Source organism: Euphorbia lathyris, chromosome 1, assembly GCF_963576675.1.
Source record: "Euphorbia lathyris chromosome 1, ddEupLath1.1, whole genome shotgun sequence".
Taxonomy (NCBI): domain Eukaryota; kingdom Viridiplantae; phylum Streptophyta; class Magnoliopsida; order Malpighiales; family Euphorbiaceae; genus Euphorbia; species Euphorbia lathyris.
In genome coordinates, this window is record NC_088910.1 from 96,941,071 (window position 1) to 97,013,159 (window position 72,089).

General features: G+C 35.8%; 3 protein-coding genes across 3 annotated transcripts; 2 read left to right on the forward strand and 1 right to left on the reverse strand.

Moving 5' to 3' along the window:
• The first annotated feature begins 2,356 nt into the window (after positions 1-2,356).
• Positions 2,357-9,122, forward strand: LOC136208125 (tRNA (guanine(26)-N(2))-dimethyltransferase 2-like). The gene is made up of 12 exons (XM_065998947.1): positions 2,357-2,676; positions 3,454-3,849; positions 3,959-4,046; positions 4,226-4,347; positions 4,461-4,600; positions 4,674-4,746; positions 6,788-6,876; positions 6,964-7,069; positions 7,212-7,424; positions 8,230-8,424; positions 8,583-8,660; positions 8,754-9,122. Exons 1-12 carry the CDS (start codon positions 2,386-2,388, stop codon positions 8,982-8,984), a joined length of 2,022 nt encoding a protein of 673 aa, XP_065855019.1. The 5' UTR covers positions 2,357-2,385; the 3' UTR covers positions 8,985-9,122.
• A 28,089-nt stretch (positions 9,123-37,211) lies between these two features.
• On the forward strand, positions 37,212-38,920 carry LOC136208136 (UDP-arabinopyranose mutase 1). The gene is made up of 4 exons (XM_065998955.1): positions 37,212-37,711; positions 37,804-38,054; positions 38,141-38,309; positions 38,421-38,920. Exons 1-4 carry the CDS (start codon positions 37,370-37,372, stop codon positions 38,742-38,744), a joined length of 1,086 nt encoding a protein of 361 aa, XP_065855027.1. The 5' UTR covers positions 37,212-37,369; the 3' UTR covers positions 38,745-38,920.
• Positions 38,921-41,543: 2,623 nt separating this feature from the next.
• LOC136211831 (cytochrome P450 85A-like) lies at positions 41,544-44,496 on the reverse strand. The gene is made up of 9 exons (XM_066002737.1): positions 43,968-44,496; positions 43,318-43,639; positions 43,084-43,233; positions 42,762-43,007; positions 42,582-42,668; positions 42,428-42,506; positions 42,070-42,176; positions 41,854-41,978; positions 41,544-41,764 (listed from the first exon to the last, which is right to left on the reverse strand). The coding sequence occupies exons 1-9, from the start codon at positions 44,156-44,158 to the stop codon at positions 41,677-41,679; spliced, it is 1,395 nt and encodes a 464-aa protein (XP_065858809.1). The 5' UTR covers positions 44,159-44,496; the 3' UTR covers positions 41,544-41,676.
• Positions 44,497-72,089: the final 27,593 nt, after the last annotated feature.

Consider the following 72,089-nt stretch of genomic DNA (forward strand, 5'->3'; position numbering starts at 1 on the left):
TATTAAAATAACATAAAATTTATTTGTTTAGGTGAATTTGTTACTTGAATTTAAATTCAATATCTTTATTTAATATTTAAATAATTAAATATCTATTTTAAAGTGAATAATTATAGATTTAAAGTAATTTTTTCTATGAAAAGTCACTAATGGTTAACCGAAATATGGTTAACCGAATAAAATAGACTGGTTAACCGACCACGTGCGTCATAGTTCAAACCTTCAGATTTGTTATTCCCTTGTCATTCTACTTTTCTTTGCATGAGATCTTATCATAATCACTAAAAAAATCATATTTAAGGGCGAATAATTGCTTAATTGGATATTCGATTAGTTTCACATAGTCATTTACTATGGAAACGATACTTCTACCTCACCACTTACTAAAGTCACATTTTAGGACAACGTCGCTCCTTCGTCATAAGCTTTGATACCGTCTCTTTCACCGATTGCTCCAAGTTTTTTATGCTATTCTTAGATCTTTCCTGAATCTGACCACCAATATCTTCACCTCCTCGATCAGTTTGATGCTCACTTCGAGCCAGTTTGGCATTGTTGTGGCCAACACAACTTGCTGTGGAGAAAAGTGCTGTGAAAAAAAACCAATAAATGTTTGGTAAATATACAATAAAATTTCTAAAAGGCACGAAATATATATATATATATATATATATATAATATTAGGTTATATTGAAAGTTATGAATATTTTTGTCCAAAAGTTTTGAATATCAGCTTTGTTGATAAGTCGTGACAACTACTTTCTTCAAAAACTACAAATTGTAGTTTTTCCTTAAAACAACTTTCCCAACTTTTAAGAAAAACAATTTTGCATTTACCAAATAATGCATTTAGTTGGAAAAACTACTTTTGAGGTATGGAAAAGCAATTCCAGACACACCCATTCATCTTCTTCCCCATCATCTTTTGCATTTGTCTAAAGCAACACTATATATGTATCTTAGACCATATTTTATTTCCCCTTGTTGTGGCCTTCCTTTTACCAGTTGGGATTTACAGAGCTAGGTTTTCGATGGAAATGCTTGCCCCTGACTAAGATAAGAAATGCCTTCCCATTCTTATGTTGTAGGGTAGAGGCTTGTCGATAATGGTGAATTTATAATCACCCTTCTAGGTTATGTCTCAAACAATACATGATCATCTCACCTTTCACTAGATCATTCAAAGCATATAACATAAGATTGACATACCCATTCTCTGAATAAGATCCATCAACATCCGGATGAAGTCATCAGGTCCAGACCTTAATCGCAGGTCTATCGGATAACATTTTCATATTATCACTAATTGATATTATATATAATATCTTAGGAGTCATTGTGAATTCCTTCATCTAGTTCAAAATAATCGTTACATTGAGATTAAATTGCTTGTTTCATAATATTTGTCATTTTAAGTATTTAATGTAATTTTTTTCCTATTTTACTATTATTAATGAGTTTAACATTAATTACTTTTTCTATTTTAAGTTTTTAATATATAGATTGTAATTAAATTTAATGGTTTACATAAAATAAGAATTGTTAATAAAACAAGATAAAAAAATTTATTGTAATTCAATTTTTTCTTCTAGAAAATCTCCTAATTATTCCAAAGCACCTAGAAAGAGATTCTTTAACCAGAAAAAATAATGGAAATCAATTATCATTGGTTAAATGTGAGAATTTATTTAGAATTTCAATGTAAATTTCTCATAATAAGAATAAATTATTATTAAAAAATTTGAAATCTCTACTTCAGATAAATTTTGAAATTATATTTTTTTAAAAACGAAATTACATTGGGTGAAATATATAAATATAGTAAATAACTACAAAATTACAAATAAATCATATTATTAAACTTAATTCTTAATATCTTATTATTTTCTATATATTACAAATAAAATATGATTTTATAAATCCTAAACTTTAGAAAATATCTTATTTTACATCCCAATTTAAAGATTCTAGATCTAATTTATAAATCCTAAACTTTAGAAAATATATTTTAAACATCTAATTTACAAATTCTAATCTTTAAAATATAATAAAAATACTTATTTTATTAGTTTGATATAATTCAAAATCATTATTTATAATTGTAAATAATTTTTCAAATCTGAATTTCTATGGAAATTTCCCACTTAGGGTTTCTAAGAGCCCATAACCAAGTATACCAGCCCAAGCGGACTAAGGACAAAAGCCCGCGAATTATAGAAAATCTGAAAATTCACCCAATGATACACAAACCCTCCAGCTCACTTTAGAAAGAAACTACCAATAAATTCTAACGTGAACGGGGGTGAGAAATTAGGGTTTAAGGGAAGTTGCAATTTTAAAGAAATTGAGCAAGTCTCAACTCACATATATAAGCTCTTTACTTTGATGTACTCCACGATTACACGAAGTCTCAAACAGCAAAAAGATCTCTCTCCATCAAAGATTCCGAGCCTATCACGGCTAAAGTCTCTATCTTCACTCCCCACTAACCAGAAACAAGAGGAGGAGCAGAATAAAAACGGAGAAGTAGAACAAACTCAGAAGGATAATCTGTTTTTGGTGCATGAAACAGGTGGAACAGTAGGTATGGATCTCGATGACTATACCATTGTGAAGGAAGGAGAAGCCGAGATTCTCATGCACAACAAAAATAAAGTATTTTTCAACAAAGCCCAGGTACCGAAATCTTGTCTTTTATTTACTAAATTTGTTTATTAATTTAATTGGAAGTAGTTTTGCCTGACCTTCCTAAGGTGAGTTTTTGGGATTCAATCATGATTGGCTGTTGATTTTTATTTGATTACCAGCGAAGTTTAGGCCTTTTGTGTAGGACAGAGTTGCATCATTATAGTTCAGGAACATATTAGAATAAGAATTTGTGTTTTTATTTGTAATGTTTGGGCTTGATTTGGAGTGTAATCTCATAATTTGAACTTTTAAACTGATTATGGAAGGAGGATTAGATTTTTGCGTTATTAAGTTAATTTCTTCTGCTCTTTGAGTTTCACTGTTTTAGATGCTTGTTCAAAGTCCAATGTGATTATACTCCTGATTTAAGTATGGCAATTCTCTGAAATTTTGTAGACTACAAACCAAAAGAAAAGCAAAATATTAGAAGGATAAAACCATGATTCAGATTATGGTAGTAAAAATCTTATTGGTTTTATTTACCTTGTGACAGCTTCACAACAGTGTATTAAGTATCGATCCATGCCATATTCACTAACTGCAGTTATCTTTGTATTAAGTATCGAGCCATGCCATATTCACTAACTGCAGTTATCTTTATTTTATGTCTCTTTAATGCTTGTGTTCAAATGATTAGATGGATGCTTTTCAGAATGGTTGCCTCTTATTTTTAACTTTCATATAGGCCACAGTCATGCTAGTGCTAGGCTTGTGGCTTACTGTATCATGGGAGGATCCTAAAAGTTGAAAGTTTGAAATGATCAGGTTCACAATAGAGATTTATCCATTGCTGTCCTAAGAACTTTTGTATCGAAACGCAAAGAGGAGCATGCAGCAAGGGTGTCCAAAAGAACAAAATCAGCACAAAAGGCATCTGAGAAAGATGCTTCTGGAGCTGCAGTTGAAGAAGCAACTGATGGACCTGCTATAGATGGAGAAAAACCAAATGGAGAATGTGAAGAAAAGGTATCTGAAAAAGATGCTTCTGAAAATGCTGGCAAAGAAGCATCTAATGAGCTTACGCCGAATAATGAGAAATTAAATGGAGAAAGCGAACCCGCAGAAGAGGCATCTCATGATGAACCTTGTAGCATATCAGAAGAACCAGTCAAAAACACGGAGCGTAAACTTCGAGAGCTGGAGCCCCCAAAAGTTCTAGAGGTTTTGTTGTGATTTATGTTCCTGAATTTCTGTATGCTCTTTTAAATAATCATTTTCCCCCCAGTGTTCTGTACTTTTATTAAATGAACTTTTGCTTTTCTGGTAATAGGCATTGTCAGCTTCTGGGTTAAGGGCTCTAAGATATGCCCGTGAGGTTGAAGGGATTGGTCAAGTTGTGGCCTTAGACAATGACAAAGGTAAATATCAGATGCTACACTTTCTGGAAGACTTTCACTGTTTCATAGTCAGGGATGGACAACCATAAAGTGGGTCCAAGAGGCGGATTCATTTTCTGCTTCTTGTAACAGATAATATCAGTGAAGTGGTGCCTTCTACTATATGCTTTGGAGACTGATGCTTTTCTTATCTTCTGCAGAGTCTGTTGAAGCTTGCAGGAGAAATATAAAGTTCAATGGTACAGTAGCAATTTCAAAGGTTGAATCACATCTTGCTGATGCTCGTGTACACATGCTCACCCACCCTAAAGAATTTGATGTGGTATGCATATTTTATCTCCATGTTCAGCTTTTTCGTGAAAGTTTTGCATGTAAATTGGATGAACTTCGGTTCATATTGATGCTCTGTTTTAAGGACTTCTCATTTCAATGCAGGTTGATCTTGATCCCTATGGATCACCTTCTGTATTCTTGGACTCTGCAATTCAATCTGTTGCTGATGGTGGTTTACTGATGTGTACAGCAACTGATATGGCTGTGCTGTGTGGAGGAAATGGCGAGGTTTGCTATTCCAAGTAAGATTATGCAACTTCCTCCATTTGAATAGTGGTTTAGAATTTATGGATTCTAAGAAATACTTATTGTTAGGTATGGCTCTTATCCTTTGAGGGGAAAATATTGCCATGAAATGGCTTTGAGGATCCTTCTAGCTTGTATTGAGGTAATTTTATCTCCTTGTACCATAGAGATTGTTTAATGTAATTATAAAAATATGTTATAGGAATGTTCTCTCTAAATTAAGGTAGAGATATGAAATTGGCATTACCTTGTCAAGTTCTCTGTTTTTACACTATTTATTGAGTCCTGTAGTTCTCTGACTCTCCATTTATGTCCTGCCTGCGAAGTGTAGTATCATTTAATTTTTGTGACAACATATGCATATGTAAAAATTTCACCGTAAAGGTGGTTTCTTGAGTTATGTATATATCATAGTTTTAAAAGGCGAAAGGCGAGTCAAGGCGACAAGGGCAAAATATCGCCTTGAGGTGAGGCGAGAGGCGAGGCGACGGCCTTTCGCACGTGAGGCGACAAAAAATTAGAAAATCAAATAAAATAAAATTAACTCAATAAAAACTAGTAGTACTTAAGGATAGTTTAATTTCTAAACTTGTAAACCAAAATAACTTAAAGTCTAATAATAAAGTGCTAATTCTTAAATCAAAATAGCATAATATCAAGCATCTTCATCCCCCAAATCCAACTCCTCATCAAGATCTATATCCCCATCAAGATCTTCCACTTCATCATCCTTATATTCTTCTTCTTCATCTTCAACTTGATACTCATCATCATCCTCATCTCTAACAACTCGAGGAGGATTGACTTTTTAAACTATGCAAGCTTCTATTTGTTTTATAAAAACATGATAGCTTGATAAGGGTTGAACCTAACACAATGACAGATTTAAAATTATTATAATTTGACTTAGAAGGTTACTACCAATCAACACCGCCACCATTTTAGGTAAAAGGCGCAATTGGGAGTGGAAAAAAATCCAAATCTTTCTTTAGATATTTTAAGCATATATTAGAATATGCAGGGAGAACTTCCTTTCCTACATCAGCAATAAATATGAGAAATTAAAGAGGCAAAAACCCTAGAAGAACCAACTTGAATTTACCAACAAAAATTTCACAAATCAAGGCCAAACAAAAAGAAAAAGACCCTAACAAGAAGTATAAGAAAGGATAATTTGCTACAGATCCTAGTATGAACCAAAGAAATGAAAAGGAGGGTAAAAGGTCACTGGTAAAAGCAAAATCAAACATTGCCAGAAGCAATTAGAAACAAGGAAAAAGAAAACATGAGAAGAAGAAACCAACCAACGGGAATGCCATTGACATACTTCGCACAGACCACGTCTCCATAAAGAAGTCAATTAACAACAATTTCACCCTTTGAAACCAATTTTCTTGGATGGAAACCAAAATGTATCAATTATTACTACTTAGATCGAGCTACTGAAGAACTACATACTCATAAACTGACAATTTAGGGTTTTTTTTTTTTAAAAAAAAAATGCTTGACTTATCGCCTCACCTGCAAGAGGCGATCGCCTCTCGCCTCAGACCGCCTCTCGCCTGAGCCGGTGAGGCGATCGCCTCTTGCAGGTCAACCGCCTTCCATTCTGGAAGGCGGTGAGGTGATCGCCTCTGTCGCCTCTCGCCTGAGGCGACCGAGGCAATCGCCTTTTTAAACTATGGTATATATCGTCGATTACCTGCTTTTCAAAACTTTTTTTTCTGTATGTTTGTTCATTTTCTAATCTAGACAAAATCAAAGCTATGTGAGGACCTATTTAATTCATTGAATGCACCTGATAAATCACAGCATCCCTATCCGATTTATCATTTTGAAGTATGTTGTCTTTATAGACTTTGAAAGATGTATAACATCAGAACTGGTGCACTTTGCTGGGTTTATGAGTCACTTTATGTATGTATTAGCGTTTCATAATTTGTATGTCTAGGTTTTCCATATTGGGCTTAGATAGATCCTTCCCAATTTTCCTACAAGTTAGTGGTCATGGTTTTTCCATACTTTTCTTGGATATATCTTTCATGAAATGTATAATTTAAGTCCTCAGTAGGAAGGGATTGTCTCATTTGATCCTTGCATGGTTGTGATATACCTTGATTTAAGTAATTCTTGTACTCTGATTTCTTATTTTGTTGGACTTATTGTATATCTTTTCACTGCAGAGCCATGCCAACCGGTATAAGCGTTACATTGTTCCTGTGCTATCTGTCCGCATGGACTTCTATGTTCGAGTTTTTGTCCGCGTATACACGTATGTTCTGTTTTGATGTTCGGTATTTGCTTAGAGGAAGAGGATGCATATTTTGTCATGTTGATTGAAAGTTTAAATTGTGTGCAGATCTGCAAGTGCAATGAAGAACACTCCTCTCAAGCTCTCATATGTGTATCAATGCATTGGTTGTGATTCTTTTCATCTTCAGCCAATTGGGAGGACCATCTCCAAGGTTTGAAACCCATTCCAGCACACCACTTCTGCCTGTTTTTGTATTCGATATTGATATTGGTTGACTGTGGGCAGCATTGTTAAATTTGTTCAGCTTTAAATAATGGACAAAAGTGATATATGATCTGGTTTTTATTTCCCAGAACAACAGTGTGAGATTTATGCCTGGGTTTGGCCCTGTTGTTCCTCAAGAGTGCATTCATTGTGGGAAGAAATATAACATGGGTGGACCTATATGGTCTGCACCCATTCATGATCAGGAATGGGTCACTTCTACATTAGAAGCTGTTAGATCAATGAAGGACCGGTATCCAGCGTATGATCACATTTCTGCTATACTCACAACGATATCTGAGGTACTTTCTTTTATCTTTCCTCCAGTGTTTGGTATGTTAGGCTGATTGCTTGTTTGTTTAATTTCTTTAAGATTCTGCATTATGATTGACCATATAATCCATGTGCACATATATTCAAGGAGCAATAGGTCACTTTAGGTAAGTCCAAGGGGCAATAGGTCACTTTAAGCAAGTCCTAGGGGCAATAGGTCACTTTAAATTAAGTCCACAATAGGTTAAAAAGGGCGGCCCGGTCGCATTACGCGTCCCCGCTGAGCGAGGGTCCGGGGAGGGGTCCCACCACAAGGGTGTATTGGGGGCAAGCCTTCCCTTGCCAATTTAATTGGCAAGAGGCCGCTCCTAAGACTCGAACCCGTGACCTCTGGTCACACGACAACAACGTTTTACCGTTGCGCCAAGTCCACAATAGGTTACTTTAAGTAAATTCAGGGGCTAATGAGAGATCTCCAAAGTTGAGGGGGTCAATCGGTTTTTTGGACCAAGTTCGGGGGTCCTTGATGTGTTTTAGTCTATATTGTTTATAGATGTTACACAACATATTTCCTCTTTTATCATTGTTGTTACTTAATTTGCTTTTACATTGTTTTGATGCTTGTGTTGCAATTTGATACTTGGTGTGGGGCATTGTCATTTACAATACAAGTTATATAGAGAAATTTTAGAATACTGTGCTCTTTGAAAATATAGAATAAAAGGGTAAGATTTATTTTGTTCACCCTTGTTTGCCGAAATTGGACGGAAGTTAATTGCTTCTGACCTTCAAAATGGATGATTTTCTAACTTGAATTTTATGCTTTGTTTGCAGGAATTGCCAGATGTTCCTCTCTTTTTGAGTCTGCACAACCTATGCGGAACGCTAAAATGTACCTCTCCGTCAGCAGTGATATTCCGCTCTGCTGTAATTAATGCTGGATATCGTATCTCCGGAACACATGTGAATCCATTGGGATTAAAATCAGATGCTCCTATGGACGTTATCTGGGATATAATGAGATGCTGGGTAAGTACCTATGTATGGTTACTATATCGACGTAGTTGCCAATTTCTTTGCGCATGCAGCCTCCTGGATCCGTCTTCTCATCCCTAAATGGACTATTTAAAATGGCCTGTTCTCCTGCTTCTTTTCCTGATAAGTAATTAGTTGTGTGTTTGATGCAGGTGAAAAATCATCCTGTGAAAGCTCAGGCACCTGATCAATCAGGAAGTGTAATACTTGCCAAGGAACCAGTTCTTCAAGTAATTCATAGCCTTAATAATTGATAATTTTAGATTTTGCATTGTAGCATAATACAGTTAGGTTGCTGAATTGTTGATTTTTGTTTTTGACAGGCGAATTTCGCTCGAGCAGTGGCATCTCTGAGCAAGGCACAAGCCAAGAAAGTAGCACGATTCCTTCCAAATCCTGAAAGGCATTGGGGGCCAAAACTCAGAGCCGGTCGTCAAATTACCAGTAAACATGTTTCTCTTTTAGGTCCAGAGGCTGTGAATGGACATCTCAACCGTGAAAACAGCGAAGAGCCCGAAGCCAAGCGTCTAAAGACGGATGGCATGGACGCATAATTACCAAATCTCAGTTGAATGTTATATGCGAATAGCAATTTTTGCTCCAATTTTGATTATGATGATATTTGTTTAGTATTACTAATTAATAATCAGTATTGATTGTTTTGCTATGTATGTCAGTGATAAGTTTGTAGAGATCAAAATGGGTCATGACCCGTTCAACGACCCGTTCAACCTGCAACTAATTGAATTAGGGTTGGTCCATTTGTGAGTTGGATCATAAATGGGTCGATTTATCTGACCTATATAGGGTTAATTCATTAACCCATTTAATAAATTTGTAAAAAAAATGCTATAAACGTGAAAAAACGAAAACGAAAACAGAAACTTCAGTAAAATGTGAAAAACGAACAAAATAACAAAAAAACACATGAAAAATAGAAACGTGAAAAACGAATAAAGAAGATGAAAATTTTGAAAAAGGTGAAAACATGAATATGATTTCATTTTCTTCGGTTTTTGTTTCCATTAAGTCACCCAAAAAATGTCTTGATTATTTTAAAACAAATATTTGAAGACATTCAGTAAAAAATTTCTTCTGTAGTTTGGTTTTCATCCTTGGGTAAAACAAATTCAGTTAATGAAAGAGATATAATTTAAAAATCAAAGTAAATTGTTGGTATTTCCAATTGAATCATCAAAAGAAAAAAAGAAGACACCTATTGAAAGTCTATATATATATATATATACATATACAGGACGATTTTTTGAAAATACCAACAGAAACTGATTCTGGGATGGAGTGGGAATTCTTACAGTTTGGGGATATTATCCCCGCTCTATCTATGTTTTGACTTCGGAAGCAATGTGTCCCACTCCTATTTCTATTCTTAGAAGATTCTTCGTCTTTGTCGGTTCGAGTCCAATTGAATTCAAAGAATTTTCGTTCCGTTGCCACCCTATTTCTCTGAGCTGAACATCATTTATGAATGGGAACCACATTTTTCAGCTAATTTAACTTCGTCAACATAGGTTGTTATTTACATTTCTTCCATTTTCTGATTTCACAATTCTATTGGCTGAGGAAAAAAGTAAAAAATAAAAAGAACTTTAGTATATATACAAGTAATGATTAAAAATAATAGCGAGGGGTTGTCTTCCTTGTTCTCTTGCCAACAGCCCCTCCCTCGGCTGTTGGAAACCATCCCCTGTACTATTGGTAGATACGACATTTTCACGATTTTTTTTTTTCTTTTTTTACATTTTTTCTTCTTCTATTTTTTTTATTTGATAGAAATGCTAATATTTCGTTAAATCATAAAATTGCAAGTACACAAGAGACGAGTAAGGAATAAAACCTTACATATATATAGGCTAAGCCTAATACATAGTCAACGAAGGCAAGAAAATGACTATTAAAAGCAAAAAAAAACCATTAAAGGTACATCAAACATAAACAACATTCGAACTATATATAGATCATAACTCTAAATTCGCTGCAAAGCAACTGTAGTCCAATCTTTAGCTTTGAACCATTCTGAACCTTCGGATCTAAGTCATTTCCTTTACAACCACGTAGATCCAGTGATCTGCGGATAAGATCTACTGTTTCTGTCCTTGCTAAAACAGAAAAGGTTACAAAAAAAAAAAAAGTTTAGCCAACAGATGCAGTTCAAACGGATTCAGATGTACGATAAAATATATAGGATCCAACAAAAACTGACACAAACAAAAGGAAAGTAACTACGAAAACAGAAAAACAAAAACGGTGGGAGGAGGAAGAAAGAAGACAGGCTTCCTTCTTCCTCACAGCGGAGAAGAAGACAGACGAGAAGAGATGGCGGTTTAGAAGGGATGGGAGAGAAGAAGAAAGAAAGGCAGAGGAGTTGAGGCGGAAAGGATTTGAGCTGCTAGAGAGAAGGGAGACCTTAGCAGCTCCATATTTCTACTCATATTTAAAATACATCTTCTTCTAATTTTTAATTATATTTAGTTAATCGGATTGAACAAGTCAACCCATTTAATACACGGATTGGTTCGTGTCAACCCATTTATAAATGGATCGTCTGAATTCGTTTATTAAATGGGTTGGGTTGAATCAATCTATTTATTAAAGGGCTTTTTATATGAAAATCATATTTGAGTATAAAATTACAACTAAATCTACCAAAATTAATTCTAAATATATCACGATTTTCTATATATCATAAATAAAGGGTGTTGTTAAACATAGCCTCCATTTTCCACCCCTAGCCCCGTGAAAGGATGAAAATACCCTTAGAGCTTTTGGGATTGGAAATGAAGGATTTTTTCCTCTCCCGGCACGCGGGTGTGAGGTAATCACGCCTCACCATGTGGTGAGGCGTGAGGCTATCATGCCTCACCACAAGGTGGGGCGTGAGGATATCACGCCTCACCATAGGTGCGGACGTGATAGCCTCACGCCCCACCTTGTGGTGAGGCGTGATAACCTCACACCCGCGTGGATGGATGAGGGAAATTTTTTTTATGGAAATAAGAAATAAAAATTAACTCGGATTAACCTTTTAGAAATAAAAATTAACAACATAAACATTAAAATAAATTAATAAACACAAAATAGTACATATAATCTCAAAAGTGAAATGTGAGGCTATATAATAAGTTCTAGTAGATAAAAACAGATATCAGTTCGCTCGGCGCCATGCGTCCATAAACTCATCCATCTCGCTCCTAATAAGTGGAGCCTCCTCATCATTTCGACCGACAGCCGATCGCTGAGTGATATGCCACAACCAGCTAACCCACTGCAAAAAAATAAATATTAAAAAACAAATACATGTAAACTAATAATAAATAATAATAAGCTTACATATTCACTGTTGGAGCGAGCAAGTTGGACCGGTCCATCCTGTGGGGCATGAAGGAGATGAGGATGTGAATATCACATGTACTTGTCCATGTATGCAGCATCACAAGCAGTGGGATCGTATCCAACTGACCGGCATCTCCTCCGATCAATGCCCCGAGCCGATGGAAATCTCCGCCAGGCATCATCAACTATGACAGATGAATGTGTGAGCCTGTACGATAAAAACTTCCATGGTCGTATTGCTCTATCAGGTCTAATAAGCTCAGCCGGGATAGGCTGAGTATATCCGACCTGACGTAATACTCGATCCGGCATATACGACTCAACAATGTCTCTACACCGTATCTAACAGGCGTAGGACACTCGAAACTGATCATCATCGGCCACAAGACCATAAGGCAACCACGTCACCTGCAAAAAATAATACTCAATAATAAATAATAATATACTATAAATAATACTTAAATTAAAATTAAAATTAAAATTATAAGTAATACTAAAATTATAAATAAAACTATAAGCAATACTAAAATTATAAATAAAACTATAAGTAATATTTAAATTTTATAAAATACCTCGGCTGCCGTCATGCGGTCCAGCTGTGCACATATGGTCTCTAGTCGGGCAACCGTCCTGCCTGGAACCCCGACCTCCCATCTACATGCCCGGGGATGGTCAGTTGAGATCTGGAGTGGTAATCTATGCGACCGGAACACCGAAAAATACTCATATATCCACGCATGTAGTAGGGTCAAACATCCGTAAATACCAGAGCAGTCTTCTCTGCTCGCTATCCCCAACTGCCGATATAACATGGCAAGTGTAGCAGACCCCCATGAAAGTCCAGCTGTCCCTCTGACACCACCGTGAACCTCAACCAGATGGGACGGCCTGATCCTATCGCCACTCTTGTCGACAAACAAGGTGGATCTGATATATCAATACCACGCAGTCGCAGCCCCTCTCCGTCTATGACCTGATACATCAATACCACGTAGTCTCATATGACGTGGTGTATCCTCCTCCTCGTCCATATCTAGACGAAGAGCTGATGACGGGATAGATTTCCCCGTGACAGTCTCCAGCTCCGTCTACACATAAAAATTTAAACAAAATTAAATTAAAAACAAATATAATTTACAACTAAATTTACCTATACAATTTACAACATAAAAATTTAACTAAAATTAAATTAGAAAAGAATATAATTTACAACATAAAAATTTAACTAAAATTAAATTAAACATAATTAAATTTACAACAACTAAAATTAACTATAATTAAACAAAATAAAATTTACATACATACAAATTAAATTAACAATTATTAAAATAACAATTACAACATATAAATTATAATAAAATTAATGTAAACAAATAACAAACAATTAAATTATATTAAATTTATTTTAAAAAATAAAAAAAAAAGCCCAAAAAAACCTCGGGCGTATGAACATCACGCCGCACCTATGGTGCGGGCGTGATAGCCTCATGCCCGCACCTATGGTTCGAGCGTGATGTCCATACGCCCGATGCCGATTCCGGAAATTTCTCCCACTTCCTCACAAATTCAAAAACGAAGCACAAATCAACAAAATCAAACCGTAAATCGTACAATTTTTGCTTTTTCTTTACCGCCCCTCTCACGATCCATGCTTTGGTTAACAAATTAGTCCGGATTTGATCGAATAGAGTTTAGGGTGTTTGAGAGGTTTTGGGATTTTTGAAAATTTTGCCAAAGGATATTTCGGTTTATTCACGGGGCTAGAGGTGGGAAATGGAGGCTATGTATAGTAATTCACTAAATAAAGTATGATTTTATACCGTAGTTTAAGAATTCTAGACTCAATTCATAAATCTTAAACCCTAAAAAATAAATTATAGACCTCTAATTTATAAACATTAGTCCTTAAAATAAATTAAAAATAATGATTTGTATAATTGAAATTCTTACTTGATATAATTGTAATAATTTTAAAAAAATGAATTTATATTTAAATTTCTTTTATTAAATGAGTTAGGTCAACTCATTTACTTGACAACTCTGTAATTTTGTGCATTTGTTTGTTAAGCTAAAATATATGCATTTTAACTACTTACTTTTATCAAAAAAAAAAAAAAAAAAAAAACTTCTTACTTTTATTATTAATTTAAAATGCTTAATATATCATATCTTGTAATTTTAAGTGTCTAAGAGCATTTTCAACAACGATTGCTAAACCACTGTACAGACAAAATTGGCGAGTGAAATAGCGATCCAGCTCCTCCAACGCAATGATATTTCTCTACTTTGCAATCGAAGGACACTCTCTTTGGCGATCGACGAGCTTGGACGTAGAAACTCCAATTTCGTTTCAGCTTCAACTTTCCTTCATCTTATGTTCTGCCACTACTGAGGTTTGTTCCATCTCATCTGTTTCAGTTGAAATAAATCCGAATTTAGATGTTGGGTCCATAATTTTGAAGGCTAAATGGGTTATTGTTATCTAGAAGCCTTGTCCATCTAAGGCAAACAACTTGGATGTTAGGGAAATGAGAGAAAGCATATGTTTCTTATTTTGAAGGTTTGAGTTCATTGTTATGTTTTGCTAAAATTTGAAATTTTAATTTGGTATTATTGGATTTAATTTTAAGTTATCTTTTGGTTAATTTTGTTTTTTTAAACTAGTGACTTGTGTTCTCTTTAGAACTGAAGGGGCTCAATGATATTTATACATATACTTACTTATTATGGTGTCATGAGATTGAACAGATTGCCTATTGCCTTTTTCATTTCATTGTTTTGAGTCTCATGTTTAATCTTAAATTTCAGTTCAAACAATGAGTCGTATCGATGATCATTTGCATCCTAGCATTACTCTAGATAAATGAAACTTGCTTACCCTGCTTAAGGGATAAATGTCACTAACATATGCATTTGACACACAAACACTAAGTTTCGCGGCCTTGTTGGCACTACAACAAGCTTCTACTGTGAAAAAATTGTTTTTTTTTTATCATAATTGATAATTTTCTTAGCTATAGGATCTTTTCTATCCATAAATATACATGTTTTCCTGTGAAGCTACATTTAAAATTCTTACTGATTGAAATCTATTGACATATTCCTAGTTTTTTCTTCTCTTTCTAAAATTGGACTGATTTTGTTTTGAGTTTTGAGGGTGTTTTAGAGAATTAAAGTCAATTGTGTGTTATATTTATGTTACTTGTTTGACCTCCAATTTAACTTGTGTAAATTATAAGTATATGAAATTTTGTATCATGTGTTTTTTTGTGTGCTTGAAATGGTAAATTATGAGAATATGTTGCCTTTACATTCCTTAGTTGGAGTAATGACTTTTCTAATTAATTCTCTTGTTTATACATGGAAGGCTTAAACATACTTTGTTGTATTGTGAAGTTAGGCCAAGAATCTAAACTAACTTTGAAGTTATTCTTGTGACAAACTTTTGTAGTCCAAGAATCTAAAATGACTTTGAGCATAATATTTACTAATTGGGATCGTACATTTTTAAGTTCTTTACTTTTGGAAACCAAACATTAATATATGAATGTCGAATTTTTTTTCAAAGGCTACCCATGAAAATTGACAATTGAACATTCTTAAGTTGACAATCGTGCATTCTTAAGTTGACAATTAAGTATAATCTTTGCTAACTGCTTAATTTGTTGGTTCTTCTATAAGCATAGACATTTTAGCTTTTTTGTGTTTTTTCCGTATATGCAAAAACCAATGCCTTTTTTCTGTTTAATATATGCAACTTTGAAATAGTTTGAATTTTAATCTTTTTAACCATTGATTTTGGTTCTCTAGTTGGAACTCTTATAATTAATGCATGATTTGGCATCAGAATGAACTAAACCTGGTTACTTGCGTTCTGATTTTTTATTTGCTCAAGTTCCAGAATGAACTAAGTTTTATAATATATAATTTCCATTACTTCGTATCATTGTCAATTCCAAAATGTTCATACTCTATGCTATTTTAATTTTTTTTACAATGACTTCCATTGCAATCCAATGTATTTTATTAACTCTTTTTTGTTCTATTTATCCACTAATTCTTTCATTTAGGTAAAAAAGATTTTTTATCATGCATTCATATTATACAAATTTGGTGAACAATGGTATATAGAATAATTATGAAGAATATATGTCACAATCATGGATTGGAATATTTTAGTTCTATCAAAGCTTTAAAAGATTTCAATTGTAAACTTCTATCTTTATTATTAGAAATACTGGTAAAAAAAACATCAAATTTATTGGAGCACTTGATAATTCAACTATGATTTTTTTTATATGTTCTCAATGAGATCATTTTGGAGTTGAATATAAGTGTTCATCTCGAATTTAATGATGTATCTTTATGAACTCCATACTGCCTTTTACATAATTGTGAGACACTATAATTGTTAGAGTTTCAACAACTGTGTCATAATTACAATTTGTATGACTTATTTCCCGTTCGACTTCTACAATAATGTTGTGAAATATTGTACAAGTCGTCATTATTTGTTTCATTTTTTGACATACAAAAAATGTGATGGTCTACACACTATTTCAAATTGGGCTTGTAGCACTCCAAATACATGTGCAACGTCCTTTCTAGTAGACTCTTCTACAATTGCAAAAAGTTTTTTTATTTCCTTGAGGATATATACCATTGGCAAGATCATAGTCCATGTTATTATTCATGTTCATTAATGGTATATCTTACCCAAGGTCCATAACCTTCTGCTAGTTTTGCAAATACATGTGATTGATTTAATAAATTGATGTCGTTTAGTGATCATGGTACACCAACAAAAAGCATGTAATATCAAAAGGCCCTATGAAACTATTGCTTCTAAAATAATGGTTAGTCATGAACACGACCTTTGTACAATTCTGTGCGAAGCAGTTTGACAAAATAAGGTGGAAGTAATGCTATTAATAACAAGGTTATTGTGGTATAATGGTAAATATTTGTGCCTATCATGCAGGTGACTCGAGTTCCATCCCCGGTAATGGCAAGTTTTTTTTATTACACTTTTTTTTATTTAAAAATGAAATTGGACACATGTTTTTCAGTCATCATTCGCTCACCAGCTTATGATCACTGTCCAACATAAAGTTAGTCCATTCTTTTTCTTAGGTTTTATTACCACTTTTTCCTTGAAAAAGAAGAAAAAAAAATCTAACTGACTATCTAAAAGTAGCTTAGTAGTTCATATTTGAAGTCTCGAATCCATAAAACTAATTTTGATCCAAACAAACATTCGAAAGAAATGAATTTAATAATAAAAACTTTCAAAACGTACAAATTACACCTTGAAGTTTGTCAATTGCAACAACCAAACATAAAAAGCTGACATGAGACAAACTTAGTGTAATGCATGCAAGACCTCACCTTAGACTCGCATGATGGATGTCTTCTTTTCTCTTACTGGTAGGCTTGGACACGAATCATAGAGATACTAGATTGGACCGGATATCTGAGGAAAAATATTCAGAATTGGATTGAATTTTTTTTACTATTTGTGAACAAATTTAACCACTTCGATAAAAAAAAAAAAAGTCAAGAGTTTAGTCTTATTTTGTATATTCTTTTCCACGCATATTCGATTTAATATAGTATCTTTAAGATTCGCGCCCAACTTAGTTGCTAGTAATAGAAATTGGTATTTGAAATCAATCCCTAATGATACTAAATCCCCAATTCGCAAATCCCTTAAATTCAACCCAACCTCAAATTTGTACTATATTAATCTCATCATTTTTATACTCTATGTTGTAATTGGCTTCCTTCATTCAATCCATGTTCAAAACCGAATTTCTTATTATTCAATCCATATTATTCGATTATCTTCATACAATTTTGTTATTGGCAAGGTTAATTTATGTCGTTTTCAATAAAATATTGTCAAATTAGATGTTGATTTAGTTACTCCTAAATCTCTAGCTATTTGATTCACCAAAAATCAGAATGAATTGACTTAGTATTTAAGACTTTTTTTGCTGAATCAATTTAGGTTTGAACTCGTGATTTTTTTTTAGATTTTGATGAGATTTTTCAAGTAAATCAAGGCTAGAGATGACCAGCAAGAAAAAAGACAAATCACGAGCAGGCCTCTTAAAGGCTAGCTCGACAAGCTGGCCACTCACAAGACTGACTAGGCCAATCTGGAAGCTAGCTCGGTGAGCATAAATAAACCTTATCGTTTGGAACATTTTCAAACGTAAACTATGTGGTTTAAAAGTTGACAAACTGATACCTTGTGGTTGATTCCGTGTGCAAACACAGTCCAAACTGACCAACAATGTTAAAAAAAGTCAAATGACAGTCAAAGTCAAAGAGCAAAGAGTTATTTTGATCCTTATATTTATTTAGTTTATAAATTAACCCCTTTATTATCTAATTATCACCAATAAATTCCAAAACAAGAACCAAAATTCAAACTCGCAATCTTATCCTCCTCTCACATCTCTCTTCTTTCTCTCATCAACCAACCAACAATGGTAGCATCTTCTCTAACTCCGATTCAGGTTTCTTCGTTTCTATTCCGAATTGTTAGTTAAAGGATTTCGTTGAATCCGAGAATTATCCAGACTTGATGATCTCTGATTGGTACCTGAAACAGGTTTCTCTATGGGCCTTGATTTGAGATTCAGGCTAGAACTTCTCTCGGGTTTAATAGCGATAGGAAAAGAACCTAGCTTTGAAGAATCAAAACGATGACAAACAGTGTGTGAAAACTTAGTTCTTCTTATCCACGAACTCCTATCTTCTTCCATTTTTCTTCTCTGGTTTTTCCTAGTAATCCAATAATTGAAACCCTAAAAACAAATTGCAATTCATATAAAATTCTTTGACCTCTGAGATCTTTTTTTCTTCCTCCTTCAATTGAATCAAAGAAGAACGTTTGGAAAAACAATAAAAAATTGAAGAACAAAAAGTTGTAATTAACCCTTGAGCTCTAAAATACTAAACTTTCTGGTTCCTAGAATTAATGAAACATTTATACCCATGAAAACAAACCGACATAGAGACCATAAGAATCTAGAATTCCATTTAATCTATCACACCCTATTAAAAAAAATTAACCATCTCAAACCATTAAAACATTGATCATCATCTTCGCCACGAAAACAACTACCCCTTCTTTATGGCTTCAAAAATTTGTACATTGTGATATGAACTAAAAATTAATGTTTATGTTATCATTATGTAATTAAGTTAATAAACATTAATTTAATCATGCAGGAAAAATAATCATCAATGAGTGTAGTGAGAGAGAAAAGCTAGAGAGATGAACTTCTATTTCTATTTTGGAAACATGGATTGAAAGTTGAAAGGGCATAATAACCCAGCTTTCCGGTTCGATAATTTTCTTAGAATTGAAACCCAGTGCATAACTAAATCGGAATCGGAGAAGATGCTACCATTGCTGGCTGATGAGAGAAAGAAGAGAGATGTGAGAGGAGGAGAAGATGGTGAGTTTAAATTTTGATTGTTGTTTTGGAATTTATTGGTAATAATTAGATAAATATAAGAATCAAACTAACTCTTTACCCTTTGACTTTTACTGTCATTTGACTTTTTTTACACAATTAGTTAGTTTGGACTATGTCTGCTTACGGAATCAACCGCAAGATTTACTTTTATATTTTTCTCTTTAACAAATTAAATCATTATTAAAAATTTATATAATTATTAATACTTAAGAAAAACAATTTTGTTTAATATACCTAGTCAAACTGAAAGAGTCATAAAACCACCATATATGTTCCCTGCTCCACTATTCTTGCCGTTTATTTTGGATCCATCCTTGTATATTTATACCATTTCACTCTTCATCTCCTTCATAGAATCTACTCTACATTTAGGACTATAAACATGCACAAAGTATATAAAAATGACATTTTGGAAAGAAAATGAATAGGATCCGTGCTTTTAACTCACTAAAGTACACTATACAACCCCAAGATCGATTTTCATCTACTTAAATTCATAGATCGGGTTTGTTTAGAGGACCGTAGATGGTTAAAAAGAGAGAAAATTAACTAAAATTCAACGAAATGTCTAATCTCCAATAACTAACAAGAGATGGCCTGTGTTTTTTCAGTAATGATGGTCGATCGCCTAACATTTTTGCTAGAAAACTACAACTTGAACACAACTTACAAAATAACCTAATGAATCACAACGAAACACAAGCTTTTATGTACCCCTCAGTTTATTACCTTTAAAGCGTGCCTCTAGAGTGTATATGAGCCCGATGAAGTGGTTCTCCTTCCGAAACACGTGTCAAAACTCCTTCGACACCTCCAAAAGCTCCAAACCAAGTTTTTTTATTTGTATTTCACCACCAATCCAACCAAAATCAACTTCCCAATCGATTTAAGTTTGTTGTAAGACTAATAAATACTCCAAACTACTCTCATTAAGCTTTCTTTTTAAGCTTTCAGGTGTGATATTTCACTTAAAACCCCAACCTTTTTTACTTTCTCTCACTAAAACTCTCTTTTCTAATGAGAAATTTCCATTTCTCTCTCTAACTTCTGATCTTTTCTCTCTAATGAACAAGGTCATGGAAACTCCATTTTTTGAGAAACAATGTCTATCACCTGTATTTTAGAGTCGATAATCGGTCAACCTTGGTCAGTTAAAGTCAAAAAAATTCTGACTTTTTGTGGTTCTCATTTCTTTAATGATATGCAATCGGGTGTATTCTATAGGTAGTCTCTTATAACGAATATGCGATTTCTCACCGAGTTTCACTCAAATTCACTTGAGTTTCACTTCTCTTTCACTTTTCTTCACATTATAAAGAGTTTTGACTCTGTGCTTTGAGATGGATTCATATCTCATCATACTTACACGCCATTAGCAAGATTAGCTGGGTTAAGCTCATCTCAGGCTTCAATCCAAGTGACAATAGCATCAGCAAGCTTATCAAAATAGGGATCAACTTTGCTCACCTTATCCTTAACCCGTTTGGCCAGTTCAATATAACATTTTTTTTAACACTATTGCAATCTTTGGTAAGAATGACAGTTTGAAAGAATGGAATTATCTTGTCCTACCAGAAAATACCCTTATATTCCTTTTTTAGGTTCACAAATGAATTACTTGCCTTGCTGTGGTAGGTGTATGGCAAACCAGTCTTCACTCCAAGTCCCAAATGGTCGCAAACAACCTATTAAAATTCATCATAAGTTAGAGACTGAAAATAACTTTGAAATAATTGTTGGGGTTTAGTGTCCTATAGACAATTGTTCTAGGATACAAACTTAATGTAAATGAAGTGTTCTTTATATCATTTGTTTTAATGAGATATATGTTTTATAACTATATAAAGGCAATCTCTTTTAAGAACTAAATAAAGTCTAATAAAAGGAAATCCGTAAGTTTGTTTAAAGTGATTATAAAGTGTTCATACAAGCATGAAGTGAGACGAAACTTTATAATAAACTAATAAACTTAAAACCACCCCAAGTCAAGTAATATGTTCAGGATTGACATATCACTGTTGAGATTTGTATGTAACAATGTCTTCTGTCCCGACAAAAAGCTGATCTCACAAGCTTCATATACACAGATATCTGGACAGTTACATGGATCCAATGAAAAGAAGTTCATTAGGATTGGGGACCCGACTTGAGATAACAGGATGGGTAGATTCATCCTTGTCACCTATTCATCTCATTGGTATTAATAGGTATAAGTAATCCTCAGACTCAAAGGAATGTTAATTAGTAATTCTGGATTACGGAATGTGATGCTTTGATCCTGTTGTAACACGATCCTTAACAGAGATGACTCTAGGGTGTGAACAGCAGACGTTGGGTATCACAGGAAGTAATTGCAGGATAGTTATACATTGGATTGAGCATTTATCAATCCCGATAAATGGGAGATATGTCCATGGATCGCTTGTGGAAGACTTGACTCTAAATCCTTGCAATGTGATAGCTTAAGATTGAAATGCAGATTTCTCTTAACCTATCTAATTGGAGTTGACTCGGCTTGTACAAGTAAAACGAACGTCTCGCTATATGTGACTTGACATCATTATCCATAGTCATAAGATTCAGTTCAAGGATGTAGTTGATAAAGGATCGGATTATACTGTAACTAATACGGAAAGGTCAACGACAGAATCAACCTGTCTTCTTATAGCTCTGGGGGAATGATTACGGACTTGCTAATCACATACTTTGTACATCATTCCGTTATGCAAAGATTAAATATAATTCTTTGAAAATTAATTTAATAGTTGCATACGGCTAGAAGCGATAAGAACCTAATGGGTCACATATAAGACTTGGAACCCAAAAGAGAGACAAATGTTAATTAATTGACGGAAGCCCAACTGAGCCCAATAAGGCCCAATTACTAAGGGGGGCGATTTTATGTATATTAGATACATAAATAATTAATTTGATTTTATCAATTCTAATTAGATTGGGATTATGAATTAAATTAATTAAAGGATAAATAAGTTAGGAGTTTTAATTAGATTATATTACTCCCATTATTATCCAATAAGGTTGTTATTATTATCTTTTATATTTAGATATATTAATAGATAATAATTAAGAATTCTATTCCGAATTAAATTCTTATTCAGTAGCCTAATTCTATCTAACTAGGGATTAGATACAAGAGATTATAAATACTCCCCTACATGCTATTTTCGAAATACCCTAAGGCAAATTAAGAGAGAGAATTTCGACCCCCTTGCTCGAGGACGAGATTTTCTACCGCTTCCTTCCGTTCAATTGATTTTCATCTCTTTCTCTTTATCCTTGATCTTGTGTTGATTAATTAGAGACAATCTACTTTGGTTGTTATAAACGGTTGATTCTAACTTGATCTTCCATTGTTTTGTTTTGTGCTCGGGAACTCGAAGTAAGAGTTGTGGGCACTTCGTTTGCAACGGTAGATAGAACTTCTGAAAGGTATTTCTTTTATCCCTCTTTATATGAAATAACGATTAACGGATCTTGGGGTTAATGGAAATAGGTTAAAAATTTTATATTTCCGCTGCTATACGTTAGCCTATTTTCCTTCAGTGGTATCAGGGCCTGCGAGTCCTGCCTTTCTACTATCTATTGTAATTTCTCCTCTCATCTAATTCCCTTCAATTTAATTGAAGTTTTCTTTAGTAGTATAGAAATTAATATGTAATTTCAAGGCGCCATGGAGAAGACGGAGGACCTAAAGAGAAATATGTAATAGTTAGTATTTCCCTAGGTTTGGCCTTTTATTCCGTCTCTGGCTCGACGGAATAATTTAGATGATATGTCCATAACGCCAATGTATGTGTCTGATGTATGCTAAAGCAAATCAAGACTAATTTAGATTATGAGACTTAAAATAAAATCCCTCATTAAAAGTTAAGTAAATAAGCAAGTTATTAAAATCGGTTGCCCCTCCCTAATATTATAATTCAGCCGGCAGTACTGGGGGCCTTTGGGTTGTTGAGCAAACTCAAGCTCGGGGTCTTATGGTAACACCTGAATTATCGAAAATCATTTTTCATGAATATGGGGTAATACTTAAATTAGATTATGATAATTGGATGAGCAAACTCATGTTGTCATAAACTAATGGGCAATATGGTTGGGATTAATATAAATAGCATATTAGTTACTAATGTGGTTAGTAACCCAATAACCTAGGAATCACATTAAAGATGTGATTGATTACATGAATCTACCTAACGAATGAGACTAGCTTGTTGAGCAAACTCAAGGCGAAATCTCAGGAGTTAGGATCCCAGCTCACTAAAGGATTTGTGAAATTCTTCGAATTAATATGGAGGGCTATTAATTTGGTAAAATAGTGGGAGCAATCTAAAATAAACTAAAAGGCCTATAATTTTAGATTGATATACTTTAAAGCAAATGAATAACATACGTTTACTTTTTCTCACTCTCAGGTTTAATTAAACACTCTTAAAATCATGACTAAAACCAATCTGCAAAACATTCTTACCGATAACAAGTTGAACGGTTCAAACTTCACCGACTGGTTTCATAACCTCAAAATTGTTTTGAAGTTCGATAAGATAGGGTATGTACTTGATACATCGATACCCCCTATCCCTGCTGATGATGCTCCTATCAAAGAAATTGATGCTTACCAGAAGCACAAAGCTGATGACGATCATGCAGGATGCATCATACTTGCATCGATGACACCGGAATTGCAAAGGCAACATGAGGAAATGGATGCCTATTCCATCATCATGCACCTTAAGGAGCTGTTTGGGAAACAGACTAGGTGCGAACGCTACGAGATATCCAAGTTGCTATATCATTGCAGGATGCAAGAGGGCACATCTGTGATGACACATTGTGTCAAGATGATTGGCTTTATTACCAAACTTTCTAGTATTGGATTCACGATGGATAACGAACTAAGCATAGACTTAATTCTTCAATCCCTCCCAGAGAGTTATTCACAGTTCATCATGAACTACCAGATGAATGACTTGCAAACTCTCTTGAAGAGCTTGCAAATATGCTCAAGTCAGTTGAGCCCAATATGAAGAAAGACAAGGCAATACCGGCTCTTGTCATAGAGGGATCAAAGAAGAGGAAGGGGAATTTTCCCAATCCTAAATATCCCAAGAAAGGCAAAGGATCCATGCCCACTAGAGCTAAGGGAAAGGAAGTGAAGAAGCCCAAAGGAGAGTGCCACTTCTGTGGTAAAGACGGGCATTGGAGAAGGAACTGCAAGGAGTACCTAGCCTCCCTCAAGAAGGGAAAAGGCAGTGCTTCAACATCTGGTATGTTTTATATTGAAATAAATACAATTTCACAGTCTGAATCTTGGGTACTTGATACCAGATGCGGATCTCATATTTGTACAAATATGCAGGAACTAAATCGGACTAGGGAATTGAAGAAAGGAAGCATAAACTTGCGAGTAGGAAATGGAGCAAGAGTTGCCGCCCTCGCCATTGGAGATTATGCTTGAAATTTGCCCTCTGGGCTTGTAATAGAATTAGGGAACTGTTTGTATGTTCTAGAAATGTCTCATAACATTATTTCTATTAGCCGTCTTGTTGACGACGGTTTTCATATTTCAATAAAAGACAAACATTGCGATTTCTATAGAGATGGGATTTTCTATTTTTCAGGAATATCACAAAATGGGATTTATGGGTTAGATGACAAAATTTTTGTTTTCGCAATTGATACCAAAAGACATAAGCTAGATAATTCAACTTACTTGTGGCATTGTCGTTTAGGCCATATAAACAAAAGACGCATGCTTAAGCTACATCAAGATGGGCTTATAAATTCAATTGATCCTGAATCATTGGAAACATGCGAAGCATGTTTAAAAGGTAAAATGACAAAGACACCCTTTAGCAATAAAGGTGAGTGTGTATCAGATACTCTAGGACTTATTCATTCAGATGTATGCGGTCCTATGTCAGTCCAAGCAAGAGGAGGATTCAGAAACTTCATAAGCTTCATAGACGACCATACCCGATATGGTTATATCTACTTGATGAAGCACAAGTCCGAAGCGTTTGAGAAATTCAAATGCTTCAAGAATGAAGTAGAAAATCAATTAGGAAAGAAAATAAAGACACTTTGATCCGATCGAGGTGGCGAATATCTTTCAGATGATTTTCTGAATTATCTAACTGAATGTGGGATATGCTCACAATGGACACCTCCCTATACACCACAACACAATGGTGTATCCGAGAAGAGGAACCGTACCCTACTAGATATGGTATGATCCATGATGAGCATATCATTACTTCCAAAGACATTCTGGGGCTATGCCTTAGAAACCGCCCTCTTCACCCTAAATCGAGTACCAACTAAATCCGCTAGTTCCACACTATATGAATTGTTCGTTGGTAGGAAACCTGTGTTCTCATTCATGAGAGTATGGGGTTGTTCAGCATTTGTCAAACGCATAGCGTCAGACAAACTAGATTCAAAAGCTGATAAGTGTTTCTTCATTGGATACCCTAAGGAAACTGTAGGGTATTACTTCTATCATTTAGATGATCAGAAAGTAATAGTATCCAAGCACGCAACCTTCTTAGAGAAAGAGTTTCTCGAAGAAACAGAAAAGGGAAGCATGATTGAACTTGATGAAGTTTAAGAACAAGAAACACCGACTGAAACAATAGAAGCGGTTGAGGAACCCGATGCAGTCCCATTAGATGAGACTCAAGTGCCACCCCTTCGTAGATCACAAAGAGTTCGTGAACTCCCTATTAGATATGGTTTTCTAGTGGGAGATGATGATGAGGTTCCCGTGTTAGACGACGAACCCGAAAACTACGAAGAGGCTCTTAACAGTCCAGATTCTAAAGCATGGCTCGAAGCCATGGATTCTGAAATGGATTCCATGTACACCAACCAAGTGTGGACTTTGGTTGATCCAGCCGAAGGGATAAAACCCATTAGGTGCAGGTGGATCTTCAAAAAGAAGACTGACATGGATGGAAAGGTTAGCACCTACAAAGCTAGGTTAGTAGCGAAAGGATATCGTCAGAAGCAAGGAATTGATTATGACGAAACTTTCTCTCCTGTGGCTATGTCCAAATCAATCAGAATAATGCTCGCTATTGCTGCTCACTACGATTACGAGATTTGGCAAATGGATGTGAAAACAGCTTTCCTAAACGGAAACCTGCTTGAGGATGTATATATGATGCAACCTGAAGGTTTCATATCAAAGGATGCAAACAAGGTTTACAAACTTCAGAGATCCATTTATGGACTCAAGCAAGCATCAAGAAGCTAGAATAAGCGTTTTGACGAAATCATAAAACAATTTGGTTTCGAACAAAATTGCGAAGAAGCTTGCATTTACAAGAAAGCAAGTGGGAGCTCAGTTGCATTTCTGATATTATATGTGGACGATATATTATTAATGGGAAATGACGTAGCTCTACTACAGTCGGTAAAAGTATGGTTATCTGGTAACTTCTCAATGAAAGACCTTGGTGAAGCAGCTTATATACTTGGTATAAAGATCTACAGAGATAGATCAAGAAGACTGCTTGGTCTTTCACAGCTACATACATCGAAAAGGTGCTAAAGCGGTTTAGCATGCTTGAATCGAAACGAGGTAACTTACCCATGATACATGGAGTAAAGTTAAACAATCATCAATTTCCTAAAACCGATGATGATAAGAAGTGCATGGTTGTAGTCCCGTACGCCAGCGCAATCGGTTCGATTATGTATGCTATGCTATGCACTAGACCTGACGTAGCGTTCGCGTTAAGTATAACGAGTCGTTACCAAGGAAATCCGGGAGACGAGCACTGGATTGCCATCAAAAACATTCTTAAGTACTTGAGAAGAACTAAAGATATGTTCCTAGTGTACGGAGAAGGGGATCTGAAAATAGAAGGATTTTCAGATGCAAGTCATCTCATAGATGAGAACGATTTTAAATCCCAATCAGGATACCTATTTATCTTGAATGGGGGCGCGGTCAGCTGGAAGATTTCCAAGTAAGGAAGCGTAGCTTTCTCTACGACCGAGTCAGAGTATGTCGCTGCTGCAGAAGCAACAAAGGAAGCGGTTTGGATTAGGAAGTTCATTACTGAACTTGGTGTGGTGCCTGACATTGTAAATCCCATTACACTGTACTGTGATAACAATGGAGCCATTGCGCAAGCAAAGGAACCACGGTCTCATAATGCATCCAAGCATTACCTAAAGCGATACCACATTATAAGAGAAATTGTGGCAAGAGGAGATGTGAGAATAGAAAGAGTACCTACAGAGGACAACGTTGCAGATCCATTGAAAAAGCCCTTAACCCAGAAAACACATGATCGTCATCTAACTTCTACTGGGATAAGTTAGAGAAACAATTGGCATTAGTCCAAGTGGGAGTATGTTGGGGTTTAGTGTCCTATAGACAATTGTGCTAGGATACAAACTTAATGTAAATGAAGTGTTCTTTATATCATTTGTTTTAATGAGATATATGTTTTATAACTATATAAAGGCAATCCCTTTTAAGAACTAAATAAAGTCTAATAAAAGGAAATCTGTAAGTTTGTTTAAAGTGATTATAAAGTGTTCATACAAGCATGAAGTGAGACGAAACTTTATAATAAACTAATAAACTTAAAACCACCCCAAGTCAAGTAATATGTTCAGGATTGACATATCACTGTTGAGACTTGCATGTAACAATGTCTTCTGTCCCGACAGAAAGCTGATCTCACAAGCTTCATATATACAGATATCTGGACAGTTACATGGATCTAATGAAAAGAAGTTCATTAGGATTGGGGACCCGACTTTAGATAACAGGATGGGTAGATTCATCCTTGTCACCTGTTCATCTCATTGGTATTAATATGTATAAGTAATCCTCAGACTCAAAGGAATGTTAATTAGTAATTCTGGATTACGGAATGTGACGCTTTGATCCTGTTGTAACACGATCCTTAACAGAGATGACTCTGGGGTGTGAACAGCAGACGTTGGGTATCACAGGAAGTAATTGCAAGATAGTTATACATTGGATTGAGCATTTATCAATCCCAATAAATGGGAGATATGTCCATGGATCGCTTGTGGAAGACTTGACTCTAAATCCTTGCAATGTGATAGCTTAAGATTGAAATGCAGATTTCTCTTAACCTATCTAATTGGAGTTGACTCGGCCTGTACAAGTAAAACGAACGTCTCGCTATATATTACTTGACATTATTCATAGTCATAAGATTCAGTTCAAGGATGTAGTTGATAAAGGATCGGATTATACTGTAACTAATACGGAAAGGTCAACGACAGAATCAACCTGTCTTCTTATAGCTCTGGGGGAATGATTACGGACTTGCTAATCACATACTTTGTACATCATTCCGTTATGCAAAGATTAAATATAATTCTTTGAAAATTAATTTAATAGTTGCATACGGCTAGAAGCGATAAGAACCTAATGGGTCACATATAAGACTTGGAACCCAAAAGAGAGACAAATGTTAATTAATTGACGGAAGCCCAACTGAGCCCAATAAGGCCCAATTACTAAGGGGGGCGATTTTATGTATATTAGATACATAAATAATTAATTTGATTTTATCAATTCTAATTAGATTGGGATTATGAATTAAATTAATTAAAGGATAAATAAGTTACGAGTTTTAATTAGATTATATTACTCCCATTATTATCCAATAAGGTTATTATTATTATCTCTTATATTTAGATATATTAATAGATAATAATTAAGAATTTTATTCCGAATTAAATTCTTATTCAGTAACCCAATTCTATCTAACTAGGGATTAGATACAAGAGATTATAAATACTCCCCTACATGCTATTTTCGAAATACCTTAAGGCAAATTAAGAGAGAGAATTTCGACCCCCTTGCTCGAGGACGAGATTTTCTACCGCTTCCTTCCGTTCAATTGATTTTCATCTCTTTCTCCTTATCCTTGATCTTGTGTTGATTAATTAGAGACAATCTACTTTGGTTGTTATAAACGGTTGATTCTAACTTGATCTTCCATTGTTTTGTTTTGTGCTCGGGAACTACCGCTTCCTTCCGTTCAATTGATTTTCATCTCTTTCTCCTTATCCTTGATCTTGTGTTGATTAATTAGAGACAATCTACTTTGGTTGTTATAAACGGTTGATTCTAACTTGATCTTCCATTGTTTTGTTTTGTGCTCGGGAACTCGAAGTAAGATTGTGGGCACTTCGTTTGCAACGGTAAATAGAACTTCTAAAAGGTATTTCTTTTATCACTCTTTATATGAAATAACGATTAACGGATCTTGGAGTTAATGGAAATAGGTTAAAATTTTTATATTTTCGCTGCTATACGTTAGCCTATTTTCCTTCAATAACATGTTTTTTTTTGTTTAGTTGTACCTTAGCAAAATAAGGCTCAAATGGATCAATTTATAGGTATCAAACTTGGTGAATTTTTACAAATCAACTTAAATTTTGCATATTTTAGATAATAAAATATATTTGTACTTGGCTAAATTTCTCAAAATTGACAACTTAAACACCGAGTTGATATCAAAGATTCAATTTCGGCAACTTTAGAGGTCATTTTGGCACTTAATTCATACCTTAATGCACCAAATAGTCCACATATCGTGGTAGTGGCCAATGGGTTGGCAATCACCCATAAGTACATAGCAGGGCCAATCAAATCACGATCAAAATCCAAATCCATATCACACATAAGGAACCTTTGGAATTGTCATAACAACATCCACATATTTCATGAAGATATCACAAAGGATGATAATTGGGGTTCAATTCGGAAGAGATGACAATTTTGCATTGAGGAAATAAATGAAACACCTACTACTAAGTAAAGTAAGCCAAAAAAGTCTTCACTCCAAGTCCCAAATGGTTACATATAACCTATTGCCAATCATCATAACTCAATTTCTCAGAGATTTAAAATAACTTTGAAATGATCCTAAACTTAGTAGCGGAATCAATTTAGGAAAACCAAGCTTTAGATATCAATTTAGCCTTTAAATTGACAAATTAGTTCGATCTTACAAATTTTAGGTAATAAAAACTATTTGTATTTGAGTCGTTCTGTTAAAATTTAACAACTTTTAGGTGACTTGATACTGAGATTTAATTTTAGCTAAACTGAAGTTATTTGTTATTAATTTAAAATACTTATTTATCATATCTTATAATTACAAGTGTAATAATTATCCTTTAGATTTTTTTTTTTACCAATGCATTAGTTATATTATATCTTTGAAATGATCTAATTTGGAAAGAAGAACTGACTTAATTTAAGTAATTCAATTTTTTTTTAATTACATTAACATATGTTTGGGTGGAATTCAATCCACTTGAATTCTGTTTACTATTTTTTTTATATGAAATTGAATAAAAAAATCAAGTCAAATTTGATCTAATTTTATTAAAAAAACCAATTAATGTTAGCTTATGAATGATAAATTTGCTCAATTACTATTGTAATTATTATGTACGAAAAAAAATGCTTTCTAAATCTAAAATATAAATTATCAAATAAATTGAATTGAATTTTATTCTAATAAAGAAGATGAATTATTTTATCGCATAAATTCTAAACAAGAATAAGTATATCGTTATGGAAATTGTGAGTTCTATTGAGGTTATATCAAATAGTGATGATTATAAATAAAATCATTTTAATAACTAAAACAAGTTTTTCAGATTTCCAATTTTTTGTTTAGAAAATTTATTTATTTATTTTATAACGGAACTACATTTACTTTTTGAGATAAATGATAAATCATTTTTATATTGTAAAATGCAAAAATATAAAAAGCAAAGATAGCGTCGGTATAATTAAAGTAAAAGTTACATTGCTAATAACAAAGTTGTTGTAGTATAATTGTAAGTATTAGGGGTGCACGTGGTCGGTTAACCAGTCCATTAAGGTTAATTCGGTCGGTTAACCACTTTATCGGTTTTTTTGAAAACACTAACCATACACTAGTCCACTAAATTCGGTTAACCACTAATCGGTTAATCAATTATTTCGATCGGTTAACCTTTTATTTCGGTTTCTAACTATTAGTAAATAAATATAAAAATAATAAAAAAAGTTCTAATTTTTATTGTGAGTGGAACGGTGGGTCAATGACGAGTTGAAGAGATTAACGACCAAGAAGGAGATGTGCATGCATTATATACACGTGGACTCTGGATTGGACACTGCATTTTCCCCTTAAAGCAACTAAGCCCTATCCAAATATATTAATTTTGATAACTTGTGGAAAAATCTTTGATCGGAGCACTTCCCTGTGAGGCGCCGTTGGGATCGGCCGGGGACACTCCGATGCCAAAGTCATTAATATTTCTGAGAATAAACTGTAAGCACAAAAGTAGAGAATCAGTAAGTGTACCTTTGATCCTAGGAAGCTGGGGTATTTATATAGGTTTCTGTAACCTTCAGCATTAATGGGGAAGCAGGTGAAGAGTCATGTCATTACTCATCTTTAATTGCTATCAATTCTCCATTAATCTCAGCATGGATATAAGGAAGCCTCTTAAGCGACAAATGAAAGTAGGGAAATCAACTCAAGAGTGGGTAGGGGTGAACTTCCACTACGAGAGGCTCCCTTATTTCTGTTTTTACTGCAAAATATTGGGTCATAACGACAGTAACTGATAATATCCTTATTGCTTATGAGGTGGACAGAAAGGATACACAGCTCTCAAGGTTGATATGTCGAAAGCTTATGACAGAGTGGAATGGGCTATTCTTAGAGCAGTTATGACACGAATGCAGTTCCTAACCATGTTTATTGACCTTGTTATGCATTGTATCTCAACTGTTGAGTACCGTATTATGAACAGGAATGCAGAATTCCCTTTTTTTAAACCCATGCGGGGTCTACGCTAAGGAGACACCCTATCTCTGTATCTTTTCATTTTATGCACTGAGGGTCTCACAGTGTTACTAAGACAGGCTGAAGAAGTAGGATCACTCCATGGATGTCGAATTAGTAGGGGAGCACCGATGGTCTCACACTTGCTATTTGCTGATGATAGCTACTTTTTTTTCGTGCATCTTCTGAGGAATGCGAAGTAGTGAAACAAAAAGGCCTCAGGGCAGAAAATAAACTTTACCAAATCAAATATTACCTTCAGTTCTAAGGTTGATTCTGGTAGAATGGAGGCTTTGACGGATTATATAGGGGTTCAGAGGGTTGATTTGCATGATACATACTTGGGTCTGCCATCTTCAGTGGGTAGAAGTCGCACTGCAGCTTTCTGGTATGTAGTTGAGCGAATAAGGCGGAAGATTCGCGGTTGGCAGGGCAAGCGGATATCTCAAGGTGGAAAGGAAATATTAATAAAGGCAGTAGCACAATTAATTCCATCCTACATTATGCAGGTATTCCTACTACCGAAACATATATGTCGGAAGTTAGAATCCTCTCTGAACAGCTACTGGTGGGGTAGGGAATTAAATAGAAGGCATGGAAAATTTTATGTGATCGGCAAGCTTGGGGGGGAATGAATTTCAGACAGTTCCACAAGTTTAACATCGCATTTTTAGGCAAACAAGCATGGAAGTTCTTAACTGTACCAAATTCCTAGTATCTCACCTATTTAAAGCTCGGTATTTTCCACGCACTGATTTTCGAGGTGCAACGCTCGGGTCAAACCCAAGTACAATATGGGCAAGTATTTTTAAGACCAGCAACCTGCTCAAAGAGGAGATCTGCACTCGAATAGGCAATAGATGAAATATTCGTATATAGGGAGATAAGTGGTTAGACTCAGATCGAGGGATCCCGGAGAATCCAAATGATGTTAGTATGTATGGTTGGACTGTTGACAAGCTAATGAAAAATGGAAAGTGGGATGAAGAAGTCCTTGCATAATATTTCTCGGTGGAAGACATAAACAGTATCATGGGAATTCCACTTTCTACTCGTGATTGTGTGGATAAGTTATGTTGGCGGAAGGAGACACGTGGTAACTACAGTGTGAAAACGACTTATTTTGCTTTGATGGAGAATCAACCAATGCCATCGGTGGAGGTTTGTGATGTTCCATAAAATAAGCTTTGGCAAATTGATGCTCCTCCGAAGATTAAGAATTTCCTATGGCGTGCCGCATGGAATATATTACCAACTCGGAAAACTATTCATAATCGACATATAGAAATTGATACGTTCTGTCCGTTTTACCAACAAGAGGAGGAAATGCAGTCTCACTTATTTTTTCACTGTCCAGTGACGCTCCAAGCTTGGGAATCACCATCACTGAGCAACTGCAGACCGAGAACGAATTCTGATTTTGACTTTAGTGATTAGTGGGTTACACGTATTCTGGTAGATTCTCAGGAAACGGTAGGGGCTTTGGCTACTTTCCTCTGGTATGTGTGGTACTGTCGAAATAAGAAAGTATGGGAGCAAGCTCAGATGAACGTAACGGGATTGGCATATAGAGCGACTGCAATTTTAACAGCATGGTGGCACGCACAGCAGTCGAGTGCAGCATGAGGCAACGGTTCTACGATCGTTATTGATAGTTGGGTACCACCACAACGTGGACTTAAGATAAACTTCGATGCAACTTTTGTGCTTGGTACAAGCAAAATTGGAATAGGAGCGGTTATCTGAAATGATAGAGGAGAGTTTGTCGCAGCACGTTATGGCCAGATTCTGGGAAATTGTAATCCGACATTGGCAGAAGCAATCTCATGTCGTGAGGCTCTAAGTTGGATTAAGGAGCAAAGAGATGAGCATATTTATGTTGAGGGTGATGCTCAGATTGTAATAAACGCGTTATGTCATGAAGATATGGAAGACCTATCGAGCTTGGGATTAGTCATTGAGGACTGTCGAAACCTCGCAGCCTCAATAACATATTGCAGATTTCGCTTTGTTCATCGAAGTGCCAACCGTGTCGCATATATGATAGCAAAGTTAGGTTTCTCTTCACCTTTATTGACTGTAACCAATATTATTCCCTCATCCGTTGTAAGCCTGATGGCTAATGTTTGACATAGTAATTAATATCATTATTTCATTAAAAAAACACAAAAAAGCTGACATGACGCAAATTTAGTGTAATGCGTGCAAGACCTCACCTCGTACACACGTGATGACTATGATTCATTTTGACACTTATAGCTTGAGCAGATGTTTGTTTCAGTTTTCGGAAAAGTGTTTAGCATTTCACTCCAAACCACAGGAAATATAGCATTTGGTTATGTTTATATAACCACAACGTTTAGCATTTTCTCTAGAAACTGCAACGTCTTGGATGTTTTCACGAAAAGCTCCTATTTGGAGCTTTTCATAAACATTTGTTTATAGTTATTTGTTATGGACAAAATTATCATTCTTATTTCCACAAAATATGTTTATTCTTTAACATTATTTATATTTCTACAACATAATTACTGAAAAAACAAGGTTTTGTTGCTTTAAATAACTTTTTTTTTATTATTTTTTATATAGATTATTTTTATTAATTTGTGTAACACATTTTTTATTTTATAATACGATAATGTGCAAAAATAGGGCTGTCAATATGGGTCACAACACGATAACACGATTCGCGTAACACGGAAATTAAACGAATTAGGGTTGAGATAAATGGGTTTGGGTCATAAATGGGTCGACATGCTTAACCCGTAAAATAAATGGGTCGGGTCGCGGGTTGACTCGCGAATTCGTTGTAACCCGTATAATTTAGACGAGTCTATGAGTCGTGTCAATCCAACCCACGAACCCATCTAACCCGATCCATATAACCCATCTAACCCATATATCATGTAAATATATAAAAAGTTTTATGGATATTAAAGTAATTTTAAATTTTAACCCTTACATATATATATATATATATATATATATATATATATATATATATATATATTAGTAGATTACAGAACACGTTAGGTTTCCAACTTTCTTTCCCCAACAATTTGTGTTGCCTGCCTCTATTCATTGACATCCGGTGAACGCTTCAGTCTCTAGCTACAAGTAAGTCTTTTATTGAGTCAACTTCTAGTAGGATATGTCTAACTTCTGATTGTCGGTCTTCTATTACAACAGATGGGTATATCTGTTTGACCGAACATTTTATTGATAAAGATTGGAATATCCAAAAGAGAATTTTAAACTTTTATTATTTGTCTCCTCCATATAATGGTGTAGCTCTGTGTGAAAAAATTCACAATTTCTTGTGTGGTTGGAAAATTGATAGTAGGATTTTTTCACTCACTTTGGATAATGCAAGTGCAAATGATACATGTGTGGACTTGTTGAAAATTTTATTGAATAGCAAGGGTGATCTATTAAACCGTGGAGATTTTTTTCGTATGAGATGCTCTGCTCACATTCTAAATTTAATAGTTCAGGATGAGTTGAAAGAAATTGATGACTCAGTTGGAATGCATTGAATCAAAGACTAATGAACAAGATACTAATTCTGTTGTTGTTTTGGATTTTAGACTTTTAATGTTATCTTGTTGAATTTTTTTTTGTTAGTTTGTATTAGATTTTATTTTTTTCATATGCAACTATGCATGTTTTTATTTTCTTTTTCATTTTGTTTAGTTGAATATTTTTTTTAGTATGAAGTTGCAAAATTAAATGGGTTAGCCAGGTTGACACGTTCAACCCGCTTCTTAAACGAATCGTGCCGAGTCAACCCATTTATTAAATGGGTTGGGTCAGGGTTCGGATAAATGGGTCACTTGAGTAAGTCGACACGATACGTTTACAACCCGCGAACCCATATTGACACCCCTATGCAAAAATACCTCTAACGTTTATAGCTAGGAGCAATTTTACCCTTAACATCTGAAATGGTGCAACCATGCCCCTAACGTTGGCAGCCAAGAGCAATTTTACCCCTAACATTGACAAGTTGAGTCAATTTGAGAAATAATTCATCAAAATGTCTTTTTGGTCATAAATTGAATATTGTCATCTACACTTTATACGTGCATCATTTTATCATCATTAGTAACATATCACAAACATATGATTAGACGTGAATTTTTTTTAAGAATATATATATTATCTTTTATATGAGTTGGACAAAAAATTCAAATATTTCGCTGAATTTATAAATATTAATTTTCAATTTTATTATTAAATTTAAAAAAATATGAAATCTCTTTTTTAGAACTAACTGATGTGTGCAATTGGTGTAGAATAAGAAATAAAATATTTATGTTTTATAATAATATCTGAAATTGATCAAACTTGCTAATGTTAGGGGTAAAATTACTCTTAGCTGCCAACGTTATGGGTAAAATTGCATCATTTTAGACGTTATTAGTAAAATTGCTTATAGTTGTAAACGTTATGAGCATATTTTCACTTTATCCCTTTTATAATTTCTTTATTGATTAATTTAAAACATGTTCATATTAGACATTTTAAATCCGAAAAGCAACAGTTTAATATAATTTTACCAAACACTAATAATTAAACAACTAACCGGAATAGCTAACAACTTAATATAACTGCAAACAGTTAACAACAATCATAATAACTATTAGCTAACCGCTGAACCAAATAGATCTTCAATGATCCATCGAATTGTCTTACTATAACTGCAAACAGTCAACAACAATCATAACAACTATTAGCTAACAGCTGAACACCTTCATCGAATTTGCTGCGAGGATACCAATGTAGTGGATCTCCTTAACTAAGGCATTTATGGAGTAGTACTTGTAATAAGGTTATTTAATAATACTATTTATTTGTATGATTAAAATTCAAAACCATCGTGCAAAATAAAAGCCTAATTAATTTATTGATTTATATTCTGATCGTGCATTTAAATGTAATGAAGTTAACCAATTAAATGATTATTAATAAATTTATATAATTATTAATATTTAAAAAAAAAAAAAAAAAAAAAAAAAACAATTTTGTTAAACATACTCAGTCAAACTGAAAGAGTCATAAAATCACATATACGTTTTCTGCTCCACAATTCATGCCTTTTATTAGGGATCCATCCTTGTATATTTATACCATTTCACTCTTCATCTTCTTCATATCATCTGCTTTCCCAATTCACAATTTCATAATCTTCTTGTGAATTTGTTCTTGTTCTCTCTGTTAACAATGGTGGAACCTGCTACTAACACCAAAGGAGCAACAAAGATCGTTCCTTTATTGAAGGATGAGCTTGACATAGTTATACCCACGATTAGAAACTTGGATTTCTTAGAGATGTGGAGGCCTTTCTTTGAGCCTTACCATCTAATCATCGTTCAAGACGGTGATCCATCGAAGACTATCTCTGTTCCTGATGGTTTTGATTATGAACTTTACAACAGGAATGACATTAATAAGATCCTTGGTCCTAAGGCTTCCTGCATCTCTTTCAAAGACTCTGCTTGTCGCTGTTTTGGTTACATGGTTTCCAAAAAGAAGTACATTTTCACCATTGATGACGATTGCTTTGTAAGTTTAGGGGTTTTTCTTTTTCAATTTTGTCTTCTGATTTTCAATTTTGATACCAATGTTTCGATAGTTATGGTTTATGTTGTGATTAGGTTGCTAAGGATCCCAAGGGAGAGCCAATTAATGCCCTTGGGCAGCATATCAAGAACATTTTATGCCCGTCTACTCCATTTTTCTTCAATACTCTTTATGATCCTTTCAGAGACGGTGCAGATTTTGTTCGTGGATACCCTTTCAGCCTAAGGGAGGGTGCTCCTACTGCTGTTTCTCACGGACTCTGGCTGAATATTCCTGATTATGATGCTCCTACTCAACTTGTCAAGCCTCTTGAAAGGAACACCAGGTAGGTGTTTGATTTATTTCCTCAGTGAAAAATTGTCAATTTATTCTTAATTGAATCTCAATTATCATAATCCTTTTGATTCATAGGTACGTGGATGCTGTTATGACTATTCCAAAGGGTACCTTATTCCCTATGTGTGGTATGAATTTGTGTTTTGACCGTGATTTGATCGGCCCTGCTATGTACTTTGGTCTTATGGGTGATGGGCAACCCATTGGCCGCTACGACGACATGTGGGCTGGCTGGTGTATTAAGGTACGGATTGCTTAAATTGAATCTTAAGTTGTTAATTTTGAGAAATTTGGCTTGATTTGTCTATGAAATTTGATAGCTATGAATTGATCCATTTGAGGTTTGTTTTAACAGGTTATTTGTGACCATTTGGGACTTGGAGTGAAGACTGGTTTGCCATACATCTACCACAGTAAGGCAAGCAATCCATTTGTGAACCTAAAAAAGGAATATAAGGGTATTTTTTGGCAAGAAGAGATAATTCCATTCTTTCAAGCTGCAGTTCTTCCAAAAGATTGCACTAGTGTTCAAAAATGCTATATTGAACTGGCCAAACAGGTTAAGGATAAGTTGAGCAAACTTGATCCTTATTTTGATAAGCTTGCTGATGCTATGGTCACTTGGATTGAAGCTTGGGATGAACTTAACCCAGCTAAGCCTGCTAATGGAAAAGCTTGATTTCATTTATTTATGAGTTCAATTTTTGTTTTGTTTCGGATTTAAGTTATTATGTTAGTACCATTTAGCCTGAGAAGGAACTTTGTACTTCTTAGACATTTGTTACTGTTTTTTGAGTAATAAAAACTTAGATTAGTTCCTTCATCATTTATTAATACAATATTTTGTTACCATTACGGAGTTGTTTACTTTATTTATATACTTTGTTGTTACTTGGCAAATAGAATAATTTCTAACGAATTAGCATCCTAATTTCATCAGTAACATTTATATTTCTTATTAACATTAAAAGGCAGCAAACAATGCCTAAAGAAGTAACAGCAAATACAAAACATTTAAGCCTGCCTTCCAGTAACTTTAGCGGCAGGATTAGGGACGGCAACGGGTAGATGCTAGTTAATTATGATTTTAAGTAATTGTAGATGCTGCTGTCTGCGTATGCCGTCCTTCCCGCAGGGCCGCTGCGTCTGCCTTCCAGCAGGTTTTCCGATTTGTTGCTCTTTCTTTCTGTTCCAATTTACTGATGGTCCAGTCTTCTTCCCTTCCTGTTTTCTATTGCTTCTTTTTCCCCGTCTGGTAAGTAAATCTTTAATAGATTGTTTTAATTAGGTGGGTTTATACTGTTTTTTGTGCACATTTGATTTTTGTGAATGATTTAATTTGATTTGATTTGATTTTGTTTTGATATTGTTTGTGAACGAGATATATTAAGATTAGTTTAATTCTAGGGTTTATACTGTTTCTGTGCACATTTGATTTTCTTTGATATTATTGTTTGTGAATGATTTTCTTTTGATATTGTTTCTGAATGATTTAATTTGATTTGATTTGTTTTGATATTGTTTGTGAATGATTTAAGTTTAGGCATACTATCACCATTATGACTTTTTTTTTTTTTTTTGAAGCTCTGATCTCTTTCTAATTAGTGTTTAATATGTTGATATAGTTTGTGAATGATTTAAAATGCTATATGGTTTTTAACTCAATTTGAAATAAGTTTGTTTATATTGTTTGTGTTTGATAAAATTTTTGAAAAGCAAGCATGTCAATAACTATATGTACAACAATGTCAATCAACTATTAATAAATTTATAACTAAAAAGAAATGTTGATTGATTTAACAATTTTATCTATTGAAAAAGAAAATTTGGAAACTATATTCAACCCAAAAATCATGTTGAAGTCTTAAGTGATAACATTTGCTTATTATTAGAAAGTCCTCTAGAAAAAACACCTTAAAAGACTTATAATGATACTTCGATCTTTGCGCTCAGTTGTCTAACATGTGAATTGACTAAGATACCCCATATGCACATGTGAATTGACTAAGATACCCCATATGCACGAAAAGTGTAGGGTGGTCATGTTTGGTTAACTCAATGGTTTTTCACGTTACCGGTTTCTAATTCTCAACTTTTTTTTGCAAGTTTGAGTCAGATCTAGTGACTTTTTAGTTCACTCACTTTTATCCATTTTCAAACAATTCCACATTTTCTTAGTTAAGTAGATTAAAATGTGAGATATTTTCATTTTGTGATTCCATAATTGTATTTTCTTTAGTCTTTTCAATAGTGTTATAGTCTAATAAATTTAATTAGGTTTGTAATTTTAATTTTAAAATAATTGGTATGTGTGTAAACGAGAACCATTCTTGAAAAAATCTAAGTTGAGCTTTTAATTTGTTATGTTTCGGTGAAAGGACAAAATACAAGTAAATGAGACAAAGTATGAAACGAAGATAAGAGCTACAAAATCCAACACCAGGATCAACACGACATACTGCAGTAGCTAGCACGTCGTGTTGGGCAATCGAGCGAGCCCTCTTAGGCTACTTCCTGCCAGCATGCCGTGCTGTCACTTAGAAAAGGATGAAATGAAGCACGGAAAAAAAATTCCTAAATGCTATGTGACACCACCTTTGTTCCGATTCTGTAAAATTCCGTTTTTACAGCAAATTTCAAAGTATTTCTACAATCTTTATGCATTTTCAAAATTTTCTTACTTTATGTAATTTCAATTTTGATCACTATGACTTGTAGTTTTCCTATATAAACTTGCTTAAAATCCATTTTTTAGGCATTCACATTTTCCATACTTTTATGTATTCCCATTGAGTGCTTGATAATTCAAGATATCCTTCATCTTCATTGAAAAAGTCTTGACTCCATCCTTCCTCCTCAAGCTTGAAAGTTCCGTCGTGGAGCCCGAAGTGATGATTTGAGTCTAGTTAGCTAGTTCTAAAGGCTGGAATTTCTTCACTTGTACTTGTTGGCTTGTTCGAACTCATCCTAAGAGCTAGGATTGGTTGTATTCCATCAAATTATCTTCATAGTTTTAATATATAATTTGCAATTTCCTCTTTATTAACATGTTAATCTCTTTTTCTTACTTTGATTCATATAATTGGTTAATGCCTAGGAAAATTATAATACTAATATCTCCTAAGGTTTATATAAGTGATACCTTATCAGGATTGATAACCAGAAGATCTAGGAATTGACGAGACACAAAACTCACTGGTCTTAGTTTCCGAGCCAACTAGAGTTAGTATCGTCTCCCCATAAGAAACACGAACTAAGAACTTAACGAGATTGATTGGTTTACCCTTAACCTTCTTGCAAGATTAAGTAATTCATGTTGTATAATTTGGAATATTGATCTTTATTTATTCTAACTCAAAATTGGGCCCATGGGCCATCATCAATTTATTATTTATATGGGGTTTTATGTCTTGTTGGGCATGGTATTTAAGGGGTTATAAGCCATTTGTGAGGCCATTATTAGAAAATCCAGGAGAAATGATAAAATGAGACTCACTTTCTAATCAGTTAGAAGATCATTGTACATCATCCATCCATCCTTAACCCTTTTGACATATAACTAACTACACATCTCATCTTCTATGTACATTGATAATATGTCCTATCCTATGTTAGTAGCCTGACACCCTAACATGTAGTCCATTCTCTGCTTCAACTCTTGGAAACTTCATTAGCCTGTTTCCCTCTACTTCTTCCCATCTGCAATTCAATTTAATACCCTTTTAATTAATACCATTTCATTTTTAATTACAAGAGTAAAAAAAGTAAAAAATGGGTCACATAATTACCTGTATCTAGTTACAAAATAGTGCAGAAAAGTTGAAATTTCTGCTATTCCCAGTTCCTTTCCAGGGCATTGTCTAGTACCCCCTCCAAATATGAACAGATTGTTTTGATTCTCCAAACTTCTATCCTGCATTTTATAACACACTACTTCATTTAGTAAAATTGCAGTGCAAATAAATAACTATGGGTAAATTAAGAGAGAAAGATCCATGACTTACCATCCATCTCCATGGGTTGAAAGAATGTGGATCTGGATATAGATATGCATCGTAATTAATCTCTCTAGTGTAAACATAGATTCTCCATCCTTCTGGAATCACAAACCCTGAAAGTAATTTCAGATAATATTAAGATTCGAACTCGAGATCTCTAACGGGATTAAAAAGTTAGCTTTATTTATTTAAGTGGCTGAAGTAGCTGGAATGGTAGGTAAGGTATGGTATGTAAATCATTTGAGTGTAAGGTCCACATAGGAAGGAAGGAAGATCATCATATAATTCCATGCTGAAAATAGCCGCTTCACCCCATAAAAAGACAATAACTAATTCATCATTATGTTATGCAACTTTTACTCACCATTTAATTCCATTTCTCTAGTAGTCTTTCTCAAAACTCCATTAACTATTGTAGCCAATCTTGATGTCTCAAATATCACCTGCATTTTTTTAAATAATATATTAGTTCATGTTCATATTTTCTTAATAATAAAAAATAATAAAAAATATCTTACCGCTCGAGTAAAACGCATAGATTTGATGTCGTTTAAGTCAAGTGGATCAACAGGGTTTTTTCTCTCTCTAATTGCTAAATGCTCTTTCTGCAAATAGTACATATTTATCAGTATCACAGTCATACAACAACATCAACACAATTAAAATAACTTGTTCAAATCATTTTTTTTTTAGCTTACTCTTAATTCTTGAAGAACAGTAGGATGATCATGCAAGTACTTGACAGCCATCATTGAAGTAGTGGAAACAGTTTCATATCCAGAGTACAAAATAGTTATTATTTGATCAATTATTTCTTCATCACTCAACTTGAATCTACTTTCTTCACTTTTCATAAGGCAACCAAGCATATCTTCATGCCTTTCTCTTGAACCTCTCCTATCCTCCATTAACTTCCTCAACAAGCTCACAATATTCTTCCTAGCCTGCATAAACGCTTGAATTAAAACTCCTAGTATGACAAAAAGATGCACAAAAACACCTGAATGCCTAAAAATATACCTGCAAACCACGCCGATAATTCGTTCCAGGCAGATCAATTGGCAATGAAAGTGTCCCCAAAACCAGCTTGAAAAACTCAGGCATAAATGCTTCAACTATTGAGCTAGAATCATTGCCAGCAATTTGCTTGAGTGAGGAGATAAACGCCATCTACATCATGAAATGACAAGATTATACCTTTTTTTAAATAAACTTAGATCAAGGATGATTTAATGATATTAAATAAGTATATACCTCTTTGGTTTTGTGTTGAATGTCAATAATTTGGTTATCCCAATTGGTGAGATGGGCCCTCATGAAATGATCAATAGTAGGCAAAAGTTGTTCTCTAATCATGGAAGGTGAAATGAGGCTTAAAAGAGCACCTCTCATATACTTATGAGTGGAGCCATGAACTGCTGCAATGTTACATTTCCCTAATATATCAAGCATGGATTGAGGGTAACCAGGAACAAGTCCTTTTGATTCATTTACTAGAATGTATCTATTCAGCTCTGGATCCATTGATACTATTGTAGGACACCCAAGAATGTGGGACTTGAAAAAACTTCCATACCTGTATGCATCATTTAATTAATCAAATTAGAACATAAAGATTAAAACTTTATAAGAAACCCTCAAATGGATTGATGAAAAGTTAGTATGTTTTATATAATGGTGTTATTATTATAGCTACTTTTGTGTTATCATGGACCAATCCCATGTACCCAAAAGGAAAAAAACAAGAGGAGATAGATGTAATGTTGCTACCATTTGTGATTGGAGGAAAAAGAAAGATCACTTTTGAAAACCCAATTTTAAGTTCTCAAATGGGTATCTAACAACTAAGAAAATGAAATCAAAAGTAAAGAAAAAACAGAGGAAACAGAGGGGGGGGAAATCACCTAGCTCTCTGGTTTTTCATGAAGTTAGGACCTTGTTTAAGAAACTCAGTAGTTTCACCAAAAACAGGCCAACCCATAGTACCAGGTGGCAACCCTTTTTTCCTGTATTTCAACTCATTCCATCTCAGCAAAGCAGAGGAAAAACAGAGCAAAAAGATAACAACAACAAAAACCACAATGAAAACAGCCATTGAAGGAAAAAGCTTCAAGCTTCAAGCTCCAAAGAGATGGCTGTTAATAGAATGGGGCTTTGAAGCTGTAGTTAAGAAAGTGTACATATTTATAGAACAAGTTAGAACTAAATATATGTAGAAGAAAAGAGAGAGATAAAGAGTTGCCAGATAGGCCAAACCATGCACCCTTCAAGGAAAGGACCCTACCCTATAATATATCAGGGTATTAAAAGCATTATCAGAGAAAATTAAATGTTACCCTTTTTTTAAAACAAGAAAAAGCAAAGAGCTTTCTTATTTATTGTAACTTTTTTAACTGCAATAACTAGTTTGACCCAAGAGAGGATTTGGTTTGGAACTTTACCCTAGGAAGTTGAAGATTCAGGGCATAAATGTTTTGGATTATTGAGGGGAGGGAGGGAGGGGAGATGGAATTATTTGTGGAGAGGGAGAAATGGTGCTTCCAAGAAATGATTAGGGTATTATTGGTATAAAAAAAAAGAGTTAAAAAAAGAAGCACATGCACAGCACCCCATTGGACCTAAAGGAAAAGGGCAGTGTACCCCTTCCTTCCTTCTTTCCTTACTTCACATGTCTGTCAAACAAGATCTGTGTGTAAATGGAATTAAAATTCCACTACAAGACACCATCCTGTTCCTTCCTAGTTACCATGTGAATATGTTTTATGTTTTTAGTTAGGATTCAACTGTAAACTTGTAATTTCTTATAACTTGCACTTGCAACTCAACTGTTTGCTTGCTTGGACCTGTAATTACTTACTACAGAATCATCACTCTCTATGTTACAGACTATTTTGACTTCTTTCTTGGAACCAAAACCATTTACTCAGTTAGATAAATATCAACCTAACCCATTCACTGTCATTTATCCATGCATCCTAATTTGCTTCCCATGTATTATTAAAATTGGTAAACAATTGCTTTCTATTTACTAAAATTAGTAAAATATTGTCAATGTTAATAATAAAGTTTTGTTTAGAAACATGATGTATAAAAATTTACCATAACTATTAATTTAACATTCACATTAATGAGATTTCACCAATTTAATAAGTGGAGAGGAAAATGTTACTAAACAATAAATCCGGTACAAAAATTAACACTTTGAATAGATAGGGAGCAAATGTTACTAATAAGAGCATCTCCAAGAGACTCTTAGAACATCTCCAATAGCGGGTGCCCAAAAGAGTGCCAACTGATGTGGCATCAGATTTTGACAACTTTTAAAGACTGCTCACTATTGGAGTGGTTGTTGGTGCCAATGAAAGTTGCCAATTTTTTGCAACCTCTTGGCAAACTTGTTTATTATTTTTTAATATAAAATATGTGGTTTCTTCCTTAGAAATAATAAAATCTGAAATCTTTTATTTTTAATATTTATAATAAAATAATAATTTGTAGGATTATAATGACAACTTTTCAAGTAACCTCTATTTGAGCATTTTATAAATAAAGGTTGTAAAGTGATCTGGATGAAAGAAACAATAAAATATTATATTTTGAGATTATGTGTTAAGTTTTGACACTCTTTTAGGCACTCTCTATTGAAGATGCTCTTAGTGCACTCTCTAAAAATAATATAAATAATTAACTTTTAGTGATTTAAGAGTGACTAAGACATATTATTTCCAACAATACTACTTCTATTCACTCCTTATTTATTATTTTGTCCTTAAAATTATTAATTGTTATTATATTTACCAATAGTATGAGGAGAGAGACTCCTTAATAAAAAATTATTAATAAAAAATGAATTAAGAGATACTAAGATGTGGAGAGATGTTCTCTATTAATAGAGATGGTGAAGATGCTCTGAGTGATTTGATGAGCCACTAAGAGGTTATTAGAGTTAATTTTTTATTCTTTCTCCTCAAATTTTAACTTAAAAGCTAACTTAAAAGGTTGTTGGAGATGCTTTAAATAACTTTATAACAAATACAAACATTTTAAATAGATCAATGAGGAAAAATATTAATAAATAATAAGTTAGAAAATAAAGATTAACATTTTGGATAAGGAAGAGAGTATATATTAACAAATACTTCAACCGTTTTTTTTTTTTTTATGAAACTTCAACCGGTTTTTAATATATGTAGTTTAAGGTTTTTTTTTTATCAATACCAATGGACTACTCTCTTTATTCAAAATGATAAAATGATAGTCACATTTGACTAAATTGAATATACCAAAAAAAATGATTCATTTATATTAACTTTATGAAAAATGCACTAAAATATCTTCCACTAACTAATTTACTGTGAATACTTTTTCTTTTAAAACTCTCAGTCCATTTCAAAATAACTATCACATTTAATCAAATCACGTATATTAAAGAAAGAATTGATTCGTATTAAATTTATGGACGATAGACTAAAATATCATTTACTTTTTTTTACTAATAATCTCCATTTTTTTTATTATGTTGTGTGTATCGTCGGTACAGTACATGGTAAAAGTCAATAATCGGGTAGTGGGGCCAATCTCCCCAAAGAGAGGACTCAGACAGGGTGATCCACTGTCCCCTTACCTTTTCCTGATTTGTGTGGAAGGGCTCTCTACACTATTGTTTCATGATGAAGCTCGTGGGCATATTCATGGTTGCCGAGTCTCTAGGGGGCACCCTCCATCACCCATCTATTATTTGCTGATGACGCATTTCTATTTTTTCAGGCTGACATCTCCGAAGCACGAATGATTAAACAAATCTTAGCTTCTTATGAAAGAGCTTCAGGGCAAGCTGTTAATTTAGCAAAATCTGGAATTATGAGTAGTAGAAATGTGGCTTCTGAACTCATGCAAGGGGTTTCTCATATCCTGCAGGTCTCTAATCCCATTAATACGGGCAGGTATCTTGGGCTCCCATCCCTTGTAGGCAGGAAGAAGACGGCAATTTTTGGCCACCTTAGAGCGCGCCTTTGGCAGCGTCTTCAACAGTGGCGAGGGAAACCTATGTCTAAGGCTGGCAAGGCAACTCTTATTCGGACAGCGGGACAAGCTATTCCAGTTTATTTTATGAGTGTCTTCTTGATGCCGACATCTACTGCGGATGAATTGCAGAAAATGCTTAATTCTTTTTGGTGGGGAAATAAGAGGTCAGGTGTGCGAGGGTTAAATTGATTGTCGTGGGAACTTATGTGTGTTCCGAAAATGTTTGGTGGCCTTAACTTCCGAAATTTTACTGCCTTCAACTTGGCAATGTTGGGAAAACAAGGGTGGCGTTTGATTAATGACCCCACTTCTCTTGCCAGCAGGGTCTTCAAAGCTAAATACTATCCTAAAGGGGATTTTTTGAGTGCTCCGTTGGGTCACTCTCCTAGCTACATTTGGCGGAGTATTTGGAGCTCTCAACTTGTCATTAAGGAAGGAATTAGATGGAAACTGGGGGATGGCTGCTCAATTAATGTTTGGAATGACAAATGGCTTCGTGATAATTCGAACCATATGATTCTTACCCCTAAGATTGACGGGCTTGAAAGACTAAAAGTCTGTGATCTTTTCATTCCTAACACAGTGGAGTGGGATTTGGAGCTGTTGGAAGAACTATTTGTGGGCCGTGATATTAGGGAGATGCAGCAATTATCTTCTCGCAGAGCTAATCGACCTGATACGGTGATCTGGCATCCTGATACGAAAGGCATTTATTCAGTAAAAAGTGCCTACCGTCTTGCTGCGAGTTTGGACGGCTCCGAAAGGCACCATGTGGATGGTGAGTGGAAACGTTTGTGGGAGGCATCGGTGCCATTGAAAGTACGTTACTTTTGCTGGAGGTTAGGGCGAAGCTGCATCCCTGCTAAAGTCTCTCTGCAGAATAGGGGTATCCCAATTGACAGTTGCTGTGTTGTGTGTCAAGGGCCGTGGGAAGATGTGTGGCACTTGTTCATTGAGTGCGGAGTTGCTCAAGAAGTCTGGCGATTATCTCAGTTGGATGGTCTTGTTCGGGAAGCGACAGTGGGGGCTGATAACTTTCAGCATGCCATCTCTAAAATTATCTCAGATTGTTCATCACAGATCAGAGATAAGTTTCTGATGCTGCTCTGGAGCCTTTGGCGTGCTCGTAATGATTGTCTGTGGAACCAAGTTTCACCATGCCCCCCAAATATTGTATTCACAGCTCAATCCGTGCTATTCGATTGGCTTCAGGCTCAGATTTCACGAGAACCTACGAACAGAAATTCAGTGTCGCGGACGACTACAACTCCTCGTTGCAGAGGGTGGCATCCCCCACCTGCTGGTTTTATATCCTGTTGTATTGACGCAGCGTTTTTTACAGCTGATAGCAGTGCGGGCGTTGGAGCGGTTCTGCGCAATTCAGAGGGGCGGTTCATCAGCAGCCGAACTGCTAAATTTGATTATTGTCCACCAGTTAGAGAGGGTGAGGCCACTACTCTGCTAGATGCATTGGAATGGGCCGAGGCACAAACACTCACCAATGTGATATTTGAATCTGATTCGTTACAGGTCGTTCAAGCCGTGAACTCAACCGATTCCGACAACTCGGAGTTTGGGGATTTGATATCCCGCTGCCGAACCTTATTGCATATAAATGACTCCTTCTCAGTCAGGTTTATTCGAGGACAAGTTAATGGTTTAGCTCATGCCATGGCTAGGGCATCTCGTTTCACTTCTTGTACCTCTGTTTTCACTAGTATTCTGAGTTTCTTTACAGATGTAATGTGACAAATTTGTCCATCTTCAGACCACTAATCTAAGCTTGCCTTCTTCAAAAAAAAAAAAATAATCTCCATTTTTTGTGTCACACATTAAATTAAATTGAACCACTCTTCATATATTCAAAACTTAAAATGACAAAATACAATTAATATTAAACTCATTAATCAATTCAAAAAAAATATTAAACTCATTAATGAAGATAAATATAAGAAAAAGTTGTCTTCAAAACTAAAACTCACAAATAACATTAAATAAGATATTTTTTTTAAATGTGTAAGCAAAAGTTCTCTCTCCTCTCAAGTATTATGGCTTAGAGAATCTTCGCACTACTCTTGTTACACTCTCTAAAAATAATATAAATAGTTGACTTTTAATGGTTTAAGAGTGACTAAGACCTTATAAAGAAAAGACCTATCATTTCCAATAATAGTCTTTATATTCACTCCCATGGGCGCAGACAGGGGGCTTGGAGGGACTCGGGCCCCTCCGGCCACCGGAACTACCTTGACTCCGAGTAGTTTCGCCCCCCTATCTAAAAAAAATATATATTAGGGTGTTGAATTAGCTCCTTCAAAATGGCCCATTAAGTGTTAGACTTGTCCAAAATTCAAAATTTCAATATTTTGGTCATATTAGATACTTCCTAAATCCAAATTTCTATTTTTTTTTTTTTGCTTGTTAGACCTCTTTAAATCCAAATTTCTGATTTTTTTAGCCTGTTAGGTCTTCCTAAATCCAAATTTTTAGTTTTTGTTTTCTGCTAGGCTGTCATTAAATCCAAATTATTAAGTTTTTTTGGCTTGTTAGGTCGTCTCAAATCAAAAAATTTAAATTTTTGTACATGTTCGGCCCTCCCTAAATCTAATTTTTTTTTTACATGTTAGGACTCTTAAATAAAACTAGCTTAATTTTGAGAAATTGTACATTAATACTAAGAAATTTGTTCTTTACCATTCAAATTATAAATGCATATATACACACACATACACGCAAAAAAAAAGAGCAAGTTCAATTTTTTTTTTTTGCGAACGCACGTATAAACTCGGCACCCCCAACTGGGTAATCCTGTATTCGCCACTTTCACTTTTTATTTATTATTTTATTATTAAAACTATTTATTATTGTTATATTTACCAATATTGAGGGAAGAGAGATTCTTCAAGGATAAATTATAAATAGAAAAATGAATTAAAGAGAGATTCTATATTAATAGAGATGATGGAGGGACTCTTTAGTAATTTGAGAAGCCACAAATTTTAATTTAAAAGCCAAATTAAAAGACTTTTAGAGATACTATTAATTAGAATTGTTTGTATTAACAGTAGTGTTTATTTGTACCCTAAAACGAGTAAATTAATTTGATCGTTCAATGTTAAATCTAAGTTTTTTTATAAACTTGGAGTGAAAATTCAAAACATTTCTAAAATTTAAATTTAACTAACTCATGTCTAATGGTATATAAAAAAAAGACCAAATTAGAACTCTTAAAACTACGTTTATTTGAGACGGAATGAAGTAATAAATTAAGAGACTAACACCAACATTTTATTTTATTATTATTATTATTTTTAAATTGTGAACTAATAGTCTTTTTAAGCTTTTTTTTCTTACTAATAAAGCATGTTCATAAATTTTAGGGTAAATAATTATAAAGTTCTCATGTTTTTACATAACAAATTAGTAAGTCCATCGTATTATTATAAGGTCCTTAAGTTTTGTTTTAATCAACTATTTAGTCATTCCATGTGTTTTTTTAGATAAAAGTACAAAATTACCCCTAGTTATATACATAAAAAAAACTTATCTTTAGGGTTCAAATTTAATCTAAATAGTTTTAATCGTGTTTTTGAAATATATATACCAAAATTTATATGTACTTGTGTATACTAATCATAAAAAAAAAAATTTATTCTCTTAAATTTTTTATTTTTTTATTTTTTAATATAATATTTTAATACTAACATTAATATTATTATACATTTTTTAACTTAAAAAAATCAGATTCTATTTGTTGATTCATAAAATTTATTAGAGATAAATAAAGATTAATTTTTATAAATTTGTATAGTTTTACTTCTATTTTAATAATTTTTGAAATATTTTTCATTTATTTTTTTAGTCAATAAATTTTACTTTAATTTAAAATTAAAGTTCTATAATTATATAAAACTTAATAAATGAATTACTTAATATAGGAGAGATTATGATTATGTTAAAAAAAAAGAGAAAAAAAACATAAAATAGAAAAAATATAATATGTTTATTATTAAAACATAGATTAAAGGGTAATTTTGGTATTTTAAATTTTTTTTAGTATAGTTTGACCATTGACTCAAACATAAGGACTAAGGAGTTGACGAAAATAAAAACTGAGGGACTATATAATTGTTTGTAAAAGCAGAGGGACTGACTAGTGTATTAGGTAAAAACACAAGGACTTTATAATTATTTACCCTAAATTTTATACATGAAATCCTAAAAGTTTTCTTTTAATATATTAAGCCCCTAGATTTTTATAAGCAAACACGTTAAGCCCCAAGATACTAGTCCTGTCATAGTTAAAATCACAGTTAATAATTGATTAAATGAATTTAATTCATCACCGTCAAATTTAAACTTATTAAATATAAATCTTAGAATGATTTTAATTTCAACTCTAAAATTCTAATAAGTCTAACTGTTAGGAATAATTGAAATTACGATAAACGAAAATAAGCAAACACACAAGAATTGTTTACCCAGTTCGCCACTCAATATGAATGACTACGTCTGGGGACACTACCAAGCCAGGATATTTACTATAATGAATGAGATACGGATTACAGAGAAAGAGGTTACATTTATACTCCTGAAACCCTACCCAGTTGAATCGCTGCAGTTGGGCCCATCGCTTCAGTTGGGCCTATATATATTAGTCTCCATAAGCCCAACAATCTCCCACCCAGAGACTAAATCCGTCATCTGATGATAGTGCCATGCCTTTAACTTAATTACCAAGGCCAGCTGAAGCCATACATAGCTTCAGCTTCTCTAAGGTTACAACCTTAGTCAACATGTCTGCAGGATTCTCTGTGCCTGGAATCTTCATCAACTGCAATATCTTCCTGTCCAAGAGATGCCGTATGTAGTGATACTTCAACTCTATGTGCTTTGTTCTTGAGTGAAAGGCAGGATTCTTTGCCAAATGAATGGCACTCTGACTGTCGCTGTACAGAATAGGATCCTTCTACTCCTTTCCCAACTCACGCAAGAAATTCTGCAACCATACCATCTCCTTACTAGCCTCCGTCACTGCAACGTATTCAGCTTCTGCAGTAGACAAGTCCACCACCTTCTGCAACTTTGAAGCCCAAGAGACAGCAGTACCACCCAATGTGAAGACATATCAGGTTGTACTTCTTCTCTTGTCAAGGACACTAGATGCCAAATCTGCATCCACATATCATGTCAACATAACTTTCTTGCCCTCAAAACATAGGGCATGTTCATTGGTTCCCTTCAGGTATCTCAAAATCCACTTTACTGCTTCCCAATGCTTCTTACCAGGGTCTCCCATGAAACGACTAACAACTCCCACAGCATGTGCAATATCCGGCCTTGTGCACAGCATTGCATACATCAAGCTGCTAATTGCTGAGGCATACGGAGTTCTCTCCATCTGGACTCGCTCTTCTCTGCTCTTGGGTGAGTCATGTTTAGATAGCTTGAAATGGCTACCCAAAGGAACCGTAGCTGGCTTAGCATCTTGCATGCCGAATCTAATCAAGACCTTCTTGATATACTCAACTTGTGAGGGATGCAACTTTACAGCCTTCTTATCTCTTTCAATCCTCATGCCCAGAATCTGCTTAGCTTCTCCGAGATCTTTCATAGCAAACCGCTCAAATAACTGCTTCTTCGGTTTTCTCACTTATCGAGCACTTGACCCTGCAATCAGCATATCATCAACATATAACAGTAAAATTATGTAGCCTTCATTCAATTTCCTGAAGTAACAACAATGATCAGCTTCACTCCTCACGAACTCAATTTCGTGCATGAATCCGTCAAATTTCTTGTACCACTGTCTTGGAGCTTGCTTCAGACCATACAAGCTCTTGTTCAACTTGCACACAAGCTTAGCGTTATCAGACTCATAGCCCTGAGGTTGCTTCATATAGATGTCTTCATCTAAGTCCCCATGAAGAAATGTTGTTTTTACATCCATTTGCTGCAGCTCCAAATCTTCTGCAGCTACCATACTCAACACTAAACGAATAGTAGTCAGCTTCACCACTGGAGTAAAAATGTCAGTATAATCTATGTCGTACCTCTGCTAAAAGCCTTTCACGACCAGCCTTACCTTGTAGCATTTGCTACCATCAGCCTCTTCTTTGATTCTGAAAATCCACCTGTTTTGTAGAGCCTTCTTACCATTTGGAAGCTCAACAAGTTCCCAGGTGCCATTGGTCATCAAGGAATCCATCTCATCATCTATTGCAAGCCTCCACTTGCTCGCATCCTTTCTGGCTCACCACTATCTGTCAACAGCATGTAGTTGCTTGTAGGCGTGTACCTGTCAGGTGCTCTACACTCTCTAGTGGATCTGCGCAGTGTAACCGGTGGAGTTTGGGGTTCTTCTACCTCCTCCACAACTATCTCCTCCACAACTACCTCCTTGCTCCCACCAGAATTCGTGATGTCTAGGTCCACGACCTCTGGTCCTGCATCACCAGTATCAGATGCGCCCAGACTATCCTTGTACATTATCTGCTCGTTGAAAACAACATCCCAACTGCGAATAATCTTCCTATTCTGACTGTCCCAGAATCGATATCTGAAATCATCACCACCGTATCCAATAAACGTGCACTTAATAGCCTTTGCATCTAACTTACTTCTCTCAAGGGGAGCAATATGAACATATGAATCACATCTAAATACTCATAGAAAAGATAGATTTACCTGTTTGCCACTCCAAGCCTCTTTAGGAATGCCACTCTCCAAGGGACTCGATGGCCCTCTGTTGATCAAGAATGTTGCAGTGTTAACTACTTCTGCCCAGAACGTCTTCGGAAGTCCGCACTTCAGCCTCATACTTCTAGCACGCTCACACAGAGTTCTGTTCATTCGTTCTGCAACTCCATTCTCCTGAGGAGTTCCTTTCAGATTCTTCTCCATGCGAATTCCATTCTTAGCACAGAATTCCTTGAATTCCCTAAGCTCATACTCTCCACCATTGTCAGACCTCAAGCACTTTACCTTCAAACCTGTCTCATTCTCAACCAGGGACTTCCATTTTCTAAAGGAATCAAAAGCATCAGATTTCTTTCTCAGAAAATAGATCCACACTTTCCTAGTGGAGTCGTCAATGAGGGTCATGTAATACAAAGCTCCACCAAGAGATTTCACAGGTGCAGGACCCCATAGATCGTTGTGAACTAACTCCAACTTCTCTTTCTTCAAAGTTCTGCCACCCTTAGAGAAGCTAACTCTTTTCTGCTTCCCAAAGATGCAATCCTCACACAGCCCAAGATCAGCAGATTTCAGACCCGGCAACAGACCCTTTGAACACAGCATTTTCATCCCCTTTTCACTCATGTGACCAAGACGACAGTGCCACAAATCTGCATTGACATTCTCCCTCACGACATCAATGCTATTGAAAACTTTGTCTGTTAAGTACAACGATCCAACCTTCTCACCACGGGCAACCACCATGGCTCCTTTGGTCATTTTCCAAGCACCACCTTCAAAGATTACACAATAACCTTCATCATCCATTTGCCCAATTGATAACAGATTTCTCTTTAGGCCAGGAACATGCTTTAGTCCAGACAGCTTTATCACAGATCCATTCGGAGATTTGATCGAAACATCTCCCTTCCCTACAATCTCCAAAGGCTCATCATCAACAAGATAAACCTTTCCGAATTTCCCAGGGGTATAGTTTTCCATCAAATCTGCACTACTACATGAATGAAACGAAGCTCCTGAGTCTAATACCCAAGACTCCAGAGGACTTCTTACACTCGATACCAGGGCTTCTGCTGCTGTTTCTGCAGTTGAATTACTCAGAATCAACGCATCACCAAAATCCTCGCTGGCTGAATTCACTGACTTCTCCTTCTGCAGTGCCTTGCATTCACTCTTGTAATGACCATTCTCATTACAATTCCAGCACTTGATGTGGCTCTTGTCCTTCACAGGTTTCCCTCTCCCTTTGGACTTAGACCTGCCACGATTCTGCTTTGACCTGCGATCTAACCTGCCCTGATTCTCTACATTCAAAGCTGATCCAGATGTGGAACCTGACTCTTTCCTGCGAATCTCCTCGCTTATAATCAAGTCTCTGACATCATCAAACCTAAGTTTTTCTTTCCCTGCTGAAGCACTTAGGGCAGTAACCGTGCCACTCCAACTTTCTGGTAAAGAAGATAATAGAATTAGGGCTAACACCTCTTCGTCGAAATCAATATCCACAGAACTTAATTGAGTGATCGTCATATTAAAATCATTCAGATGCGTCGCCACTTCTATATTCTTCGTCATCTGTAGATTAAACAGTCATCGCATCAGATGAACTTTATTGGCCGCAGAAGGCTTCTCGTATAACGAACTCAAAATCTCCAACATCTCCTTCGTGGTCTTTGCCTTCACCGTGTGATGCGCCACGTTTCTGGACAGCGACGGGCGAATCACGCTCATCGCTTTTCTGTCCAACAGCTTCCACTCTTCATCATACATATCCTCCGGTTGCTCACCCAAAGGCTGGTAGAGATATTTACCGTACAGGTAATCCTCGATCTGCATCTTCCAGAAACCGAAATCCGAACCATCGAATTTCTCCACAGGGGTTTTTCTGTCTCCCATCGTAATTAACCTGGCTTTGATACCAGTTGTTAGGAATAATTGAAATTACGATAAACGAAAATGAGCAAACACACAAGAATTGTTTACCCAGTTTGCCACTCAATATGAATGACTACGTCTGGGGGCACTTCCAAACCAGGATATTTACTATAATGAATGAGATACGGATTACAAAGAAAGAGGTTACATTTATACTCCTGAAACCCTAATCGCTGCAGTTGGGCCCATCGCTTCAGTTGGGCCTATATATATTAGTCTCCATAAGCCCAACAATCTCCCACCTGGAGACTAAATCCGTCATCTGATGGTAGTGTCATGCCTTTAACTTAATTACCAAGGCCATGCCTTTAACTTAATTACCAAGGCCACCTGGAGACTAAATCCGTCATCTGATGGATCGCTGCAGTTGGGCCCATCGCTTCAGTTGGGCCTATATATATTAGTCTCCATAAGCTCAACACTAACTTTAATTGTTACTGAACAAATTCATTTAGTCAATCATTGAACGTATGAACGCTTCTAACTTAAAATCATATTTAATGTGACCATTTTCATATATCAACTAATAGGCACTTGATATTGTAAGAAACAAAGGAGGGTTACAGAAAAAATGGAATTGAAATTAAGAACGAAAATCGAACTGTGCCGTGGCGGAGGCCACTATCTTGAAAGCGATTTCGGTAGACGGATGTGCAATCTGTAACTCCGGTCCCTCCCCAAGGTTAACACAGAAAACCTTCGAACCTGTGCACTCAAAGTCGAAGATTGTAGAACAACAAAAGAGTATTTTAATTGCCCAGGAAAAACGATTGAAAGAAAAACTGTGTTTAGAAAAGCTGGAAACTTATTATATTTATAGGCCACAGAAATATGAACGTTAGAACGTTCATATACACGTTAGAACGTGGAGTGAAACCAGGAGATAAATAAGGTTCCGTTTTTTACTAATTAAAATGCTGAAGAAAAAATCAAAGAAGTTGAAACGGATAAAAAATAAAATAAAATTCGGGCCCAGTCCAGTCGGGCGTCGCGCGAACGAACGAGCGAGCACGCGCGTGTGGTATATTTGCTAAAAACCACTTAACACAATTTAAAGGCTTCTGAAGCCCAATTCTATATATACCCACTCAAAGGGTTATAAGTTTCCCATGTGGGATTGTAAAAGTGATCTTGAGAGCAAAGTGGTTAAAGACAAATATACACCACACTTTCAAAGCCATATTTATTTAACACAACAAAGCCATTTTCTAACAGATATGATACTGATAAATTAATATACCAGGATGGATACAATTAGTTCTCTTTTTAAATGACAAGGTTGATATGTAAACATGGCTATATTAGATACAATATTGTTTTGCATATCTAGCTAGGGTTTTAATGTGTTGGATTAAATAAATAGATGGACTTAATACACAAAATGTGTAAACTTAGGGACATTAAGATTTTCTTTTAACAACCAAATCTTTAATACTTATGAAAATCAACTTTATGAAGTTTTGAAAAAGAAAAAAAAAAGCTAAATTGGTAATATGATACTTATTCAAAATTAGAAAACATGATTTGAAACACAAATTGAAACGAGATTGCGGATGTGATATATAGTTGATCTGTTTAATGTAGTCAACAAAGTTCCATCATTCAAATTCAAAGGGTTTTAAATGAGAGGTAGTGATTGTGACAAAAACATGGAAATGAAACCATTTAAAGAAAAACATGCAATTAATGAATTTCAAAAGTGGAATTTTTTTAGAAGAGAAACAGTACTTTATTAGTTTTCTACTGCTAATCCCATCAATTTGACTTTGATTAATATTTGGAATTATCTGTCAAGACAACTTTTCTTGCTCATTAGATTAAAATAATATTATCTAATTCATCCATTCCCTTTTTATTTTGTTGCATATTACAAAAAAGATTTGGCATTAATAAATAATATATTCAAAGAATGAAATTCATTTCACTAGGTCTTTACCCAATTCAATCATGGGACCTATAACTATGAAAACAAATAAAACATATGAATTTTATTTCCTTCTTGCTCATGATTTCATTCAGCTCCAACATCAACTTAAACTTTATATTTTTAAAATAAGATGCAATGAAATATTCTACACCCTTTAAGATATTGGAACTCTTGGAAGAAAATTGGTTGTATTTTTTAATTTAGTGTATTTGTTAATATATTAGGAGTTTTGGATCGATTCGTAATATATAATTAGTATAGGTTATTAATTGTAAAGTTAACATGTTTGTTAACTTATTTGTTAGTTATTTATTAGATTTGTAAACATTAGCTTTTAGGATTATATAAAACAAACTGCTATATATTAAACGGTTTTTTATTGTGAAGATGGATCTTTATCTCAGGCAACACTCAGAGAAGTAGATCTTTAATTTTGGAATCGATGTATCAATTGATTCTATCTTGTTGAATCATTCCGTTTTCATCTTCATAGATCTTCTTGATCTTCATTCTCAGATTCTTAATCTTGTTAGTATTGATTTATTGAGTTTATTTTAGTTTTACATGTAATAATTAATTTTAAAAGATTTTTCTCTATGATGAAATTTATTAAAACTTATCTGTATAGTAAGATGAGATATTAATGTGAGCAATCTTAAGAAGGAATTCTTGGAGTAGGGTTTGTGACTAATCTCTTGCGCATAAAATAGAAAAGGAGTTAAGAGGTCGAGAACCGGCGAACTTACTTTGATACCTAAGTTACCAAAGTTTGAGAGGACGGAAATGAAGAACAAGAGAAATCTAGGGTTTGGTAATGAGATATTTTAGTTGCACAGTTATCTTGTTCTATTTATAAGATAGTGATGACAGTGATGGATTCATGATTCAGTAAGAGATAGTGCTTATCTTATAAGTGCTAAATTAATAATTTTTTTGCGTGTTATTACATAAAAAAATCAAAGCCTCATTCACAGTTTTTATAGAATTTCCGGCATTTTTCGATGACAATGGATGCTCAAGCCCCTAAATTCCCATTGGATGTCCCAGTTGAGGGGGAATTTTAGGAGATTTCAGTTTCTATGCCCTAACGGACTCAATTCTAAAACAATTATATTCTATCATCATCATTGATCTAGATGTATTCTTTAGTCAATGCCGCGTGATAATTTATTTGTCTCATATATAAATTACTCATAGTTTTTTTTTATGAAACTCGCGGGTTATTTGTTATTTTATAATATTAAAAATAAACTTTTGTAAGTATTATAATGAAGTTATTGTTCAACATTTTAATTATGACATGTGAAAGGTTAAAATTAACACTTTAAGGCATTCTAGCTTTGCAAGTACCTCTTGCCAATAAAATTTAATTGTCTAAAAGCAACCATAAAATCTACCATATAAATTAGAAGTTTCTAAGTAAATTACATTTTATATTATTTGATTTTTTTAAAATTTTTTAATTTTTTTTAATATCATTATAGAAATAAAAAAAAAACTATATAGTAAGTTTATTTTTGAACAATATAGTAAGAGTTTCAAAGTATAAAAAAATCCATGGAAGATGATGTATATCTAAAAGCATTGGTATGTGTGGATAAGGGGAAGAAGATGGTCCTCTTCCTACATGCTCTGCACATTTTCAGTTGAGATGAAGAAGCTAGAATTGAATTGAGAACATAATTAAATACGCATCTGCTATTTGCAATAATACAAACCAACTGCATTTTTTTTCATGAAAGATTGGGACGTGATTAAGTGGCTAGACATCCCAACTAAGAGGTTGGCACCCCTAACACACCAAATCAACCCGAAATATTATTAACAAAAAAAAAAGAAAATTAGAAAGGAAGAGAAAGAAAAAGGAAAAAGGTTCAAAACAGCGAAATTAAGGAAACCGAACATGAGCAACATTACAAAGGTCGACAAAAACAGACGATTGACAAAAATGAGGAGCCGAATGCCACCACGTAATAGCCGAAGCTGATTTGCCAAAACGAGCAAGCTGATCCGCCGCCGGATTACCCTCTCGATAGATATGAGAGATTCTGCAATTCATATTCGAGATCCTAGATAAACATTGAAGCCATTCCTGTCTAATTTTCCAGGGAGCCATAGAAATCTTTCCGTTTAGCATATCCACCGCATATGCGGAGTCCGATTCAATCCAAAGATTGTGCCACCCCCGTTCCCATGTAGATTCTACTGCGAAAATAATGGCAGACAGCTCAGCAATATGCGCATAGGAACTAGAGAGGTTAATAGCATAGCAGCCAATAACAAACCCACGAGAGTTTCTGAAAATCACACCATCCCCGGCGATACCCGGCGCACTGTCCGCCGCACCATCAAACCAACTGCATTTTATAATTATTTCGTTCGTTTTTTTCCCTCATTCTCCACTTCACATTTATAAATATTAATTTTTTAGCCAAAATTCGAAATATAATCCCTCTGGTTTCGTTAATTTGCAAATGGGATTTTGTGATTTTTTATTTAAGAAAAAAAACTAAGATAGGCTAATAAGAAAAACTACCATTCAATGATTCAACCAATCGCTATGGTATGAGTAACATAGTTTATTTGTCTAGAAACAAAAATAAACCTGTAAAGTTTAATATGGTTAAAGATGATCAAACAATTGTGAACAATGCAACTAAAACTAGTAAACAACTGAGCGTTGTATTAAATGTATCAACAACAAGTTTGGAGTCGGACTCTACGATGATATTAGAGAATCGATTAATGTTGGTCCCTTGTAAGGTTGCAAATATAGTTCCAAGGGGGGGTTAGGAACTATTTTACCTTTTTAAAATAATTTAGGCAGATTTCTTTTCTTTAAGAAAAGTTTATCTAACAGCGGCGCTTAGCACTCAGCAAGACACTGGCTTAGTCAACTAGTGACTAGGACAGCTTCGTTGCTTAAGTCAGGAAATAGCACTTAGAGTCTATTCCTGAACCTTCTCGTTGGTAGCGCACAACTCAGCTTGACCTCTTTTACTTGGTCAGTTTTAGTTTGTTTTAAGCAAGCAATGTAAATAAGGAGTTAAGGTTTAGAAATACTTCACTCAGCAGATTTATCCAGGTTCGGCTTCTTCTAAGCCTACGTCCTGTCCCCGGAACACTTCCGAGATTTCAAATCCTCTACTGAGCTCTTTAAAGGTAGAGCCTCAAACCTTTTACAATATCAGCAATTGAGTATGACAAGAGTACCTTCCTCTATACTTCTACTCAATCCTAATCTCTCCGCTGAGTACTTAAAACCGAGTACTCAGCCTCTCCTATCTACTTCTAGAAATGATAAAGATTTTTGTCATAAACAACAATTGCTAGAACACCTTAGATGATTGAAAAACAACCACTCTAGACTTTTACACAGATATGAAAATGTAGTGTAAGAATTTTGCTTTGCTTCTTGCTTGCAGAACTTGTAGAGATTTGGACAGCGTAATGGCTTGATCAAGTTCTGTGTTTAGTGAAGCTTGTGATGGCACTATTTATAGAGACGTCTGGCCATTCGGTCATTTCAAATTTCGAAATAACCGTTGGAGGGAAACGGCTATGTGTCGTTGTCATCCTGACTTGCACAGAGCTCTTGGCCAATCACAATCGTGTATCTTCTGTCCTCGGTCAGCACAGCAGATGGTCTCTCCTTTTATGGTAAAGTCAACTGGACAGCATACTGTGTCGTCTGAACTTTGCTAAAAGAAGAAACACTTTGTCTGGAAGTTTTCCTCTGCCGGTCTGCTGTCTTGTACGCTTTGTCGAGACTACTCAGCAGCTTCATTGTGAAGTTGTTCCTGAAGGACTTCTAGATCCTTCCGTTTGCTGAGTTGCGTTTTTGTCCAAAACGACAACGTCTTGACATACGCGGGCCGAGTGTAATGAGTTGTTTGACTTGGGCCTTGGCTTCCGTATTGGGCTTGGGCCTTCCAATCCTTATGACTTATAACATTTATACTCAACATTGAACAAACAAATTAGTAGAATAAATCAACGCATTTAAACTTAGTGTGTTTAGAATATGTATTCTAATTTATACTTAAACAATTTTGTCAAATCAAAATTATGTGGAAAGGTGTTTCAACAAACTCCCCCATTTTGATGTTGGCAAAACTGTTCAGCAGGGAACTCAGTATGAGCTCCCCCATGATAGTTGACCTTTTTAATTAAGTGAACTCCCCCGTAAGGACTGAACTACTGACTTAGTTTTATTCTAAACATTCTAAGGTTTAACTGAATAAGTCTAAGATCAGATTTTAGGTATAGGTCAGCTTATGGGTCATATTCTATTTTACTCAGAATTCAGCGGAAGTAATGTATAGTGACAGAGCGCGCTGAGCAAATTATTATTCAATGAGTTCTTTATCAGAATGTATCATAAGATCATAGTATGATGTCAAACATGTTATCAGCATATCATTTAGTCAATAAATATTATAAGTGTTAAGCATAGCTGATATAAACGAAGATACATAATAACTCAGTACTTAATAGCATATATCATAACTTAGTATTTGAATAAGAAAAGGAAGTATGATATATTGATAGAAGTCAGCAGTTGCACAACAAAAGAAATAAAATAGCAAAAATTAAGACCTAGCCTAACTATTTCTTTTTTCTTGCCCTGTGACTGACTTCTCTTGTACTGACGTTGCTCATGCTGAGCTCTAGCAGCTTGCGCTTTCTCCCCCGTTTTGTCAACTTCAGGGAGCTTAAACGCATCGGTTAAGACAGCGCGAGTCAGTTCTTGTGAAAGCTCTTTGAGTTTGTCAGCACTTTCATTTACCCCATCAAAAATGCCAATGCCATCAGCGGATACTTCGACTGGTATATGAAGATCAGCAGCACTGAGCATATTCACACTAAAGGCTTGTGCTTTGGCTTGCCAAATGAGAGCTTCAGTGAGACCAGCAAAGACTTGGTGGAAGGTTTTTAAGAGTGCTGAGTCATAATGATGACGCTGGATATTGTTATGACGGATGTGAGTGAAGGATTGCCGTGCAAGAGATAGCAACTCATTTTGCTTCATCGAGTCAGTATCCATCTCTTGCTTGTTGAGATTAAGGAGCCGAATGGCCTCACCAATTTGCTCGATTGAGCACTGACTATAGGATACCATTTGCTCATTTGTCTTAAGTTGCTCAGTATGAAGCTGAGCAAAGAGCATCTTGAGTTCTGAGGAAGTGGCATAGTCAGTGTTCACAGCAGATAACTTCTGAACTTGCTGATGGAGTGAGTTCAGATGTTGAATTGTTGACAGCTGTATCTCTGCCAACTTAGCAATGGAATCCTGCTTAGCTTGCTGGGCTTGTCATGACAGGACGACATTCAGCAAATCCTTGAGTCCCTTGACTTCGTTGAGAAGTAGAGTGACTTGAGAGAGCTGAGTTGCGGCAGGAATTGAAGATCCAGCAGCAGGCGAAGCGGAATGTTGAAGATCGTGGATGAGTGCTTGCATTGAGTCAAGGAGCTTTTTCCCGGACTCAGTGGTATCCCGATGTACATCAGTATGACCAGAAGAAAGTGGGGTGAAAGGAATACCTTGGTCAGTGACTGGATGACTTGGCTCAATCTGCACTTGAGTTGGAGGTAAGGTTGATTGATCAGCAGAGAGGTTGTTGATGATGGAAGTCATAACCCGAACACTGTCTATGCTGACGGCAGAGGGATGAGGAGTCAGCATTATGCTTGAGGAAACAGCATGGGCAGTGCTTGGTTCAACCTGACTTGTAGAAGTGGTTGAAGTGTTATGCTCGGCATGTTCCTGTTGAGAAGAAACAGAGGCTTGTTTTTCCAACGGCGTTGTAGTAGAGGAAGTTGAGGGCCGTTTGAAAAATTTTAATTGGACGGTAGAAGGATCCTTTGTTGTCTTGGAGAGGACAAGTTGAGGAATGGATGGTGGTTGCACAGGAGGGTCACTGACTATTACCTTACTGGCCTTAACCAGTTTTCGCCTTCTACGTGGTGGAGTGGTATGATGAGCAGGTTCCTTTTGCTCAGTCTGAATCTGGTCAGCTTGCTCTTCAACTTGTTCAACTCCCGCATCCAACTCAGTGTCAGGCTGCACAGCACCACCTGCTAACCCAGCGTCAGCGTCCTCAGCTTTAATTTCGCTGGCATATTCTTCAGACTCCTCAGCGTCATTCTGACCGCTGGTTTCATCATCTTCTTCTTCTTCCTCAGTATTATCTCCATCAAGTTCTTCCTCAACTTGGGAGATGAAGTGGTTATCTAACTGGACTTCAGTTCCCTCAGCATCAGTGCCTTGACATTGAGTGAAGTGAGAATCACCCGGTACAATAAAATCCGTCGGTATGACGTCGAGAGGGGCCAGTGTTGAAGACTTCTGCTTCTTCTGAGGGAGCTCAGCAGCTGCCTCAGTGTTAGGCTCATCTTGCCTGCTTCTCTTCTCAGCTGACTTTCCAGCTGACCTCTGCCTCTTTGCTGGAGACACAACATTACGTGTCTCAGCAGATTTTCTCTTGCGAGAAGCTGGGGCCTTTGTTCTTTGCCCTTTCTTAGGCTCAGCTATAGTCTCCTCAGTCTGATCAGCTTGGCCAGCAGCAGCAGCAGCTTTTCCTTTCTTCAAAGGCTGCCCATATTTCAGTGCCCTCAGCGAGGCCGCTGTGATTTCGATTCCTCTGAAAGATTCCTCACCTTCAAGGTCAATCTTGTGGTCGATGAGGATCCTGGTAATGATTGATCCCAACCTCATTGTACCCGTGCTGTGTAGGAACCCAGCAACTAGGAAGACGGGCATGTTGATGGGGGTGTACGTCAGCATGTGCCATATGAAGCACTGTTCAAAGTTCGTTGCTGAGGTCGTGCAGTTTATCTTAGGGTAAATGAAGTAGCTCAGCAGGTAGTGAGCCATCTTTTGGTGCTGTCCCATTGAAGATGCTGAGATCTCGCCTGAGTGACCCTCAGGTTTGCAGAAAGTATGGACGTAGTCGGTCTTGTCCTGATCTCCAGACTTCCTCAGCCTCACTCCCTCAGTTTTAAGTTGGAGGAGATTTCCCAAGTACAGAGGGTTGATGAAGATCGTCTTTCCTTTTACTTTAGTGCTTAGATAGTCAGGGGAGTCATTGGCAACCATGAGATTGTGGTAAAACTCCCTTACCAGGTCAGGATACGTTTCATCTCTGACGGAGAACAACCCAGTCCATTCGTTCTTTGCAATCCATTCGGCAAACGGTTGTTCATATTGGACGAAGTGCTCAGAAACCCATCTGGAGGGCTCAACTTTCCATTCGAGAACACTTTCGAAGACTTTGGAGTAGGTTCGTATTTTCACAGCTTTCTCTTTTTCAGAGTTTTGATCAGTTTTACCCTTGCTAGAGGTGGAAGGGTTTCGTGAAGGTTCATCGGAGCTGGACTTATTTTGGCCGGCACCGGAGACGTTGAAGGATAGCTTAGTCATGCTTCTAAGATGGAGAGAATAGAGGTATTTGAGAGAGAGAAATTTGGGTGATTTCGTAGCCTTAAAGATTTGTTGAGCGTAAGGAGTAAAAGATGGGGAATTGCCCATGATTTATAGATGAGTTGAACGGTGTGGATCTTAACCAAATCCATGTGTCAGTTGCCTTGGGATCATGTACCGACAGGGATCCTGGCATTTATGACACACTACGGCGAATACGTCATCCTAGGTTATACGCGTGCTTGGAATTTATGCTAACGGATTAATCACTCAGTATTTAGAATGTCAAGCGTTTGATATTCTGAGAGGTCAGTGCATTATTTAAGGATGATTTTAAGTTCAAGTTCTAAACTAATTTACTCAGTGTGCAAGTTTACTCAGTATTGTATATTCAGTCAGTTTCAAGAGATACTCAGCAAACAATAAATCATTCAGCATGTAATTCACTCAGCATTCAATATTCATTTAGCACAGGAATTTACTGAAGAGGATTAAACATACCAATTGCTTCTCTCAGTATGCTGAACTGCTCACGAGCCAGTGGCTTCGTGAAGATATCCGCCAGCTGTTCGTCCGTTGGGACATATGTCAGCTTAATTTCTTTCTTAAGTACATGATCTCTGATGAAATGATGTCTTATGCTGACATGCTTCATCCTGCTGTGCTGGATTGGGTTCTTTGAGAGGTCAATTGCACTCTTGTTGTCGCATTTGACTTCAATTGTCTTTATTTGAACACCATAATCTTCAAGCTGTTGCTTAATCCAAATGACTTGAGCAACACAGCTTCCAGCAGCAATGTACTCAGCTTCAGTTGTGGACAGGGCTACTGACGCCTGCTTCTTGCTGAACCAAGATACAAGACAGCTTCCTAGGAATTGGCATCCTCCAAAGGTGCTTTTTCTTTCCAGCTTGTCTCGTCCATAGTCAGCGTCAGTGTATCCGATGAGTGTAAAGTCATGAGTATTTTGATACCACAGACCTGCATTTACTGAGCTTTGCAAATATCTAAGGATCCTTTTTACAGCTATCTAATGGGATTCCTTAGGGTTAGCTTGATATCTAGCACAATAACATACTGAGAACTGAATGTCCGGTCTACTTGCTGTTAAGTAAAGTAAAGAGCCAATCATACCTCGGTATAACTTGCTGTCTACTGACTTACCATTTTCATCGGCACAAAGGACAGTGTCAGTGCCTATAGGAGTGGATATTAGCTTACAATGTTCTAGTTCATATTTCTTCAATATCTCCTTGGCATATTTAGCTTGACTTATGAATATGCCATTCTTTCCTTGCTTAATTTGAAGTCCGAGGAAGAAGTTGAGTTCTCCCATCATTGACGTTTCGAATTCAGTCTGCATTTGTTTGCTAAATTCCTTGCACATAGATTCATTAGTAGCACCAAATATAATATCATCCACATATATTTGTGCCAGCAGGGTATCTTTACCCTTTCTCTTAATGAATAAGGTTGTATCAGCTTGACCCCTGACGTAACCTCTAGTCAGTAAGAAGTTGGTCAGCCTCTCATACCAAGCACGTGGTGCTTGCTTGAGTCCGTACAGAGCCTTTTTGAGTTTGTAAACATGATTTGGGAACTTAGGGTCCTCAAACCCTGGAGGCTGATTTACATAGACCTCCTCGTCTATTACTCCATTAAGAAAGGCACTTTTGACATCCATTTGAAACAGTTTAAAGTTCATGTAAGATGCATATGCACATAAAATCCTAATAGCTTCTAGCCTTGCCACTGGGGCAAAAGTCTCACCGTAGTCTATACCTTCTTGCTGACTGTAGCCCTGAGCTACAAGTCTTGCCTTGTTTCTGACTACGTTTCCTTGCTCATCTAGCTTGTTCCTGAAGACCCATCTTGTTCCAATGGTCTTTTGGCTTCTAGGATGTGGCACTAGCTCCCATACATTATTCCTCCTGAACTGATTGAGTTCCTCTTGCATGGCATTCATCCAGTATTCGTCATCCTCAGCTTCGGCAAAGTTCTTCGGCTCAAGTACTGAGACAAAAGCTACATTGCCGAAATATTTCCTTAGTTGATTTCTTGTCATCAGCGTATTTCCAGCTGAGTCAAGAATTGCATTTTCTAAATGCCCTCTTGGGACTCTTATCTCCTTTGGTAGACTTGTGTCTTGATCTATCTGTGTTTCAACATTCTCTGCAGAAGTAGATGGGTCAGTGAAAGTAATTTTAGGTTCACTCTTACTTTTGGTCAGCCGTTTTATGAAGGACTCAGTGGCTGGTTCTTGATCAGCAGGTGCTGAGTTTAGTTCATCTTCTGTCAGCGGCTGGTATCTTCCTGCAGGGTTAGTTTCATCGAATTGCACATGTATAGATTCTTCTAATACTTGAGTTCTCTTATTAAAAACTCTGTATGCTTTGCTGTTTGTTGAGTAGCCTAGAAAGATAGCCTCATCAGCTTTTGAATCAAATTTGGCTAAGCTATCTTTGGTATTTAAAATAAAACACCTACAACCAAAGGCACGAAAGTATCCAATGCTGGGCTTTCGTCCTTTCCAAAGTTCATATGGGGTTTTCTTAAGTATAGGTCTAACTAAAGCCCTATTCAGAATATAGCATGCTGTGTTGACAGCTTCTCCCCAAAAATACTTTGGAAGCCTATGCTCATCCAGCATTGTCCTAGCAATCTCAACCAGAGTTCTGTTCTTCCTTTCAACAACCCCATTTTGCTGAGGCGTTCGAGGAGCAGAGAAATTGTGGTCAATGCCGCTGGCTTCACAGAATTCAACAAACTTTTGGTTCTTGAATTCTCCACCATTATCACTACGGATATGAGCTAATTTTAGGTCTTTCTCATTTTCAATTTTTCTAACCAAGTTTGAAAATGTCTCAAAAGTCTCATCCTTACTGGTCAGCAGGATAACCCATGTGTACCGAGAGAAATCATCTACAACAACCAAGGAAAACCTTCTTCTACCCAGACTCAGCGGCTGGACTGGACCAAAGAGATCCAAGTGTAGCATTTCTAACGGACGTTTAGTTGAGACAATGTTTTTACTTTGAAAAGATTGCTTGGTTTGTTTTCCAACTTGGCAGGCATGGCATAATTGATCTCTTTGAAATTTAAGTTCAGGCAGTCCCTCAACCAATTGCTTTCTTGCTAATTTGGCCAGGAGGTCCATGCTTACATGACCAAGTCTCCTGTGCCATAGCCAGAAATTTTCTTCCTTTGTGACTAAGCATACAGTTTTTGAAAACTTCTTTTCGAGGTTTAGCATAAAGACATTGTCTATCCGAGGGGAAGTTAAAATTAACTCATTTGATTTTCCCTCATATATTTTACATCCAGTTTCGTTAAATATAACTTTTCTTCCATTATCACATAGCTGAGCTACGCTGAGTAAGTTATATTTGAGTCCGCTGACTAGGGAGACAGATTCAATAGTGGGATTACCTCCAATGGTGCCTGATCCTACTATTTTACCTTTTTTGTTGTCTCCAAAACTTACGCTTCCTCCTCGTTTACGTTCGAACATGATGAATTGGGTTTCATCACCCGTCATATGCCTTGAGCATGCGCTGTCAATATACCACATTTTTTACTTCTCGGCACATCTCAGGCTTACCTGCATTGTAATCAGTTTCCTTTAGGTACCCAATTCTTTTTGGGTCCTGACTTGTTAGGTTCAACAGGTAAAGCATCATATTTTATTTTATGGCGGCATACATGGACAGTATGGCCATTCTTTCCACAGAAGTCACAACTGACCTTCTGTTTAGGATTTTTTACTGACTTGTCAGCACCCCAGTGCTGAGCGTGCCAGCACACTTTAGTAGTGTGTCCTAACTTCCCACAAAAATCACATTGGACTTTTCGCTGGGGATTTCTTCTCTGCTGAGTACCTTGGTACTGTGTACCTTGATACTGAGTTCTCAGTGGAAAATTGTTTTTGTTTGGAACCTTTAATTGGTTCTGAATGGTTGTGACATCCTTCCTCAGTTTCTTTGAAACTGACTGGACTTCAGAGACAGATTCATGAATGATTTTCATATTTTCATGCAAAACTGAGTTGTCTTGAAGAAGGTATCTGAGGTCACTCAGTTTGACCTCTTCTACTTCATCACAGCGCCGGCTGAGTGCTTTAATCTTCCTATTACACTTTTTAACAAGTGTATAGAGATCACTCAGGGCGTTACCCATTTCATTTCTGAGTTGAGAGAGTGAGATTACCTCATTAGATTGCTCCTCATTATCTGACTCATCAGATTGGTCAGCATGCTCAGAAATGCATGGCTCAGCAAGTTCGTCAGCCATAAAGCATATCTTCGTTGACTCGGTGGCCTCAGTTTATGTTGATGAAGATTCATCACTGTCACTCCAAGTAGCCACCATTGCCTTCTTCCCACTTTTCTTGTCTTTCCTCAGCGTGGGGCAGTTTGACTTAATATGGCCATCTTGGTGGCACTCAAAGCATATAATGGGCTTTGAGTTGTCCTTTCTGTATTTGCTGTCGCTTGAGTCAGCCTTATACTTATCAAACTTTTTGTAAGGCTTTTTGGAATATTTGTCGTTCTTCCTAAACATCCTCTTCATCTTTCTTGTGAACATAGCCATCTCCTCATCATCAGTTGAACTCCCGTCAGTGGAGTCAACCTTCATGACAAGTGACTTCTGCTTCTTGTCATCAGATTTTTCCTTCACCTCAAAGTTCTTGATTGATATCTCATGGGTCAGCAATGAACCGATGAGTTCGTCATATTTGTAGGTGGTTAAATCCTGAGCTTCCTCAACTGCTGTCTTCTTTGCTTGCCAGTCTTTTGGAAGACTCCTGAGTATCTTTTTGACTTGTTCTTCCTCAGTGAAGATTTTCCCAAGTCTCTTGAGCTCATTAATGATGTTGGTGAACCTTGCGTTCATGTCTGAAATGCCCTCATCATTGTTCATCTCGAACAGCTCGTACAGTCTCATCTGCTGATTCACCTTGGATTCTTTTACTTTGTTTGTTCCCTCGTAGGTGACTTCCAGCTTTTTCCAGATCTCTTGTGCCGACTCACAACCTGAGATTTTGTTATATTCTGCAGCATCGAGCGCACAGTGAAGCATATTAATAGCCGAAGCATGGTTTTGAAGCTTCTTAAGATCATCCTCTGTCCATTCAACCTCAGCTTTAACAACTGACTGGCCAGCAACAACTTTCACAGGTACAAACGGGCCTTGGACTATAGATAGCCAGGCACTCATGTTTGTAGCTTGAATGAAGTTTTTCATCCTATTCTTCCAAAAGGTATAGTTTGACCCGAAGAATAGGGGAGGCCTGGTAATGGACAGCCCCTCAGGTAATATCTGAGTTGTCTGGTTTCCAGGGAGAAACCGAGTGCTGTTTTCGCCCATGGTATGGATCAACTCAAGGTTGTTAGACCTTTAGTAATGAGCTTTTAGGCTCTGATACCACTTGTTGGTCCCTTGTAAGGTTGCAAATATAGTTCCAAGGGGGGGTTAGGAACTATTTTACCTTTTTAAAATAATTTAGGCAGATTTCTTTTCTTTAAGAAAAGTTTATCTAACAGCGGCGCTTAGCACTCAGCAAGACACTGGCTTAGTCAACTAGTGACTAGGACAGCTTCGTTGCTTAAGTCATGAAATACCACTTAGAGTCTATTCCTGAACCTTCTCGTTGGTAGCGCACAACTCATCTTGACCTCTTTTACTTGGTCAGTTTTAGTTTGTTTTAAGCAAGCAATGTAAATAAGGAGTTAAGGTTTAGAAATACTTCACTCAGCAGATTTATCCAGGTTCAGCTTCTTCTAAGCCTACGTCCTGTCCCCGGAACACTTCCGAGATTTCAAATCCTCTACTGAGCTCTTTAAAGGTAGAGCCTCAAACCTTTTACAATATCAGCAATTGAGTATGACAAGAGTACCTTCCTCTATACTTCTACTCAATCCTAATCTCTCCGCTAAGTACTTAAAACCGAGTACTCAGCCTCTCCTTTCTACTTCTAGAAATGATAAAGATTTTTGTCCTAAACAATAATTGCTAGAACACCTTAGATGATTGAAAAACAACCACTCTAGACTTTTACACAGATATGAAAATGTAGTGTAAGAATTTTGCTTTGCTTCTTGCTTGCAGAACTTGTAGAGATTTGGACAGCGTAATGGCTTGATCAAGTTCTGTGTTTAGTGAAGCTTGTGATGGCACTATTTATAGAGACGTCTGGCCATTCGGTCATTTCGAATTTCGAAATAACCGTTGGAGGGAAACGGCTATGTGTCGTTGTCATCCTGACTTGCACAGAGCTCTTGGCCAATCACAATCGTGTATCTTCTGTCCTCGGTCAGCACAGCAGATGGTCTCTCCTTTTATGGTAAAGTCAACTGGACAGCATACTGTGTCGTCTGAACTTTGCTAAAAGAAGAAACACTTTGTCTGGAAGTTTTCCTCTGCCGGTATGCTGTCTTGTACGCTTTGTCGAGACTACTCAGCAGCTTCATTGTGAAGTTGTTCCTGAAGGACTTCTAGATCCTTCCGTTTACTGAGTTGCGTTTTTGTCCAAAACGACAACGTCTTGACATACGCGGGCCGAGTGTAATGAGTTGTTTGACTTGGGCCTTGGCTTCCGTATTGGGCTTGGGCCTTCCAATCCTTATGACTTATAACATTTATACTCAACATTGAACAAACACATTAGTAGAATAAATCAACGCATTTAAACTTAGTGTGTTTAGAATATGTATTCTAATTTATACTTAAACAATTTTGTCAAATCAAAATTATGTGGAAAGGTGTTTCAACAATTAATACAAAGGGCTTCTACAATTTTGAGAGATCCCCAAAATGACCTTTGAGCCACTTCCAACACCTTCACGAGAAGAGTCTCGAACGAGAAAACCAAATAATCGCACACAAGTTTGCAAAAAGAGCCGCATCAACATTACCTTTAAGGAACCCAACATGTGGCTTGGATCAACAGTTGATAGATGGATCTGGATGGCGAGTTGGCAAGAACTGAAACATCTTTCCTTCAGCATCATATTACTC

What these genes read in the sequence shown, in the direction of transcription:
- LOC136208125 (XM_065998947.1), top strand. Translation starts at nt 2,386, where the DNA reads ATGTACTCCACGATTACACGAAGTCTCAAACAGCAAAAAGATCTCTCT. An exon ending in ACCCTAAAGAATTTGATGTG is followed by an intron (nt 4,348 to 4,460) that starts GTATGCATATTT and finishes ATTTCAATGCAG; the next exon opens with GTTGATCTTGATCCCTATGG. An exon ending in CCAAGGAACCAGTTCTTCAA is followed by an intron (nt 8,661 to 8,753) that starts GTAATTCATAGC and finishes TGTTTTTGACAG; the next exon opens with GCGAATTTCGCTCGAGCAGT.
- LOC136208136 (XM_065998955.1), top strand. Translation starts at nt 37,370, where the DNA reads ATGGTGGAACCTGCTACTAACACCAAAGGAGCAACAAAGATCGTTCCT. An exon ending in CCTCTTGAAAGGAACACCAG is followed by an intron (nt 38,055 to 38,140) that starts GTAGGTGTTTGA and finishes TTTGATTCATAG; the next exon opens with GTACGTGGATGCTGTTATGA. An exon ending in GGGCTGGCTGGTGTATTAAG is followed by an intron (nt 38,310 to 38,420) that starts GTACGGATTGCT and finishes TTGTTTTAACAG; the next exon opens with GTTATTTGTGACCATTTGGG.
- LOC136211831 (XM_066002737.1), bottom strand. Translation starts at nt 44,158, where the DNA reads ATGGCTGTTTTCATTGTGGTTTTTGTTGTTGTTATCTTTTTGCTCTGT. An exon ending in ATGAAAAACCAGAGAGCTAG is followed by an intron (nt 43,640 to 43,967) that starts GTGATTTCCCCC and finishes TGATGCATACAG; the next exon opens with GTATGGAAGTTTTTTCAAGT. An exon ending in CTGTTCTTCAAGAATTAAGA is followed by an intron (nt 42,669 to 42,761) that starts GTAAGCTAAAAA and finishes TACTATTTGCAG; the next exon opens with AAAGAGCATTTAGCAATTAG.